This window comes from Saccopteryx leptura, chromosome 2 (assembly GCF_036850995.1).
Source record: "Saccopteryx leptura isolate mSacLep1 chromosome 2, mSacLep1_pri_phased_curated, whole genome shotgun sequence".
Taxonomy (NCBI): domain Eukaryota; kingdom Metazoa; phylum Chordata; class Mammalia; order Chiroptera; family Emballonuridae; genus Saccopteryx; species Saccopteryx leptura.
In genome coordinates, this window is record NC_089504.1 from 35,205,269 (window position 1) to 35,276,727 (window position 71,459).

The 71,459-nt window shown below is 48.6% G+C and overlaps 1 protein-coding gene and 1 pseudogene across 1 annotated transcript; both read right to left on the reverse strand.

Moving 5' to 3' along the window:
- Nucleotides 1-971: 971 nt before the first annotated feature.
- Nucleotides 972-5,412, reverse strand: ALDH1B1 (aldehyde dehydrogenase 1 family member B1). Its single transcript, XM_066367608.1, has 2 exons — nt 5,278-5,412; nt 972-3,173 (listed from the first exon to the last, which is right to left on the reverse strand). The coding sequence occupies exon 2, from the start codon at nt 3,161-3,163 to the stop codon at nt 1,610-1,612; it is 1,554 nt and encodes a 517-aa protein (XP_066223705.1). The 5' UTR covers nt 3,164-3,173; nt 5,278-5,412; the 3' UTR covers nt 972-1,609.
- Nucleotides 5,413-10,176: 4,764 nt separating this feature from the next.
- On the reverse strand, nt 10,177-37,452 carry LOC136391278 (glyceraldehyde-3-phosphate dehydrogenase-like; annotated as a pseudogene).
- Nucleotides 37,453-71,459: the final 34,007 nt, after the last annotated feature.

Sequence of the window (71,459 nt, forward strand, 5' to 3'; positions counted from 1 at the left end):
GCATATTAAAACCTCTTCCCCACAGAACCCACACCCGTTCGCAGTTACTCCCCATTCTCTCCTCCCTACGCCTTGGCAACCACTCAACTATTGATACTTTCTCACTGTGGATTTGCTTATTCTGGACATTTCATATAAATGGAATCATACAGCATGTGGCCTTATATGTCTGTCTTCTTTTATTTAGCATGTTTTCAGGGCTTAACCATGTTGTATGTAGTATGTCAGTACTTCATTCCTTTTTTTTTTTCAGTGAGAGGTGGGGAGGTAGGGAGGCAGGGAGGCAGACTCCCACATGCACCCCAACCGGATCCACCTGGTAAGCCCACTAGTGGAAGATGCTCTGCCCATCTGGGGCTGGTGCTCCATTGCTTGGCAACCAAGCTATTTTAGTGCCTGAGTCGAGGCCCCAGAGCGATCCTCAGTACCTGGAACCAACCATTCAAGCTATGGCTGTGGGAGGGAAAGAGAGAAATGAAGGAGATGGAGAAGCAGATGGTCGTTTCTCCTATGTGCACTGACCAGAATAAAAACTGGGATTTCCCCATGTTGGGCTGACACTCTACCACCGAGAAAACCAGCCAGGGCTGACATTCCTTTTTATGGCTGAAAAATACAAGGAATATTCCATGAAAACATTTTGTTCAGTAATTGATGAACATTTGGGTTGTTTGACTTATTTTAAAGGATGGTTAGGCCCTGGCCGGTTGGCTCAGTGGTAGAGCGTCGGCCTGGCGTGCAGAAGTCCCCGGTTCGATTCCTGGCCAGGGCACACAGGAGAGGCGCCCATCTGCCTCTCCACCCCTCCCCCTCTCCTTCCTCTCTGTCTCTCTCTTCCCCTCCCGCAGTGAGGCTCCATTGGAGCAAAGATGGCCCGGGCGCTGGGGATGGCTCCTTGGCCTCTGCCCCAGGTGCTAGAGTGGCTCTGGTCGCAGCAGAGCGACGCCCCGGAGGGGTAGTGGGCGTGCCGGGTGGATCCCGGTCGGGCGCATGTGGGAGTCTGTCTGACTGTCTCTCTCCGTTTCCAGCTTCAGAAAAATACAAAAAAAAAAAAGGATGGTTATATACATTTATTCTTTGCCCATTCCTTCCCTCAAATTAAAGAAAATTAGTAGCAAAATGAAAGGAAATCAGGCAAAATAGCCAACAACAGGTACTCAGAAAAGGAAAAGCACCTTGATTTTTAGGTTAAATCATTGAAGAATGGAGCCAAGACTTGGCATCCATCGAAACCAATGCCTTCCAATCTCGTATCTCAGGTAAGTCCACCCACTAAGCCAGCAGGTTAATCCATTAGAAATCCCTTGGTTTATCAGGAAAAGTCCAGATCAGTAGCTTTAAATCTATCTTCCAGAGATTCTTAAGGTTTCAATGAAGTAACTCAGGGCCTCCAAGGGGGTAGGGTTAGGATGCAGAAGAATAGGACTCTGAGCCCAGCCCCCATCCCTGCACTAGAGCAGTTCTGATTTTAATTATTTCATTTGTCGAGATTCTAAGAGTTCATTTGGAGTAAATAATAGGGTGTCTGTGGCTAAAAAATTGTTTGGCAACCACTGGTAGATGGTTATGGAATCTCTGGACTGAAGATGGGTCTCCATGGTGGACGTTCTTAGGAGTTCTTCTGTGGAACCTTGATGGTGACTGTCTTCACCTCTGTGTAGGCCTTAAGCCCATCCTCCCCCAGCTCTCGCCCATTGCCAGATTCCTTAAAGCCTCCAAATGGCGTGTGACAGGTGACAATGTTATAGGTGTTTACCCACACGGTCCCAGCTTGGAGTGCCTGTGTGAAGTACATGGCCTTGTCCAGGTCCTGGGTGAACACGGCCGCAGCCAGGCCATACCTCGTGTTGTTGGCCCTCTCAATCACCTCCTCGATTTTCTTGAACTTGAACAGGGGCTGCACAGGCCCAAAGATCTCCTCCCTGGCAATCCTCATGTCATCTTGCACATCACCAAACACTGTGGGCTTGATGAAGAAACCACGCTCCCCAAAACGCTCCCCACCGCAGAGAAGTTTTGCCCCCTCCTTCTGGCCAAGCCGGATGTAGCCCAGGATTCGTTCAAACTGCTCCTTGTCCACCTGGGGCCCCTGCTGGGTGTCCAGCTCAAAGGGGTTCCCAACTTTCCTTTGCTTAGCTTTCTCCACTGTTCTCTCGAGAAACTCATCATAGATGGATTCTTCAACGAAGGTCCGGGACCCCGCGCAGCAGCACTGGCCCATGTTGAAGAAGAGGGCTTCGTGGCACTGCTCCACAGCGTGGCCCATGTCAGCATCAGCCAGCACGATGCTGGGGCTCTTCCCGCCCAGCTCTAAGGTGACTCTCTTGAGGTTGGAATCTCCGGCTGCCTTCTGGATCAGGTGGCCTACCTCTGTGGAGCCAGTGAAAGCAACTTTGTCGATATCCATGTGCTGGGCAATGGCTGCTCCTGCTGTAGGGCCATAGCCTGTGATGATGTTCACCACGCCAGGGGGGAAGCCTGCCTCCTTGATGAGAGAGGCCAAGTACAGGGCAGAAAGGGGGGTCTGCTCTGCAACCTTCATGACCACAGTGTTGCCAGTGGCAAGTGCTGGGGCGAGCTTCCAGCCCTGCATGACCAAGGGGAAGTTCCACGGGATTATCTGGCCACAGACACCGACGGGCTCATGCCGGGTGAAGCAGAAATGCTCACCATCCATGGGGATGGTCTTGCCATGCCACTTGTCAGCCCAGCCAGCAAAGTACCGGTACACCTTGATGACCTCATCCAGGTCCAAGACATAAGATTCCTGGAAAGGCTTCCCATTGTCCAAGGTCTCCAATGAGGCCAAGTAGACACGATCGCGCTCCACTAGGTCAGCCAGGCGGTTCAACAGCCGGCCCCGCTCAGAGGCATCCATCCGACGCCACGGAGACCCCAAGCGGAAGGCCTCACGAGCTGCCTTCACGGCCCGATCCACATCAGCCCGGTCCCCTTCAGCCACGTGGCCAATGACCTCTCCCGTGGTGGGGTTGACTGTTGGGAAGGTCTTCTTGCTGACTGCATCGTGCCACTCATTGTTGATGAAGAGCTGGTTGTAGCGGATGTCCGGGTTCTGGATGGGGCTCGGGAGGGCAGCTGCAGAGGAGTACGGGGCAGTCCGACCTTGGAAGCAAAGCAGCCGGGGCACCAGGAAGCGCAGCATACTGACTACTCTGGAGAGGGACAGGGGGAACCAACATGAACAGGTGAGAGGGGCCCAGGGGGTCCTCCAAAGGCCCACCAGCTCAGACGTTCCAAGATTCTAGCATAAAGGGTACCACCTCAAAAAGCATGGGCTGTAAGGTATACATAGGCCCTCAAGAACTCTCTGGTCCAAGTTGGTCATGTCCCATGTATCCTCCGCTCACTCCCTCACCTCTTCTGGGTCTTTGTTCACACGTCACCTCAGCAAGGCCTTCTGTGACACCCTTTATAAAGTTGCAACTTTCCTCACCCCTAGCACTCTCTATCCCCAGTACCATGCTTTATTTTGCCCCAGATAACATACCAAATAGTATATATTTTCACACGTTTTTATGTTAATTGTCTGACTTTCCCCGATAAGACAACAGGTCAAAGAGGGCAGGACTTTTCCCCTGTTGTGTTCATTACCATAGCCCTGCTGGCTGGAATTCTGCCTGCTACATCAATGTCCACAAAGACTGTTTCATTGACCTAAGAATAGAGTAGAAACCAAAGGGACTCGGAGACAGAGCTGCTCTCTTGGAGAAGGGCTCTCTTCACTTCACCACTGTGCCTCAGCTGCCTCACGTGTAAAATGCCTCATGGGGCTGTGCATACACACGCCTGCCACACTGCACCCAGGACATCAGAGCTGGAAGCACACTCAGAAACCAGGTCAGCCCGGCTCCCAGGCACAAGTCCCAGCTTCCCAGGGGTGCGGCTAGTCCAGCAGCAGCTGGAAAGATGGGCCTGTTTAATTCTGCCCACAACTGCAAACAGTGTAGACTTGACTGAAACCACAGCTTTAAAATTTAAACAATAAATAAAACTTTTCAGTGAAATTTAAACAGAGTCTAAAGTTCCTAGATTTATTGAAGCAGTCACTCTCCAGACACAATAGCAGTCCCTCCACCTTTACCCTCTCTCACTGGAGTCCTGCCCCACCCAACAGCAAAAAGGAATGAACTTGCCTTACTGCCCAACCCCTACTCTCTACCCTCTGCCACAAGGCATGGAGAAGGGCAAGGAACTCATCCACTAAAACACCCCAACCAGGTCCTCAGCTGCCTACAAGTCAGTGCTGCAGGAGAACCCTACCTCAGGGGAAGCTGAGGGGGAGCTGTCAGCGGTTCATTCAGGTTCCACTCTGCTCAGTGCTCTGCCCCCTGCCCATGCTGGGGAAGAAGCAGCTTGGGTCTGTGGAGGGAGGGGTCCTCTGCAATGGGTGTAAGGAGGAGTCATCAATCCGTGGGGTGGCGGTGAAAGGGCTAAACAGGTGGGAGAAGTGGTCGCAGACCAAGGTTGAGAAATCTTTTATGCTAAGCCAACACTGTTCTACTCTAGGGGCCTATATAGGGACTGCCCTGGCACCTCCATTTGTATATAGGAAGTCACTGCTCACCGATGCACCAGGCTTTACAGTTTGCAGGCCATTGTCTCAGCAGTTAACTCAGGGAAACTCCTAGCAGCCCGGGGGTGATCTGAGCATTCTGGAAGAAGGCTGGGGATCAGAGAGTGAACGTTCAAGGGCTTACTGATGACACACAGCAAGTAAAAATAGGAACCTCAGCCCAGGTTCCCATAGTCCTAGCTTTGTGTTTTCTCCTGACTATGGGCAGTTTCTTCGGTTCTCTCTATTAGTTCCCCCTGTGCCAAGAACCAGACCTTCTGAGTCATCAAGCTAGGAACAGGTGGTGCCTACCTCACCTATTCTGTATGGAGGGGGGGGCGTGTCCTAGCCTCTTGGCTACCCGCTACAGTCAGGGGTGCTCAGAAGCCCTCCACTGTAGTGGGCCGGTTGGGTGGGAGAAATTCAGGCTAGCTAATCAGAAGGGTTTGCGGGGGGGATAAGAGGGATGGAGGGGTGTCTGCGTTCTCTGTGAGCTCCTGCGCCACCTCCGGACCCTGGACGAGATCCGGTGCAGGGAGAAGGTCGGGAAACGGGGAGAGGGTTCTACAGTGCACGCAAAGTGGAAAGACCGGCCCCAGATGGGTGAACGGAGGCCTAGAGGGGAGGGTTCCATCACGGTGACAGGAGCTGCGGCCTGCCCGGGGTGGGCGTGGGGGGTTCGAGAGGAGAAGGGCGCTCGTTACCTGCGGCAGCTCGGGCTCGGGCGCAGGTGCAGGTGCAGGATATCACCGGAGAGCGCAGCCTCCCGCCTAGTGTTCGCCGCAGGTCCCGCCTCCGCGCAGCCCGGACGCTGGGCCTCCAATGAGGCTCCGCCTACGCCTGGGGCGCCGCAGGTCTTCGGCCTGGAGGCCACGGCCGCTCCTCCCTCCAGGAACCGGAAGGTCGGGGTTTCTGGTGGACCCGCTCAGTTTCAACCCAGCCACGCGCTCAGGGCGGCCGCACCACGCAGGCGCTCCCTCCCTCCCGTGGTGACTCCGAGCTGGAGTCCTAAAGCGCTTGGTGGAGCGCGGGAACTAAGACCCTGAAAGGGACACTTCCCCAGGTCGCACAGCCGTCTGAGACTGGACCCCAATTATATTTTGCACTTTTCCCTCCCGCACGATGCACCTAGTTAGGTTGTCATCCTTGATCCTCTCCTTACCCCCTTTCGTTCCTCCCCTGTCTGTTTTGCTTGTTTTTGTTTTTTACCTTGGGTCACTAACTTCTGTCTCCACTTTCACTGCTCTTTTCTCAGTTCCGTGAAGATTTTTCTACTTGTGCATTTTTAAAATGCATTTTTTTGTCCTAAGGATAAAAAGAATATATGCACGCTAAAGCTTGGAAAACAGGAGAGGGTGAAGATAAAACATTACTTTCCACCCTTTCACCCAAAAGTCGACTTTTTATTAACCAGTCACCCCAATAAATTTAATTTTAAAAAATTTGACATTTATCTTGCTGGTATGTTTTTTCTGCGTTTTTCAAAAGTTCTTTTAATGGAATTAAAATCATATCGTAACTTTCTATTTTGCCATCACTTTTTTTTAAACTCTGATTTATGAATCTTTTCTCATTTCACTAATTAATTACAAGCTGTAGGGAGGACTGTTTATGGACATTTAGCTTGTCTCCATCTTGCTGTCATAAAAGGTGCTCAGATAGACACCCACACTTTCACTTATGCCATCACCACTGCACCCTCCCTCCTGCTGGTTGGAGAGGGTGGGCAGCTAAGAGCTAAGTTTTGGGCTTCGTTTGCAGCTAGAGCTCTGGATGTGAACTCAGTGCTGCTGATTAGTGGTACCTCGGCCAGATGTGGAAGGTGGGGGGTATAGCCCTGCCCCTTTGGGACATCACTAACATGGTGGCAGAAATGTGAGGACTTTCTGCATTAGTGTTCCTCATCCTTTCCCAGGCTTCCCGGGTGTGGGGTGGCACCTATGGCTGCAGCTCGACTCTGGCCACCTGCTCTTTGAATCATGGCCGCAGGGGTGTGTCTTGACCTAACTAACTGCAGAGGTGGCCACAGATAGTAATGAGGCTGGCAGGCCATGTCCATGTTCTAGGCCATCTAAAGCCTGCTGCTGTCCCTCTGGCCCTTCAGCAATTCTGTCAGCACCCAGCTCTCTGTATTAAATACCTATCTCTCCACATACTGTTCACATTCTCCTGTTTAAACCTGACTGTTTCACATAGTTCTCATCCTTAGGATGTCTACAATCCTGGCTGCAAAATTTAGTTCTTTACTAAATCACTATGTCTTGCATCCTGCCACATCTGTGTTCCTGTTTCCCTGTGATTGTGAGGCCTCTTGCAAGGCCCCGTCTACCTCCCCCATAGCACATGGCCAGCCTAGCATTCCTTGGGCACTTGACAAGACACTCATGGGTTGACTTAATGATTGTTTGATCAATCATCAATAGGCCTCAGTAGAGGCAGTCAGTCCATGACAAAATAAATGTCAATCTTCATTTGGTCAGACCGCATTGGAAATCTGTAGTAGGTGGGAGAGGCCAGTGGCAGACAAGAAGTGATCACCACAAGGAGAGGATGGAGGCTGTGTTTGTGAGGTACAGCTGAAGAAACTGGAGCTGTCCACTCCATAGGACTCACAGGACAAAGTTGCACCCTCCAAATCTCTGAAGGGTAAAAGCAGATGTGGTCTTCAGGGTCCTAAAAGGCAAAACCACAACACTAAGGGGAAGTTCCAGAGGGTAGAGGACGAACTTCCTGACAAAGCACAACTGACTAAGGATGAATGGCAGACCTTGAAAGGCAGTGAGCCCCCCATCACTGGAGGAATACAAGGAGGGATAGGCAACCATTTGGAAAAATCCTGAAAAGGAGAGTACCAGAGATGTGAACTAGACTTAGCTGAGCATCAGAATTGCCTGGAAGCTTCAAAACAAAAATTATAATCTCCTTGAGTTTTACCTTCAGAAATTCTAACTCATTATATGTTGATGGAGTCCCAGAAATGTAATTTTCTATATGCTTCTGATGTGCAACCATACTTGGGAAGCACCGGCCTAAGTGGTCTTTGAGGAGTCTATCATTCCAACACAGATGGCTTTCAGAAACAGGCTTATTCAGTAGCAACGGCTTTGTCTGTCTCTAGATTGCACTCAGCATGCCCACCCTTGACAACCCCCTAGGCTGCGTTTAGCATCAGAACTCACCACAGTAGTCCTGTTGCAAGGCATTTGTAAAAGCATTTAAAAATTAGAAAGCTAGAACTTTCCATGATGCTTGATTTATGGTTTGGAGAGAAGGGTGAATGTGCGACGGTGAAGGGAGAAATGCACACGTTATTTTTGCAGAGGGGTTGACTATTTTACGGGATTATTTTGGATTCAGCTTTTTAATTGGCAAAAAGAAAGAGAGAGAGAGAGAGAGAGAGAGAGAGAAAAGAAAGAAGAGAAACAGATACAGGCCTCTGTAACAGATGTTGGGCCTGGAGCCACTGTGAGTGTTTAGACTAAAAGGACTGAAGGGGAAACAGTGAGATAACACAAGCCACACTGAGGTCACTGTCAGCAAGAAATGTCATCCAGGGATGTATTTACACTGGCCTGGTGGGGGAAGAGAAGCTATTTCTAGCCTTCGGCATTTTGAAGCCTTATATGTCTAGGAAATTACTGGAAAAGATTCCAGGCTCTGAGATAATGAGTGGAACAGAAACATTTTAAACAAAAAGACATGCGAGCTGCACTGGGTGTTTATTCTACACTGAGCATGACAGGTGTCTCTGTTCTCTGCATTTGAACTGAACGCAGAAGCCTGGCTCAGGACACTGAGGGAGTCACATGGAATGGAAATTTTAAAATAAAGATGCTTATAAAAAACAATCTAAGTATACCTTTTGCCCCCTCTTTTTCTCCTAAGTGAACTTCTACATAAAATTTACACTCTGTGAACACGACCAAAACCTGAATGTTGTCAAACCAAACCAGACCTGAGTACTTCCACAAACTCAGTTTCCCTTCTGCCTGCCTGGCTTCCTTTCTCTTTCCCTCCCTCTGCGCTGCAGTGTATCATGGAGGAGACCGAGACCCAGAAAGGGAAAGGGACTTGTCCAAAGTCCACAGGGAACAAGTGTCCCGGGTCAGATTACAATCAAGCCTCCCACACAATCACCCAATAGCACTGGGGTGGAAGCAGAGCGGCGGGCAGAGCGTGAGGCATCCGCTGTTGAGGATCTGGAGGTGGGGAGACTGTCTTGATCATGGGGGGGGCAATGTAATCCCAAAGGTCCTTATCAAAAACAGACGGGACTGTCAATATCAGAGAAGGAGGTGTGATGACAGAAGCAGAGGTTGACATGATGCAGCCACCAGCCAAAGAAGCAGGCAGCTGGAAAAAGTAAAGGCACAAAACTTCCCCAGCATTCAGAAGAAATGCGTCTCTGTCAACACCTTAATGTCAGCCCGGTGACACACATTTCAGACTTCTGAGCCTCTAGAACTGTGAGATGATAAATTTGTGTTTAAAGCCACTAAGTTTGTGATAATGTATTACAGCTAACAAGTGGGAAACAAATACAAAGATTAACTCATTTACAGCTTTTAATAGGCATTTGAGTTTATGGCCCTGGCCTAGCAGAGCAGGCCAAGCGGTCAACAGCATTCCATGTAGACATACCATAGTTATGGTGAACATTGTGTCTTCTGCTTACCCAGCATTCTTTTTTTTCTGAAAACAGCAACCCCCCCTGCTCCAACCTCTGTGCCAAACCTGTTTTCGAGTCAGAACTGGTCAGCAGAGCACCCTACATATTCTGGGGACCTTGTTAAACCTTCTTAATTCTGAATGTCTTATATTCTGCATTTCTAACAAATTCCCTGGTGATGCCATGCTGCTAGTGCCAAGACCACGCTTGGAGTAGCAAGGGCAAAGGATGAGAGCTGAAGGACAAGTGGGATCAACCAAATGAAGGGGCAGGTGAAAGGGACAGGCCTGTGCTCAGGCCCAGAGGTGGAAGGGGTCGAGTGTAATCAAGGAACTGGGAAAAGACGAGTCGAGCAGAAGCAGGAATCATGAAGGCTCTGGAAGAGACTAGAAGGGTAGGCAGGGACCAGACCATGTGGGGCTTCAGAGGCCCAGGTAAGAACTGACTCCCAAGCCAGCACCCTGGATGATTTAACACAGTGAGTTTCAACCTTTTACATCTCATGGCACACATAAACTAATTATTAAAATTCTGTGGTACACCAAAAAATATATATATTTTTTGCCGATCTGACAAAAAATAAAAATAGGTATAATTTTGATTCATTCACACCAAACAGCTATTGTTGTGCTGGTTGTTCTCAACTTTTTATTTGACAATCTAAGGAAAAGAGGCCACTGCCCCTGACTAAATAGTCAGGCACTGCATGCTCTTTGTATTTATTTATTTATTTATTTTGGTCTGGGTACAGTGAACTTTATTGATTATACATGACAAGGTAGGGCTCTCTAAACCCCTCCCCTTTTTAGAGGGTCTGGGATGGAAACTGTGGGTCAGGAGAGTCTCACTGTGTTGGGGGATTGATTTGGGGCAAGGACTCCCCAGCAGCTGAGGACTGCTCTTCCTCCCCTGAGGCTGATGGTCCAGGGGGCTCTTACTCCTTGGAAGCCATGGGGACCATTAGGTCCCCTATCCCGTTGCTATAGCCAAATGCATTGTCATACCAGGAAATGAGCTTGACAAAGTGTTCAATGAGGGCAATGCCAACGTTGAAGGTGGAAGAGTAGGTGTCGCCATTAAAGTCACAGGAGGCAACCTGGTCCTCAGTGTAGCCCAGGATACCCTCTGCTTGCTGGGTATCAGCATATTTGGGAGCTTCCTCCAGGTGCAGGTCAGATCCACAACTGACATATGGGAGGTGGAAACACATAGAGCCATGCGAGTGAGCTTCCCATTCAGCTCGGGGATGACCTTGCCCACAGCCTTGGCAGTGACAGTAGAAACAGAGATGATGTTCTGAGCAGCCCTTCGACCCTCAAGCCACAACCTCCCAGAGGGACCATCCACGCTCTTTGGAAGCTAACAAATACAATGATTACCAGTAACTCATTTATAGTTATTAATAGGCATTTGAGTTGGATTGTGGTCGAGGGTCCTTTGTGATGCCAAAGTTGTCATGGATGACCTCGGCCCAGGGGGGCCAAGCAGTTGGTGGTGCAGGAGGCATTGCTGATAGTCTTGAGGGAGTTGTCATACTTGTCATGGTTCACACCCATCACAAACAGGGGGCATCCACAGAGGGGGCGGAGATGATGACCCTCTTCGCTCTGCCCTTCAAGTGAGCCCCAGCCTTCTCCGAGGCAGTGAAGACACCAGTGGACTCCACAACATATTCAGCACCAACATCACCCCACTTCATGTTGGGGTCTCCCTCTTGAAAGATGGAGATGGACTTCCCATTGATGATAAGCTTTCTGTGCTCAGCCTTGCCTGTGCCTTTGACCTTGCCATGAGTAAAATCATACCGGAACACGTGGACCATGTAGTTGAGGTCAATGAAGGGGCCATTGATGGCAGCACTATCCACTTTGCCAGAGTTAAAAAGAGCCCTGGTGACCAGGTGCCCAATAAGGCCAAATTCGTTCACTCCAACCTTCACAATCGTGTCTCAGGGTGGCAGCTGGCACTGCGCCTGAAGATGTGGCTGTCTCTCAAACAGGAGAAGCAGAGTGCTGCATATTACTTGTTTTAAAAATTCTTGTGGCACACCGGTTGAAAAATCACTGATCTAACATGGTCCCACTCTGGAGGAGCTCAGAGGACAGAGAGAAAACTCACCCAAACAAAACGAATGCAATGCACTATCATATACCCCTAACAATGACTAGCACCAACCTCTGTGGAAGCAAGAAGGAGGGACCCCTGACGGCCTCCCACCTGGCACTACTTGGGAGATGACCTTCCAGCTGAACCTTGTATCCGTTAGAATTCGTTCAGACGCATATACTTACACAGTGGTTCTCAAGTGTGACTATACATAAGCATCACCTGGATAGGCTGAAAAACACCGATGCCTGAGTAGCACTTCAGACCCACTGAACTGGAATCCCCTGGTGTTATACCTGTGTGGTTTCATTGTTTTGTTTTTAAGCTCCTCCATGGATTCCAATATATAGCCAAGTTTTTAAACTACTGATGTAAGAGAAAACCCCAAAGTGTCTTAAACAAGAGAGAAGTGTATTTCTCCCTTACTTAAAAGTAGTCCAGAGATAGGCTGTCTGGGGCTGGATGGAGGCTCTGCTCTGTCTTCCTACAGCAGAGGATACTGCTAGGTTTTGAGGAAGAAGGAGGCAAGGCCGACCTGATCCCGTTTGCAACGCAAACATGTCATTCTGGTTGCAGTGCGTGTCTCCTCCAGTTTTCTAGAGGAAAGCCAAGTCTAAGTTATGTTACCAAGAACAGCAGGTATGATAGTGCGTAAGCTGGCTGCTAACGGCACAGGCAATTTGTTATGTTACACCATTTGTTTCTTGTTTGTATCAATATTTCAGCTTGTTCGTAATAAAAAGTTTTTAAAAAATAAGAAAAGATTTATATTACCAAATCAATAGAATATGTCTTCCTGGTTCAAAGGCTCTGTAACAGATCTGTCCCTTTGTGACCCTCATGATTAGGCTCAATGTCTTTATCTAAATCCACAGTTAATTATTGGACAGCTATCACAGAAGCAGGCAGGGGTGGTACAAAGGGCAGAGGGCTGGGTGTCAGCGCCTGGGTCCTGGTCCCTGCTCCAGCCTCGCGGTGTGTCTGTGGGCAACTTTCTCCCTCTGGATCTTGGTCTTCCCCGCTGTAAAAGGAGGGGGAGATAAGATGGACAAAAAAGCCAACAGAGGATCAGGGCCACAGAAAATTGTAGTCAAGCCATTAAATAATGTTCATTGTGAGCAGAGTCCTCGGGCCGTAAGCCTTGGATCCCGCATGTGTGCTCTGTGAGAAACCCAGTCCATTGACTTTCCCATCCTGTTATCACCTCTGGGTATGGGCCATTAGGAGGCAACGGTTGAAGTACAAAGTATTGGCCGCAGCCCAGGGTGCCATCGCATGCTTGCTGATTGAGCGAGCCCGAAATGCCGCTCACCGTCAATGGCACGCCGTGCGGATTTGCTAAGGAATGTACAAGGGCCTCCTGGACCCAGCAGTACCTGCCTCCTCGGTGACCAGAGCAGGGGAACAGTGGCTCAGGATGCCCTTGGCTTCCACCTCTGTCCCCAGGCAGTTCTTTCTGGTTCAAAGACTAGTTTTTTAGGCACAGCCCTTTGCCAAGGCCCAGCAGCTTAGCTTCCACATTAGCAAGCACCTGCCAGCCCTCGTCCCTCCCTCCACTCAGTTCCTGTTGCTGATGACCCTGCAGCAGAGGCCCGGGCAGTGCAGAGATGAATCGGACACCATCCCTGTCCTCAGGCTGCTCACAGACTGTGGAGGCGGACGGACGGGGACACTGGTGTGCCAATTATTGGAGGTGACTGACCAGGGCTGAGTCGCTCCAAAGATCTTGCCGCTGTGGGTCACCAGGAGGAGCCCGTCCCTGAGAGGAATACCATGATGGCTGGCCTGGCCCGTGGCCTTCCAGAATCAGGGACAGACCAGGGAGCAAGGGGCCCATAGAGTTTCTGGTCCAACACCACCATTTTACAGATGGGGAGGCTGAGACCCCACAGAGGCAAGAGGAATTCAGGGAGTCCGTGGGAAGCCTTGAACTAGCACCCATAAGGAGAAACCACACGTGGCACGGTTTTATTTATTGTTCAGCTGGTATTTATGATTCAGGTGCGGTGTTTAAATAATCTTTTCAGATAGGCTTCACCCGGTTCTGGTATCAGCTACAGGTTGATGAAACTGCCCCAGGGTTGGAATAAGAAGGTTGCTTCCCATTGCACATCTGTTCACATGGATTATATAGATCACGGAACATTTGTTCCCAGAACAGAGGGACATACCGGCACAACAGGGAGGATGGACCCACAGAAGAGAGAGGACATGAGGTGTAGTGGGCAGATCCCCAGTCTGGGAGACCAGAGGCCTGGATCCCTGGCTGCCTGCCTCACTGTGTGTCCTCTGGGCCTAAATGTCCACACGAGGAGGGACATGGGTGAGATCACAGAATGAACTCTTACAGAGAAGGCCAGCGTGAAGCCCAGTGAAAGGGAGCTGCTCGCTGCGTCCCCACCCCCTGGTGACCCCTTAGAGCAGGGGTCTCAAACTCAACTCAGCATGTGGGCCGCAGAGCAAGATCACAGCCGTTCAGCGGGCCGCACTAGGTCTACAAAAGGCAACTGTTACGCAACACTTTTCTCACTGCAGTTGAAAACAAAAAAAAATCAGTACAACAAGCACAATCGTACATGCAGTTTACTCAGTGTCACAAAACGACCAGAAACTGTAGTTCGCATCACAACTGCTGTTAACTAAGCTAATATCTAGCTAGGATGCTAGAGAAATGAAAAATACAAGTAGGCCCCTAGGCTTACTTAATTTCATCCAAAATATTTTGAACTTCGTGGATTAGTCTGCAGGCCGCACAAAATTGTTCGGCGGGCCGCATGCAGCCCGCGGGCCACGAGTTTAAGACCCCTGTCTAAGAGGCAGCTCCAGAGGTCTCTGGCTCAGGGGTCCTTCCTAACGCTGCCTCTGGGAATGTGTGGAATGTCCCTGAGAAAGGGCAGGGTGAAATGACTCAGGGGCAAGACCCAGGGAATGTGGCCTCCACCTAGTCCAGTGAGAATCCTTCATGGGGTCTAGAGGACAGCTGGCCCAGTCTGTCCTTCCAGGGTCAACTTCTTGGACCAGATGACCTGCTAGATAGGCAGATGAGTGGACAGATCAGAGGTCCCTGGCTGGACAATGGCTCACCCCAGCTGCCCTCCTAGTTCTTCCATGAGCTGGGTGGGCCTTTGGTGTGTCAAGGGTGGGAGAGGCTACTTGGAGAGCTGGGATCAGCCCTGGGAAGTGCTTGAGCCTATGGAGGGGCCCAGACCAGGCCCAGGAGTGCTATTCAAACCAGAGGTCCAGCAAGGACGAGTGGGCGCAGAGCCTGGTGGCAATTCTTCTGTGCCCGGACCTCGGGGTGCCCTGCTCAGCTAGGCATTTCTCCGTTAGATGCTGAGTCATGGGAGACTTTAGGGGTTCTAGGGCAGGGGCTGGAGGCATAGTGGAGGTGGGCTCTTGAGGGTTTAGCTCAGACATTGCTGCTTATAAACTGCTAGCTAGGTGATCGTTTCACATTAAAGCACCCATATGGCAGTACATGCACTTTTCAGCTAAAAATGAGTCCTGTACTGCCATTTATGACTTGAGCCAAAGAGAGAAGTTCATCACCGTGGTGGGAAGAATAAGAATATGAATTAATATTATTGTTACCCTGAGTGTACAGGATAGGAGATTGAATTCCGGGGGAGACAGGGACTTGCCCCAGGACAGGTAGAGAAAGCCTGGCAGTGCAGGACTGAGCAGAGCAGAGCAGGGCAAGGCAGGACAGGGCAGGGCAGGGCACAGTAGGGCAGGGCAGGGCGGGAGTAGAAGCCCACTACATCTGGCCTTGGAGGTGCAGTTACTACCTGCTGGAGACGGATCAGCGCTCTTCTTGGGGATGTTTATTTGACAGGCTTCCTGACTTTCAACACCCAGAGGGAAAGAAAAGATAATTCATTCTTGTTTTCAAGCGAAAAGAAAGCCAAAGTGGAGGGGAAATGAGGGGTCATAAGACTCCTCCAGCTACCAAAGCCAGAATCCCAGTTTTCATTCAGCTAAAGCCCATCTCGGTGCCAGCAGTACTGAGCGGGGCTGTGGATTCACTGGAGAACGTCTGCAAACCCTGTTTAATCAGTATCTTCTTAGAATCCTCCCCGCCGTTCTCTGCTTCACAGAGCAGTGAAGTGTGAGAGCGTCTTCCCCCCACTCACCAAGGTCCTGTACACAAACTTGTGGGTTGAAACAGCACACATTTATTCTGCTACAGTTCAGGAAGTCAGAAGTTGGAAATCAGTTTCATTGGCCAAATCAAGGTTTCAGCGAGGCTGCACACCTTCCTGAGTTTCTAGGGGAGAATTCATTTTTTTGCCTTTTTTTCCTCTCAGTTTCTAGAGCTACTTTTCTTGCATTCCTTGGCTCATGGTCCCTTCCTCCATCTTTAAAGCCAGGAGTATAGTATGTGCTTCTTTTGTAAGGATACTACTGATTGCATTTAGGGCCACCTGGATAACCCAGGCTAATCTCCCCATTTTGAGATTTTTTAGGTTAATCACATCTGCAGAGATGCTTTTTCCATCTAAGGTTTTACAGGGTCTAGGAATTGGAACCTGAATCACTTGGGGACCCATTATTCAGCTCACCACACACAGGAAGAAGGAGATACCCTCATTCATGTTCCTGTTTAGTTTCCAAAGCCATCTGTCATCTGGTGGAAGGCAACTGGGCTAGAAACATGTTGGTTGATATTAATTTGATCCAAATGATTATTTGGTTTTAAAAAATATGTTATAACCAGGTTCCAAGAGGACCCCCAACAGCCTGAATCCTAGTGTTCCCACCCACATCTCATGGTCTCCTCCCACTCTGGACCAGGAAGTGGGTGGGTGTGGCCCACAGCACACTGTAGCGGTGGTGGTGGTGGGTGGTATGTCACACCGAGACTAGATGACGGAGGACTGGGGCTTCCGTTTTGGGCCTTTCTTTCTGAGCTCTTGCTCTGGGAAGAAAGCGGCCATGTGAGCTTTGGCCATGTGAGCCCACCTGGGAGGAACTGAGACCTCTTTCCTGGCTGCCAACATGCCCATGAGTGCAGTTGGAAGGGGATCTGCCAGCCCCAGGCTAGCCTTCAGGGGGCCGCAGCCCTCGCCAGCAGCTTGACAACAACCCCATGAGAGACTCTGAGCCAAAGCCACTCAGCTAAACACTCCATGGAGTCCCCATCCTCAGAAACTTGTTGAAAGATGCTAAATGTAGGGGCAATCTGTTATGTGGCAATAGAAAATGAAGACGATGAATATTTTCACCACCTCTGTTTTTTCTAGTCTAGTCCTTGTCTCAGTGTCTGTCTCCGTATCTGGTATCCATCCGCGGGCAATTGGTTCCTGACCTCCAGGATTACAAAATCCAAAGATGTTCAAGTCCCTTATGACGTAGTATTGGGTTACGCTACAGCAGAGTGAACACATATATCACTTCATTAGCATGGGATTGACGTCGTGCATGAGCAAACTCACGTTTTGCTTTTTAGAACTTGTCATACCGGGAGTTAGGGCTTCAACAAACGAATATTAGGGAGACACAATTCAGTCCATAGAAGCCAAGGAAGGACGCAGCAATTGAAGTTTGGAGGACAGGGCTGCTAATCCCCAGGGAGCTCTTTTCAGGTTAGAGATAGCACTTGAGTTGGGCTTTGGGGGATAAGAAGGATTTTACTTCTAATGGTTATTCTTTTTTCTGATTATAGAAATAATTCATGCTCGTTGTAGAAAAAAATGAATTGAAGTAAAGAAATTGGAACAAAGAGGAAAATAAAAACCACCCAGTGATACCACTGCTCCAGTCTTGTTCTCTGGGCACGAGATCCTATGGTTTGGGATATTTTTTACATAAGAAATAGAATGGTAAAGTGTATTCAAAAGAACACTGAAACTTAAAGATCTGGGGTCCTAGTCTCATTCCTCCACTAAACAGTTTGTAATTTTAAAATATAAAAATCTACTTTTTCTGAGCCTGTTTTTGTGTCTGTAAATTTGAAATAACCCTAGCCAGTGTGCACGGACATCATGAGGACTAGGAGAACCATGGCTGCAGGGGTGACATCTAAGGGCACCCCCAAGCCGCAGCTGTGCTGGCTGCAGATCCATCCGAGCCGCAGAGGAGAGAGGAGGAAGGAGCTCAAGGACCAGCTGTAGTTCCAGCCTGGAGGTGGAGGGAGGGCTGAGTGGGTGGCGAGAGCTCAGATAGATCGGCAGGCATGAAGCTGGGTCAGTAGGCTGTGGGCGGCACCTGCAGGTGTTTTGGAAGCAGTGGAGGACCCGCCCTCTATGTGCAGGCCCACGCAGCTCCCCGTCCGCCTGGGCCCCGGCCCCACCGCGCTGGGCCCAGTGCACCCGGCACCTCCTCCTGCTACCCTCTGAGAGGCACTGGCTGCCCTGGATCCCCTTCGTGTCTCTCCTTTTCTCTCCATCAAAGTTCATCCCTCCTATGTCCTTGTCCCGTGTTTTCTCTGCTCTCCGCTAAGGTCAGTCTGGATAGTAACCGTCCGGAGATCGATCAGGCTGTGGGTGTCTGGACAGAGTGGCTATCTGTCAAGGCTTTCTCATCAGGTGTCCTTGGATGCACTGCATGTCCTCTCTGGGCAGCAGCTGTTCATCTGCAAAACCAAGGGGTTAGAGCACGCTAACAGTTTCCAAGTCAAGGTCTTTCGCAGGTAAAGCATCCCAGAGGACACTGTGGCCTGGAAATGCGTCCTCTCTCTGATGAATACTTAATAAATGCTGCTTGAGCTGCAGGCACAGTAGGTCCCAGCAAGGAGGCTGAGGGGAGGGCTTAACGATGGAGGGGTGTGGGCTCTGAGTGTGAAAAGGCTGAAGACTTCTGGTTGGGAGACCTCCAAGTTCTCATTCAGCTATAACAGCCTGGGAGTCTCCCAGATGTAGGTCAGCTTGAGAAAGCACTTTCTAACTGTCTGGCAGAACTGTCCCATGATAGAAGGCACTGCCCTGGGAGGGAATGAGTTCCCCGTCATCAGAGTATGCAACAGAGGCCAGACAAGCCCTTGGCAGGGGTATTATAGAATACTGCAAAGTGAAATGCATTAGGGCCAGGCAGATGACCTGACACGAGTGAAGTGGGTTTGTATATTAAACATGTAGAGGGCTGTTCTTCTCTCCTACAAACAGAAATCATCTCCCCTTGTTTCAGGGAGCATGTGGCCCTCTTGACCTTTTTTTCTTCTTCTTCCTATTTTTGACAGACTCAGCTGGAGTCAGAGGAAAGCAAATGGATTGCAGTAATTCACCCCAGGGAGTGAATGGCTGATAGTTCCATAACCACCCCCATTACTAATATTAGCTTTCAAAACTAACAAACAAATGAGAATCATGCTTGTGTGTGACGGAAATAAGAGATTTGGGGACCAGGCCTTGGCCAGTTGGCTCAGTGGTAGAGCGTTGGCCTGGCGTGCAGGAGTCTCAGTTTCGATTCCTAGCCAGGGCACACAGGAGAAGCGCCCATCTGCTTCTTCATCCCTCCCCCTCTCCTTCCTCTCTGTCTCTCTCTTCCCCTCCGGCAGCCGAGACTCCATTGGAGCAAAGTTGGCCCGGGCACTGAGGATGGCTCTATGGCCTCTGCCTCAGGCACTAGAATGGCTCTGGTTGCAACAGAGCGACGCCCGGATGGGCAGAGCATCGCCCCCTGGTGGACATGCCGGGTGGATCCTGGTCGGGCGCATGCGGGAGTCTGTCTGACTGCCTCTCTGTTTCCAACTTCAGAAAAATACAAAAAAAAAAAAAAAAAGAGATTTGGGGACCAGAAGCCTATTCTCTGCAGTCTGAGGAAGACCCCAGGCTCTGGGATTAGACAAACAGGCTTGCGGCCTTGGCAAATTACTAATCTCTCTGAGCCTCAGTTTCCACCTCTGTAGAAGGGTGTAACACCCCCTATGTCTGACTTTAATAAACTGTGGACAAGCTGACACAGGGGAAGCCCCCTGCACCTGGCAGAGCTGCCGGTGGGTGCTCAGGTGTGGGGTCTTTCTTCTGCCCTTCTCTCCCATCCAAGTACTAACCAGGCCTGACCCTGCTTAGCTTGTGAGATCAGACAAGATCCAGCACGTTCAGGGTGGTTTGGCCATAGACCTGCCCTTCTCTCTGCTGCTGAATGTAGCCCTCCTCCCGCCTCTGCCCCCAGGATCCTGGTGTGTTGGCTGAATGTGGGGTGCGCTGGGGGATGAGAGCCATGTCCCCTGGATGTCCAAGATGGGAGTTGATGGGTGTTCGCCCTCCCAAAGTCACTGGCCTCACATTCCCTGAGTAGGAGCAGATTTTGGAAACTGAGGGTTGGCTGCAGGATAGGCCTGGCTGCGGGGCTCTGGGTTGCCAGGCAGCGTGGAGTGGGAAACAGCTTGTCTCAAGATGAGTTGGCTCAGCCCACTGCTTTGTTTATCTTTAAACATTCAACCTCTCACTTCTATTTGAAAACCTGCATCTGACAGTAATGGCCTGGCAGCTGGTGAGAAACGGGGGAAACTCTCTGGGCCGCAGGAAGGCTTGGCTGTGTGTGGGACAGCCTAGTCCTCTCTGCCTGGGATCTCACTCACTCACCCATCACATGGCTACTAGGTGGTTACTCATTCCCAGGCCCGTGCTAAACACTGGGATCCAACTGATGAGCAAGACTCACATGGTCGCTGCCCTTGAGCGTGGGTTCATCATCAGTTCGTCACTAGCCCAAGGAAGCACACGAGCTGGCAAAAATGCCCAGGCCAAGGACAGGAGTATGCTACCTCTGAAGTTGGTAGTGGGCCTTAACCAGCTGGAAGAGGTAGTGAATTTAATTGTTTCTGTTAATCCATTCATCCAATAATTATTTACATCTGTCCTGTTCTAAGCCCTCCATGAAATTGTCACCCTGCTTACCAGGAGCTCCTGGAAGAGTATGCTAAGCTGTGATTATTCCCCTCTGGGCCCTCCATGCTAGACCCGAGCTTGATTATTCAGCAGGAATTCGGATACTAGGACTGGAATGGAAAGTAATGCAGAAGAGCAGAGAGTCCATTTTTGGCTGAATGGTCTTGTTAGAAAGGAGGGTCCCTGATTAGCACTGGCATGACAGTGAGCACAGGAGAAGCCAGAATCTCAGGCTCCAACCCTGGTTCTACTAGGCACAGGCTGTGTAACCTCAGGCAAGCACCTTCCCTCCCTGGGCTTCAGTTTCCCTTACTGTACAAAAGAGGGAGTGGACTAGGTCAACTTCAGGGTCCAAGCCACAGAGCCCAGTACAAGATCTGGGACACAGCAGGGGCCTGGAAATGACTGTCATTTACCATAGGGACCAGATGCAACCAGGGTTGGGGATATAGTAGGGTTTATTACAAACAGCACTAATTATGCCACAAACACTTATTCTACCTGTTCATAATTGGGGTTATTTTATAATCTGAGGGAAAAAGCATAGCATGTTTATCATGATTTTTGGATCATTGGGTCTGACAGGTAAATTTCCTTTTAAAGCTTTATATTAAATGTATTTTAAAGTGATCATAGTTCACTTTTTTTTTTTTTTTTTTTTAGTGAAGGTGTGGGATAGACAAGGACAGACAGGAAGGTAGAGAGATAAGAAGCGTCAACTCATAGTTGCGGCACTTTAGCTGTTCATTGATTGCTTCTCATATGTGCCTAGAGGGGAGGCGGGGGGGCTCAGCTGGAGCTGAGCTAGTGACCTCTTGCTTAAGCTAGTGACATTGAGCTTCAAGCCAGTGACCTTTGGGCTCAAGCCAGCGACCATGGGGTCATGTCTATGATCCCACACTCAAGCCAGAGATCCCGTGCTCAAGTGGTGACCCTGTGCTCAAGCCAGCGACCTCAGGGTTTCAAGCCTGGGTCCTCAGCATCCCAGGTCAACACTCTATCCACTGTGCCACCACCTGCTCATGCGTTCACTTACTTTTTATTTTTTTAAGAACAATTATAATATGGGGATAGGTTCTGTGACACATGAAATAGGATACTAGAACAGATATTTTCTTGCAAGAAACAGAGCATGGAAAGGAGAACAACTTTCCAGTGGAAACGCCTGGCAAATGCCACCTCAACCAAGGGATCAAGGAGAACCTCAGCTGGGAGGGCAGGTGTCACCTGGTATGATGTGACAAGAAGGGCACTTCACCTCTGTGGAATTCTTTTCATATTAACTTTCCCTAACCCTACAATCCCAGTCTAAGCATAAGAAAGACATTAGACCAGGGGTAGTCAACCTTTTTATACCTACCGCCCACTTTTGTATCTCTGTTAGTAGTAAAATTTTCTAACCACCCACAGGTTCCATAATAATGGTGATTTATAAAGTAGGGAAGTAACTTTACTTTATAAAATTTATAAAGCAGAGTTACAGCAAGTTAAAGCATATAATAATAATAATTACTTACCAAGTACTTTATGTCGGATTTTTGCTATGTTTGGCAGAATAAATCTTTATAAAAAAACTTACTATAGTTAAATCTATCTTTTTATTTATACTTTGGTTGCTCTGCTACCGCCCACCATGAAAGCTGGAACGTCCACTAGTGGGCAGTAGGGTCCAGGTTGACTACCACTGCATTAGACAAACCCAGACTGGAGGACATCCTATAGGATGTCCATAGAACAGAAAGATATTAATGGGAAAACTAGTGAAATCCAAACAAGTCTGGAGTATACTTAATCATAATGTGTCAATTTCAAATTTCTTTGTTTTGACTCAGGAACCAGGGTAATATAAGATGTTAACGATGGGGGAGACTGGGTGAGAGATATTTGTGAATGCTAGCTGTCTGTGCAACTTTCTGTACATCTAGGTTTATAGTATTCCAAATTTAAAACTTACCTTTTGAAAAAGGAAGCAGAAACATTTGTGTACTAAAATAAAAGCATTTGGCAAAAAGGAAGGAAAAGACAATTAATAGACAAAATACTTCGTAGAAAATGACACAGAAGATTTTGTTTTGTCCTATTGATGGGTTAGGATCTTTGATAGTTAACAAAATTCCTAAAGAAAAAAATTGGAAACTTAACCAAATGCTTTGGATTTGTGTAAGGTGCTGTCTTCTTATCTCATGCTCCAGCTTGGTACTAAAATAGTGGTCTGCACAACGTACAGTAGAAGTGTAGGAGAAGTTCCCAATTCTGGAAGAGTTGCAGAAGGCTGCCTAGAGGAGGGAGCATTTTGAAGAGGATCTTGAAGGATGTGTAGGAGTTACCATGCTGATGAGAAAGAGCACAGATAATACTTACTCTATAAATATATATTTATTGGTTACCTACTAAGTGCCGGTCACCAGGCTGGGCTCTGGGGATGCAGCTATAAACAAAACCAAGCCCTGTTCTCTGTCCTCATGGTGTTTTGTTTCCTGTTACTTTCCAAAACATTTTTAATTACACAGTTGAAAAATAGGTGTGTGTATGTGTATGTTCAGGTGTATGTATTCTCTACATATCAGCAGCTCGGTTTACCCCGTCCCCCATCCTGACTTCTGAGGGACACCACTCCACGTTCGGCCTCTGCTGCCTGGGCCACCATGTTTCCACCAGGCTGGTTTTACAGGTATGCAGCCTGTGTCGTTGCACAGGGCATTTGGTTTTATGTCCTGCTGCCATTGTTTTAAAATGCTTAATAATTTCACCATGGAACTTGTCTTGTACGTGAAGTCTAATGAGATAATGGAGCGTGCACATAAGCAGAGGAAACGTGCTGGTGGCAGGGCCTGTCTGTGTGCATGGGCTGGGCGCCATGGGGATGGTGGGCAGCGAGCCTGGCCACTTGATGTGTACACATTCTACCTTCAGGGTGGCCCAGGGTACTGTAGGACCCCAAGGGGACAGCCAGGGGTGGGACCTGGGCCCAGATTGGTGGTGGTAATGGTGACAGCAGCAGGAGAAACAGCAGTGCTGGCAGCAGCCAAGGCCCCAGGAAAGAGGGACCTTCAGATCTAAGGCATTGGTCCTTTACTGCATTTACTAAGGGGCTGCTCTGTGTCCGGCCTGTCTTTGATAGAAACTCTAGTTATGCCCCACTAGAGGTGCAAGGGAATGGTGTTTTTCATCCCATTAAAAAATATTGTAGGCCCTGGCTAGTGGTTCAGTGGATAGAGCATCAGCCTGGCATATGCATGTCTAGGGTTTGATTCCCGGTCAGGGCACACAAGAGAAATGACATTTTGCTTCTCTCCCTCTCCCCCTTTCCTCCCTCTTCCGCTCCTATAGCCAATGGCTTGATTGGGTTAAGCATGGTCCCAGATACTGAGGATAGCTCAGTTGGTCCAAGTGCATCAGCCTCAGGTGCTAAAAATAGCTCAGTACTCGAGCACTGGCCCAAAACAAGGTTGCCAGGTAGATCCTGGTTGGGGCACATGTGGGAGTCTGTCTCACTATCTCCCCTTCTCTCACCTAAATATATATATAATTTGGAGGCTATAGAAAAGAAGAAAAAGGACTCCATAGGCTTGAAACCTCAACAAATAACTAGTATTAACATTTTGGTGTACTTCTTTTTAGACTTTGCTATGCACATTTTCACGGTGCTTAAGTAATATATAATATATTCTATTTAATGAATATACCATATTATCTTTCTTTGATATTTATGTGGGTTCTAATTTTTTGATAACACTTTGCTTTACATCTTTGTGCATAATTGTACTTTTTAATAAACTGACTCACTTCAAAAAGGCATAAGTTTTTTCATGAATTTCAGATTTATTTTTTAACCCAAAATTTTCTGTTCTTTGTTCACAGTGGTCTCCTTAGGTGAGTAATTTGGTTATTTCATTACTGACTTCTCCTCGGCTTTATAATAATAGATTTAATAAATCTGATGAAATGGACAAATTCCTTGGAAGACACCAACTACCAAAGCTTCCCTCAGAAAGAAATGACTAACAAGAATAGCCCTGTATCTATTAAACAAATTGAGTTCATAATTGAAAACTTTCCAACAAAGGAAACTCCAGGCTCAAATGGCTTCACTGGTGAATTCTAATACCAAGTTCTTTAAGGAAGAAATAATACCAGTTCTGCACAAACTCTCACAGAAAATAGAAGAGGAGGACACCCTTCCCAATCATTTTTGTAGGGACTGCATTTCCCTGATACCAAAAGCAGACAAAGTCATTCCCCAAACATAAAAGACTATAGTCCCCTATTCCTCATGAATGTCGATTCCGCTTCAACAAAATATTAGCCAGGCAGATTCAACAGAACATACAAAAGATGATTCATGCTTGCCTCATTGGGAAGCAACCCAAAGGTCTTTCACGGATAAACTGTGGCACATTCATACAGTGGAATGCGGCTCGGTGATAGAAAGAAATGAACTACTGATGCACACACCACAGGGAAACCCCAAACGCACTATGCCAATGAAAGAAGACATACTCACACGCAACATACATTTTGAGCCTATTATATGACATTCTGGAAAAGACAAAGTTACAGGAACAGGAAACAGATCGCCGATTGCCAGGATGGGACGAAGGGGTAACTACAGAAGGAGGAATTGGGGGGTGGCTGATAGAACAGTTCTGTGTCTTGATTGTGGTGGTTACACAGCTGTGTGTGTTTGTCAAGACTCACAGAACTCTGTATCAAAAGCATACATTTTATTATATGTGAACACCTCAATTTAAAAAAATAAAGAAGAAAAAGAGCCTTCCATGTTTCCATTCATGACATGATGGGAAAGGCAAAAACTGAAGGGGTGTGGAATAGATAGATGAGTGGGGGCAGGAGGCGGCATTTGGGAGTCACAGAAACACGCCATTTCTGGTAGTGGTGGAGGGTAGAAGACTACACACGTTTGTCAAACTTCCTAGACCTTTATACTTAAAATGGGTGAATTTGACTGTATGTAAATTATATATCAACACATCTGACTTTAAATAAACTCTCATGCGCTGGGTCACCCATGACTGCTTGGTTTATCTGTGGTGGTAGTCCTTAAAGGGACATATGTTTATGTTTTTCTTAAGGCAGTGATTCATGTCAAATCATTACCAAATAAATACCCTGCCTCTAGTTTTCAGCTTCCTCATCTATAAAATGAAAGTTTGACCCTTATAATGTTTATTAATGGTGGAGAACATGGCTTCGAAGTTGAACAATTCTGGGTTTAAAATCTGTCTCCATTTTGCAGCTGTGTAACTTTGGGCACATTATTTAGCCTTGCTCGGTTACAGTTCTAAAAACAGTGCTCACCTCCAAGAGGTATTGCAAGGCTCAAATGCAATGATTCGTAAAGAGTTAGGTGCCAGCTCTGGCCAGTTGGCTCAGTGGTAGAGCATTGACTTGGCGTTTAGATGTCCCAGGTTCGATTCCTGGCTGGGGCACACAGGAGATGCGCCCATCTGCTTCTCCACCCTTCCCCCTCTCTTTTCTCTCTATCTTTCTCTTCCCCTCTCACAGCCAAGGCTTCATTGGAGCAAAGTTGGCCTGAGGCACTGAGGATGGCTCCATGGCCTCCACCTCAAGCGCTAGAACAGCGGTTCTCAACCTGTGGGTCGCAACCCACAGGTTGAGAACCGCTGCGCTAGAATGTCTCCGGTTGCAACAAAGCATTGCCCCCTGGTGGGCATGCCAGGTGGCTCCCTGTGGGGCACATGTGAGAGTCTGTCTCTCTGCGACCCAGCTTCTTACTTCAGGGGAAAAAAAAGAAAGAAAAGAAAAAAAAAAGAGTTAGGTGCAATGTCAGACACAGGCCAGACATTGCAAAAATGTCACCTGTGTGCCCAAATCCTGTCTGTCCCGACATGGGCAGACCCATGTGCAGACCTGTGCCGGAAGATAGGAGATTCTGGGACGGGCATCTGTGGCAGGCTAAATAACGGGCCCCCAAAGACATCCATGTCCCAATACCAAACCTGAGAATGTTACCTTGTATAGCCAGAGGGACACTGCAGGTGTGATTAGAGTAAGGGTCTTGAGAAAGGAAGATGCTCCCAGATCACCCAGGTGGTACCGATGTAATCACAAGTGTCCTGGAAAGAAGGAGACAGCGTCAAAGTAAAAAACAGTGATGTTACCACAGCAGCAGATGGAGTAAGGTGGCCATGAGCCAGGGAACGCAGGTCCCCCCAAAAGTTGGAAAAGACAAGGACACATTGTCCTCAGAGCCTCTGGAAGGATTCAGTCCTGACTACTCATTCTAGTCATTGGACCTCTGGAACTCTAGGATAATAAGTGTGTTGTTCTTAGTCACTAAGTTTGAAGTGAGTTGTTATAACAGCGAGAGGAAACTCATACAGCATCTCAGGTGAAAGGATCCTATTTCCAGGCCACTGGGACTTGGCATGACACAGGAAGGGCATGGAGCTGAACACTTCTTACAACTGGGCCTGACTAGGGCAATGGAGAGTGCAGGGCCCCAGCACCTATGGACGCTCTGAGTAACCCCCCACCCCAGCGCACTGTGATCTGACTATGTGCAGGCAACCGCCCCCCTGGCCCACTGACCCACCAAGCTCAGTAAACTTGCCTCCGTACCAGAGGACGAGTCCTTTCACCCCCGCATTGTGACGCTGGGCCCCTCACAGAGTTCTCTGTGCAGTGGGTGCCTGACCTTCTCTTCCCTCTCAAGGTCCATCTAGGAAACTTTGCCCTGTCTATGGCCATGGACCAGTTTGGAATTGGAGGTGATTTTAGATCCTGCTTTTTCCTCTTTTTGTTTGGGGTGCTTTCTTCTTGTGTCCACTAGAGGGTACTGTGTACATGTGTATAGGTTCCGAACGCAAGTCTGAGCTTCCCTTCCTGTAAACACTCAAGTAAAGAAACAAAGACGTCCTCACATATGTGCCTACAGTAAGACACAGGGACACACACAAACCTGCAACTCATCACACACATAGCACCTACTCACATGTATATGCGTGATATACATGTGATCACGTGTATATGCACCAGTACATTCACGTGAAAACATACGCTCGTGAACATAGCTCATCACGTGGCCGTAAAACAGACACACAATGCACACATCCACATACACTCAGACCCACACAGAGTCATCTGTCCGCACATACACAGTCACACACCATCAGCCTAGACACGCACGTAGTCAGTTACACATTAGCAGTCACGCATACAGTGTTATAAATACATATTGAGACTCACAGACACAAGCAGAAAACACAGACACGGGAACACCAACATGTCTAAACAACGACACACATGCACATGGAGCCTGGACCTTTGTCATCTTACTTACGTAGAAAATGAAGTCCCTTGAGGGATGATTAACACTGTGGTGTTTTTTAAGAAAAACAATGGAAATGTCAACTTCTTACTCCCTATGGAACTGTTTTATTCGTTTAAATGTTAATGAAAGGGAGATCAGATAACGCAACTGAGCTTTTAAAGAGAAAAACAGCGGCCCTGCCTTGACAAAGCAGAAACCCAACCCACGGTTTTGTAAACAATTTAACATGAAGAGGGCTCTGAGATACCATAAAACAGACACTAGTTTTAAATATATATATATATATATATATATATATATATATATATATATATATATATATATATATAAAAGGAATTTCAATAGAAACATCAAGATAAATCAAAATCTTAAGATAACTAATAAGTCCACACAAGTCCTTCCTTTTCAGAAAGGGTGAGAACCAAGCATGAAAGCTTGCAAATGGTTATCAGATGGCCAGGCCTGGAAATTTGCCTTCGATAAGACAAAGGCATTAAATTAAAGAGAAAGATAAAAGAAGGAGAAAGGGAAAGGGGCCTATAAAAATAGCTGATTTGATAAGAGCATTGTCTAGCTGAGGGAAGACAGCTGTCAGAGACGCATCCCACTTAGGCGGCCCAGCTCCAGCATGAAACGAGAGAGCGTTGTTCTCCAGGCGACGGGCAGAGGATCAAGAGGGGAGGTAAGTGGCTTTGCAGGAACACACACTGTCCTTTGCTGTCTCTTTCCACGAAGCTTCCTAAGCGAGGGAGAGAGGCTCGGCTTCTGGTCCAAGCCCCGCCTCTGCCACTTCTACATTGTGTGATTCTGGTGCATCCTGCTCCTCCCTGGGTCTCCATCTCCCCAGGTGAATAGGGAGGAAGTTGCCTTCTCTAATCTCAAAAGTGCCTTCCTTCTCTGACACCTTATCATGACAAGCCCTCAGCGAATCTCTCTGAGACCCCATGGCATCGGTGGCCAGAATCGTTGCGAGTAGCTCTGTGCATCTAACACAGTGCCCGTTCCAGCCCATGGCTGGGTCCCTGCGAACAATAGCTCAGGAAGAGATAAAAGGCATTCATCAGGCAGCCAGGCCCAATTATCATGTCACATTGAATGAATGTATTTTAAAATCTTTTCTGACAAGAAAATGTTCCAAGTAGGTACCTTCAAATTAGCTGGAAAATCCAGAAAATTTGCCATTAGGCCTTCTTTGAAGAATTTTTATTCCCCCCTACTGTTCCATAAGAATTCCTTGGATATTATTAATTCCTTGTAAGAGTCTGACCTTGTGCACCCCCGCTGGGACTAAAGCTTGTTGTCTGTCTGCCCAGCTACCCGGGAGCCATTGCAGAGATTATACATACCGCGGTCCTAACGGGCTATCACCTGTCCATCAATTTCAAGTGTCAAGTGGGTTCTAGGGGAAACTCAGTTCAATTCAATTCTGCCAACATTTACTGAGCATCTTTGCTGTGGCTGTGAGCCCTGTGATAAGAGCTGAATCTACCCAGCCCTTCTCCTTGAAGGGACACTCCACCGAGGGGGACGTGATTATAAACAGATCAGTGTCCTCAGGAGGGAGGTCATGTAGCACAGTGGAAAGTCAGACAGACAACAGTTAAAGCCCAATTCAACTCCTGGCTGTGTGGCTTTGGGCAGATGACTTCACCTCTCTGAGCCTTGCTTTCCCCACCTCTAAAATGGGGGAAATGGCACCTAACTTCTGAGGCTGTTTGTGAGGAGGATCAGTTTCATGATACACAGTCTGCCCCACCCTTGGAGCCACCTTGTGGTCAAGGCCTGAGATTCCAGCATCTTCTCTGCCTCCCGGGGCTGAGGGGCTGACCTCTTCCTCATGACACCACAGTCTTTCTGTAGTTTCATTTTCAGCTCCTGTTGCTGATGGCCCCGTTTGGCGGTGGTCTGGGAGAAGGGAGAGTATAACCTGATGAGAAATTGTATCAGATGCTGGGATACATGGACTCGTGGCTCTGGGGTGAGGATCTGCACCGGCAAGAGCACGCCTCTAGGGAAAACAGATAGATGAAGGGAATTCATTTCGAACAGAAAATAGAACAGTCTTCTCTGGCTTCTTCGTGTTGTAGGTTTGTACAGGAGCAGAAGGCTGACTAGGGGCGAGTCCTTGCTGACCCACAGAATTTCAGGGCTGGAGGAGGACTTGGAGACCACCTAGTTCTTGTTTAACTAGTGAGAAAACTGAGGCCAGAGAAGGAAGGAGACTTGCCCCAAAGCACGCAGTGCGCCTATGGCAGAGTGGGGCCTAGGTCCCGATGTCCTGTAACTGTCTCTCTTTTTGTCTCACTGTGTCACAGGTGAGCAGCCAGAGGACTGGGAAGGGGCCCACCTGTCCAGCTTTCCTTCCCTGCTGCTGGGCCTGGCCCCTCAACTCCAATCTTCCTGTCGTCAGCCGTGGGGTGTCTATGGCCCCTGCCTCAACCAGCTGGTGGCCCTCTAGGCCTTAGAAGGAGATCAGTTGGCATCTCCTCAGAGCACTGATCCCCGGCTACTCCAAGTAAAATTCTGTGGGTTTCCCGAAGGGACAAAACTCAGATGCCGCCAGGACCCGGGGCTTGCTGCTGGGTTTACCTCACTGTCCAACTGATAGAACACTTCCTCATGCACGAATGGGCGGACCCCTCTGTCCTGTTTTATAGATGGGGACCCTGAAGCCCCAAGACTGCAGGGTCTCGAGGCCACCCAGTCACCGAACCATAAAGTGAAGATCTGACCGCAGATCAGCCCTCCGTGGAAAGAAGAGAAGTTGAATTTATCTTTGCAGTCACTCTGGTCCTAGGGGCCACTCAGCAAACCCCTCACCTGCTTCTTCCTTACTTAACTGATGGCGTGTGGCCTGACACTCCTCCAATCGTCCCCTGGTTCATTTTGCTCTGACCGGGATGTGGAGAGGGAGCATTCAGACCACCCTGCCTCAGGGTCTGCCTCACCCCCCAGGGAAGCAGAGAATGGACGGAGAACAGGGCTGCAGAATGGCCTCCCGTTCCCACAGCCTTGCTCACCGCTAGGGCCAGCGGTGATCTCTGACTCACTTGCCATCTCCAGACCCCACAAGAGTGTGTACCTACCTGGTTCATCCAGAAGCTGAGGTGTGTGGTTGTGTGGAGACGCTAGAAGGTAGAAAGTTTCACTCCCCAGCCTCTCCATCGAGAAGGAGGGTGCACGGTGCTGAGCGAGCTGCTCTGGAGTGTGGAGTGTCTGCTCAGCAACCTCCAGGCAGTGGAGCCAGCAGGGGTGGGGCAGGGTTCACACCCACGGGCCTGGGCCCCAGCCCTCCTCCTGATCACTGAGCTTATGTGACCTGTGGGGAATGACAGGATGAGATGAATGACTTAGGGAGAGCTTTCTGTTAGATGGAGAACAGGGTGCTTTAGCCTGAGTTTCCAGGGAGGAGAGCACAAGGAGTGTAGCCATGAGAGCAGGCATGAGGGGCGAGCTAGGGGCGGAGAGCAAGGCAGGTTTCTGGGTGATGAGGGCTGTGCCCTGCGCCCACTGCTGGGACCGCATCTCCAACCCCACCGCCGATGGGCCGTGTGTATGTGGTCTCTCTGCACTGCTCATGACCGGTTTCACCTGAAGGCGCTTGCAGCTGTCGTGGAAAAGGGAAACACTCAAGAGAGTGAGATCTTTTTCTCTCCTCCTCATCATCCCTCCAGAGAAAGAAGAGGGCTGGTTGAAAGAACCTAGGTTCATGGCCCAACTCACTGTCCAGAGAACAGCCACGCCCTCTGCCAGGCATGCTCTGGAGCCGTGCAGTACATCCTGAGATGGAAGGGTGAGGGTGCCCATTGTACAAAGTCCACCGCATGGATTCAGAGGTTCACCCAAGTACCCTGGTCGCCCCTCCTAGCACGGCACCATGCCAGGCTCTGGGAATGTCCAGAGGACCAGGTGTTACCCTCTATCCTCAGGGTCCATAAAGCACAAATGACTGACTATACAAAGATAAATGCTGGCCCCAAAGGATATTCAAAGAGGACCCATTTTATCTTCCTAAGCAGAGAGGAGGAAGGGTCTTAAAGGACAGGCAGCAAAGGGTAGGGAAGGGCATGCCAGCCAGAGGGAACAGCATGGGCAAACGCCTGGAGCAAAGAAAGCACACTTGTGTTTGAGAGCAAGAGCTGTGGTCTGGGTTCAGCGTGGAATGCCTGAGTGTTTGAGGAGAGACGAGGCTGGTGAGGTGGGCCACAGAGAAGGGCCGGGATTATAAGGTTAAGGAGCTTCGTGTGATCTAGGAAATGGGGAACAGCAGAATAATGAAATGTTCTGATCTCTCTGTAAACTGAGTGTCGGGTGGAACGGAACAGGGATGAGATGAAATCCACCCATTAAACAACCACTCGGTAAGCAGCAAGTCCATACCTGATCCCACACCAGGGGCGGCTGCCCTCCCCTCAAGATGGGAGACTCACTCCTCTCTGGATGTCTTTACCTCAGACCGTACCTTTTGAGGTGACACCTTCGTAAGGCAGCCTCAGAGGCCAACAGCTGCCAGATTCCTCCTTATCTGTCTTGTAAACACAGATGTTTTACTCTCTTGTCAAAGGAATGCTCTTCCAGTGTGCCTTGGGGAAAACAGAAATTTCAACCCCTTCAGCCTTTTGAAAAGAATGCCATTATGAGGTCTCTGGCTCAAGTGCAGAATTGTGCAAATCTCTTCTTTGAAAGCAGAGGAGGGCCTCCACCCACCCCCCACACCCCCCTCCCACCCCCGCCTCAGCTCCTTCACGTGGTAAAGGCAGGAGCTGGCTAAGAAAGCCTTATATATTTGCTAGTCTGTCTCCCCACCAGACTGAAGCCCCTGAGGGTGAGGCTGTGTCACACCTGCGGGAACTCCTGGCACCATTCCAGAGACAAGTTTGTGGAAAGAATGAATGAATAAATGAATGAACAAATGAACAAATAAGGGAGAGGCCTTCTTGCTGTGTTGTCCTAGGATTTCAAGCTGTCTGTGAAGCACAACTGTGAACACTGCTGTGCTTTCGGCAAGCCCTCGACTTCACTAGAGCTAAAATTTGGTGGCTGCTTCAGAGTGTAAGGCTCTCTGCCACCAGGTTTAGGGTTGGACATGGATTTCCCATTAGTCACCTCAGATCAGGGCACAGAAAGGGTGGAGTCGCTCCCAGAGGACACACATTTCTCAAGGACAATTGATTCACTCAATCCGCATGACAGCTGTTGTCTGGTTAAATGCCCACTTCCCATCACATTCTAAATAATGATCCAGAAGACCCTGTTCCTGGGACCCACGAAGAATGACTGCCAAGGTCAGGGGGTAGCTTTAACTCGGCTTCTTTATAGCCGCCTTTCTGAAGCATATGGAATGTGGGAGAGAATTGGACACTGGACATCCCCACTCAGTAGCTTTGTGATGCAGGGGTTCCCTGGACCCTCCCCTGCCCACCTTGCGTGCCTCAGTTTCCTCTTCTATAAGGTAGGAGAAATAATACCTGGGATCGGGGAGCTGTTGGCCCAGACTGCAAGATGTGCTCAGGGAAGTTGGTTCCTGTGTTTGGGTTTCAGCTCTGCCTGCAGCTTCTGGGCCACCTCTGCTGAGCCCCCAACTCCTCACCTGTAGAACAAGTATAATAATATCCACGTCTCAGAGTGGCGGTGAAGGTTAAATGAGAAAACTTGAATGAAAATGTTCGTAAACTGAGAAGTGTTGCGCAATGCTATGAAGCTAGTATTCTATTTTTTAAAATCCTTCCAACCAGTAACTACGTGTTCTACCAAATGTGAAGTGCATGGGCCTGGGTAGTGTGGTTTGAGTCCAGCCCTGGGAGTGAGGTCTCTTGCTCTTAGCAAGTCAATGGCCGGAGCACAGGGCGTGTGATAGTGCTGGGTTAGGGCTGTGATGTAGGAGCTGCTGCTAGAAAAGTGGTGACCCCTAATGATTTCAGGGTTTATCTAGTAGGCGATGAGGTGCATGGAAATTTTTTAAGCAGGAGCAAGACAGGATCAGAACTGTAAATTAGAAAGCATGTTCTGGGCCCTGGCCGGTTGGCTCAGCGGTAGAGCGTTGGCCTGGCGTGCGGGGGACCCTGGTTCGATTCCTGGCCAGGGCACACAGGAGAAGCGCCCATTTGCTTCTCCACCCCCCCCCCCTCCTTCCTCTCTGTCTCTCTCTTCCCCTCCCGCAGCCAAGGCTCCATTGGAGGAAAGATGGCCCGGGTGCTGGGGATGGCTCCTTGGCCTCTGCCCCAGGCGCTAGAGTGGCTCTGGTCGTGGCAGAGCGACGCCCTGGAGGGGCAGAGCATCACCCCCTGGTGGGCAGAGCATTGCCCCTGTTGGGTGTGCCGGGTGGATCCCGGTCGGGGCGCATGCGGGAGTCTGTCTAACTGTCTCTCCCCGTTTCTGGCTTCAGAAAAAAAAAAAAAAAAGAAAAAGAAAGCATGTTCTGGCCTGTGTGTGGGGGGGTGGTGGTGTGAGCAGGGTGAGGGGGGGGCAGGTTTGAACGGATGCACAGTGGTCCTGAGATCCTACGGAGGGGACAGCGGAGCCTGAGCAAGGTCCCTGGGACTCCGGGGCCTAGGCCGCGGCTACAGCACGTTAGTGCCTCATTGATTAACTGAAAATATGATGAGAGACTTTTTGCTAAGAGAGAGGCCCAAGATAAAAGCATTAACCTTTCACAGAAGGGGTTAAATGTCACAATCAGGAGGTGAGAACTAGTTGAACACAGCCTCATCCTCTCCCCTCCCCCACATCTCCCAAATGGCCTATCTTTAGCTTGCTAACGATTTCTTTGAAGTCGTTAAATGGGGGTTGGGGGTGGGGGAATGAACAGATTTGTACTTGGCTGTTCTTGTTAGAGTGAATGTTTTTATTGAAGAGAACCAGAGTTTTGCCACCCTCAAACCTGTGCCTTCTGGGATACTGTTTTTAAGATGATTATTAAGAGACAAAATTCAGAAAGAACCTTTGATCCCCCCTCTCTTTCCTGCCGAAGAGGTTCAGAGGGGACAGCCTGCTTTAGGAAGGGACCTTAACATAAGCACCTTTGCATTAGACAGGAGGACTCCAAGCAGGACTTTGTTTGCTAGCTCTCTCCCCACCCCACCCCACCCCCGCCCACCCCCACAGCCATTTCTGGGTGGCTCAGCAGAAATGTACCTACCATGTTTGTCCCACTCTTTCTCAATTACTTGTAAATCACCCACTCTTACTTTTGAAATCTAAGATCTCATTCCCCACCTTTCTCCTTGTCCAAAATGCCACATAGAGCCAATTTGGCCTCACTGCCTTGGGAATTTGCATGCTTAAAGGAATTCCTCCCGCTCATGTATTAAATTTTCATTTTTCTCCTGCTAATGTGTGTCGTTACTTTGATAATTAAACCAGCTAAAAGAATTCAGAGGGTGGGAGAAAAAAGTATTATTCTTTTTCAGCCCTGCCATTATCTAGGCCTTTATTCTCAAGGCCACTTTCTTCCACATAAGGTGATGTAGGTAATGCAGGTGGACTGTCTGTCGCGGAAACCTTGCAGCCTTTTGTATGCTGGGGTTTCTCTGCAGGATGGTTTGCGCCCAGGAGCAGCATGATGATGTTCATGGAGGCCAAGCTTGACCCCAGCCTCACTTCTGTCAATATATTCCCCCTGGTGTCCTCTGCTCTGGCACTATGACAACTGGAGTCAATATCTACTCTAACGTGTTTTGGTCTCATTAACATGGACTGGATTAAGCAGCCCACATGGGTTTTTCAATTAGGAAGACAAGTTTCTGACAGTGTTTACAAAGGGATTAGATCCCCTGCTTAGCATGTGATAGGCCAGCCTTCCTCCTTCTCTCTCTCCCTCCCTCCCTCCCTTCTTTTCTTCCACCCTTCCTTCCTTCCCTCTTTCCTTCCTTCCCTTCCTTTTTTCTATTTTTCCTTCCCTGCATTCCATTGAACAAATAAGTTTACCCTGTTTCTCTCTGGGAGATATTTGCCCAAATGCACTGGTATGAGTAGGCATGTAATTAGTATCATGTAACCATCCTAGGTGACATCTTACCCAGACACCTATCCAGGCTTGACTCTACTCCAGCCTTTGCTTGCATACCTCCAACCCCTGGGAGCTCACTACCTCAGGGCCAGCCCATGTCACTGTTACGAGGCCCTGATCACAAGATGGGTCTTCCTGGAGCAGAGCTGGCCCCCGAAAGGGTATCCCCTCACACTCCAGGCCTGGCAAGGCCCTGCTGCCCTGAGGTGACTGTCTGTGATCAAGTGCAAAATCTAACGCTGCAGGACAGCCCCCTCTGTGCGGACACCCTCTTCTCTCAGGGGCTCCTCCTTTGCATGGGGGCAGTCCTCGCCTCACACAGACACATGTGCATATAGTTTCAACCGTGCTGTAAACAGTCTTTGTTCTCTCTTTTTTAAAAAAATGTAAAAATATACTATAAACATTTTCCACATGGTCTGCCCACTCTTCAAAACACGGCTCTCCTTTTAGGCACGGTGGAGAGCAGGGTGGCTTTTTCAGTTTGCCGCAGCAGCTTTGCTCATTGGCTCCTCACTTCTGTGGAATGGTTTCCTCAGGAGAAATACGCGTTAGTGCGATTCTGGGATCCTTGGTCTCAGGGCGACTTTTGGTACACACTGGTAGATGGCCTCATACAGCGTCCAGGCCAGTGCCGGTTCACCGCGACAGTGACAGTGGGGGTTTCGCTTTCACAAGAGACTTCGCCTGGATCTGCTGTCCTCTTCCCTTGTACTTTTTCCTATTTTATGGGAATAAAGCCATCTTGAGGTTGTTTCCATTTGATGTCTTTCCCTAACGATTAAAAAAGACCAGAAAGGAGAAAGGGACATATTCCCTCAGGTCTGATTGGTATTTGTCTCTGGTGGCAACCATTCCCTTTACTCATTTCCTCATAAGGGTATTAACATGTTTTTGTTTTCTTTTTTTTTTACAAATTCCAGTGAGCTCTTAGATGTAAAGACATTAACCCAGAGTGTGTCCTTGGTCAGCTGTTTCCCACAGCACTTTTATTTTAATCATGTCGTTCTTGTTTTCTGTCTGAGGGAACTCTCATTATTGGGAACCAGGAGACAACCGTGGACACTGACCATCCAACCCCTGCAAATGGCAACTGTGAGGTCCAAAAAAATGATATTAATAGAAACTTTATTCTAGATACTCTGAGTGTATCTTCTCTTGTCCTCAAAACCACCGTGGAAGAAGTCATGCCTCTTTTACAGATGAGCAACAGGCTCAGAGAGGTGAAGTGGCTCATTCCCGGTCACACGGCGCGCGCATGGCAAAGGCAAGCACGGTCTCCGATCGCCTTGCCCTTTGCCACAATGCCAGCAGCCTGCAAAGAAGTAAAAAAATTAAAATTTGCTGCCAACATCTTCAGGTTTGTGACTTCAAACTCCCCTGGCAGAGGAGAGAATTACCATATTTGGGGGCAATTTACATGAAATTATCACACACCAGCCAACAGCTGCCGCCTGGAGCAGGAGGCTGGCTGCACGGAGATGATCACATTTGTACACATGATAATGAAAGCCCACGCTTGGGCCTCCACATTCTCCCATAAATATGGTCATTATGATCTTGTTGGCATTGCTTGTTGAATTCCATCTTACAAATGGTTTTCCAGTTGCCTGGGGGAGCCGACTTGGGCTCTTCCCGTTCTCCTTTTCTTTAAGATGTGATGGCGCTTGGGCTTGCCCGCTCTCCTGACTGTCTGCTATCACAAGACTGAGGGTTTTCGGGATGGCTTCCACCCAATCGGAGGACCCTTTGTCAGGGGCCTCCTGTGTGCCGACTGAGCTCTGGGAGCAGACCCTCTCCTTCATCGTACAGACGCACACGTGCTGCCTAGAGGGTAGGAGACGGGAGTGGGGGATGAAAAAGGACCCTTTGTATCTCCTTCACTGCACCCTGTTGGGGGGGGGGCACACGGATATCCCTGTGGCACCTGGGTGGGGACAGGCCGGCCATGGGTCTCAGAGACCTGGCACGCTCCATTTCTAGTGGTTAAGGCTTTCTGGTTGTAAGTACAGAAATCCTCTTTGGCTAGCTGGAGGGTACGGTGTGGGGAGCAAGCGGATTTTGTATAAGAACACAAGGAATCTCATGAAATCCAAGGGCTACATCAGGCTAGAACTAGAAACAAGAAGTGGAAAGTTAACAGGCACCCAGGGTGCCCTTTCTCCAGCGCTTGTCCACCTACTGCAGAGGCTCTGGTTACCTCTACCTAAAAATGTGCATCCCTACTCCTCGGTCTGCATGGCGAGACATAACATCCAAGGGCCTTGTGCATATGTTACAAGTCCATCTGTCCGAAAGGTAACTCTCTCTGGTGTCCCAATTCTAAATAACTGCCCAAGAAACTCAGGAATGACTCTAACCAACTCCACGTGGGCCAGTTGGCCACTCCTGGCCCAGTCACCTGTAGCCAAGAGGGTAAGCTCACCTGCTGACACCTGGCTGCTGAGAGCCCCCTGGGCAAGCCTAGGAGGTACCAGGAAGGGCCCTGAGACAATAATCAAATTGGCTTCTGCCATACACTCAGTCCAGCACTTTGCTATCGTATAAAAATTTTTGTTACAATTTTTATTAAAATAATTGGAGATTCACGTGCAGTTGTAAGAATACAGAGAGAGTTCTTACACTTTACCCAGTTTGCAAAATCACAATTATATTATTACAACCAGGATATTGACATTGATACAACCTACTGATCTTATTCAGGCTTCACCAGTTCTTACTTGTACTCAGTTATGTGTGTGTATGTTAAATTCCATATACCTTCCCCAGTTAGGTTCCTGTATCCAACACCACAAGGATCCCTTTGTGGCAGGCTAAGTCATGCCACCGTCTCTCTCCCCCAAAGATATCCACAGTCTAACCCCAGAACCGAGAATGGTGACTTCTGTGGCAAAAACAGATATGATTAAAGATTTTGAGATGGGGAGATTATCCCGGATTATCCCGGGGGGGGGGGGGTGTGTGTGAGTGTGATCACAAGAGTTCTTGTACAAGAAAGGCAAGAAAGCCAAAGAAAGAAGAGAAAATGTGATGATGGATAAGAGAGGTTGACGTGGTGCAAGGATGGGGTCACACATCACAGCATGCGGGGGGCCCCCAGGAGCCAGGAGAGGCAGGGGAACAGCTCGTCCCCAGTGCCTCCAGGAGGAACACGGCCCCGCCAACGTCTCGACTTCAGCCCAGCCAAGCTGATTTGGGACTTCTGGTCTCCAGAACTGTGAGAGATTAAGTTTGTGTTGTTTTAAATGTGGTCATTTATTACAGCAGCAACAGGAAACAAAGATACCTTTTGTAATGACCCCCGCCCCCCAGCTCCAGCACCCCACCCCCACCAGCAGCCATTCACCTGTCCTCCATTTCTAAACTTTTATCATTTTAAAATGGAATCATACAGTGTTTAACCTTTTGGAACTGGTTCCCCTACCCCCAACCTTAGCCTAATTCATTGGAGGTGTGGGTATCAGCAAAAATAGTTCATTCCCTTTTATTGCTGAGTAGTACTCCATGGTATAGTTGTAAGTCTGGCACTTCATAATGTCTGTATATTTTCTCTTTATTACAAGGTCTAATTAGAGATATTTTGATAATAGTCTCTTGGGGCAAGAGGCAAGGAAACCATATCAGAAGCCTGCCTGGCCTGTCAAGTGCCCACTAGCCTGCACTTGCATACCTTCTTTGATGAGCTGCTCACTACACACATACCCCCCCCCCCCGCAGGCTCTTACACAGCCCTGCAGCTCTCTGGAAGCTCTGGTCTCAAGCTCAGCAAGGTGCCTCTCTGACTTTAATGTGCTAAGAAGGGGATGGTGTCAGACCCAGAGAACTCCCTAGAATGAAAACACTTCAGCTGGGAAGGGACCTGAGAGAGTCACCTTGGCACTAACCTGGTCCTTATTTGCATGTCCTGGACATCTCCCTGCCCAATGCCAGCCATTTTTCCCCAGAAACCTTGTCACGTGGGACTCATGGCAGTCCTGTGCTGGAAGTCCCCCACTCCATGAACCCTTCTCCTCCCCATCTGGTTCCATCCTCCTCTGTCTTCTCCCACTCCTCCACGGGCATCATCCTGCCTTTCTCCCAAGGCAGCCCAGAGGGACAGTGGCTGCACGATTAAGAAGAGGGGACCCTTAGCAACCATAATAATAACACTAGCTAACAGTAGTTTTCAGGACATATCATGCTCTGTGCTGCCATCCTGGGTGAATGGTCATTTCATCCTCTTATAGCCTTGAGGCTATTATCATCCCATTTTGTAGATGGGGAAACTGAGGTCCCAAGTCAAGCAGCTTAAAAGTGACAGAGGTGTCAGTGAGCCTAGGTTGTCTGGAGGGAAGGGTCCGTCAGGATCTGTGGGCTGAGTGGATGGTGGGGTTGCTCCCCGAGGCGGGGAGCTCAGGAGGAAGAGCAGGTGTGGCAGGGAGACAGGGGTTGTTTGGCAGGGTTGAGTTTTCAGGTTGCCTGAAGGAGGGCCGAGAAGCTCAGGCTTGGGGGCTGATGGTGTCATGGCTGCAGAAGCTGACAGGTGACTGCATGTGCCCAGAAAGAGCAGGAGGTGGGGGATTAGAGAAGGAAGACCTGGGGAAGAGACAGGACCGATTGGAAAGGCAGGTCATCACCTGTGGGGCAGACACTATGGTGGCTGTGACACTGAATAAGGAGGACAGGGCACTCCCGACAACAACCACCTTATAAGGGGCACATTCCACGTGGCACCTGCTTTGAGCACCTCTCGGCCAGCACCTCTGAGACAAGTACATTTTAGGTGAGACACGGAAGCTCTGAGGGGTGAAGGGACAAAAGCGGGATTGCAATCAGGCTGTTCCTTCTGCTTGTGGATTGTGCATTAAACACGAAAGAAAATGGATTGGCTGGATGGGTGGGCTCAGACAAGCTGGGGGGCTTGGTGCCCAGGAGGAGGGCATGGGCTTTGAAGCCCAGCTGGCTGCTGGCATCCTCAGTGAGGAAAGCCCTGGGAAAGGGACCACCAGGAGATGTGGGGGTAATTCAGGGAGCTGTTGGAAGAGAAAGAGCCAGGTCTAGGGAAAGGCAAGAGGCACAGAAACCAAAGGGCTCCTTCTAGGCTCCTTCCTGTTTCAGGTCCCCCCTGAAGGAAGCCTGATGCCCCTTCTTTGAGTAGTCCCTGCCCCCCTCACCCTTTTGCTGGGTGGGGAGCACCCGGTGATTCTAAACAAAGGCATCAGGACACTGGAACAAGAGAGGATGGATCCTAAACCACCCCCTCGGCTGCCAAGTCCTCCTCCTCGTCTACACAGCCTTGGGCTCTTGCAAAGACTCCCTGGCTCGGGCCCAGCGCTGGGCCTTCTGGTGAGAACTCCTCGGGGGAGCAGGAGTGGAAGCGCAGCCTTCTGGGCCGCTCTGCTTTCTTCTCAGGGACTGAACGTCTGGCGCTTCCAAGAGATTTCAGGACGGCTCCCCTCCCCCCAAGGGACGCCATTGTCTTTGTCTCGGAGGAGGAGGAGTCAGAGACAGGGGGCAGGGACTGGAAGAGAGGGAACCGGTCCTTGTCCCCAGGGAGCTCATGATTGGGGGTGAGCGGTGACAGGCAGGGATGCTTTTCATGCCTTTAATGCAAACCCTTGGGAGTGCAGAGGGCTGAGAGCTCACTGCCTCCTGCCAGCTGTCCTGGGAGGACGGGAGGGAGCAGGGATGAGGAGGAAGAGGGTCTAAGTGCAGGTGGGGAAGCATGGGGTCCTGGGGAACGGGAGGGGGTCTGATGTGAGTGGCCCTCAAGGGTCGGTGGAGATGATGAGGACAAGAGAGAGGAGGCCAGAGAAGCCCCCAGGGCCAGCCAGACTGTGGAGCACCGTTTCTCAGGCAATGGGGAGCCACTGGAAGCTGTTGAGCGAGGGAGGGACTTGAGTGGAGAAGGAATGAGTAGGGTAAGGAGGAGGCAAGAAGAACAACCGGGAGGAAGCCCCCTGGTGACCAGGACAGGCAGTGGCCATTGGGGTGGAGAAAGTGGAGCACTTGCAAAGACTGCTTTCAACAGAAGGTAGAACTGCGGGAACAAGGGAGTGTTTGGCAGAAGGCTGAGGAAGAAGAAAGGGTCAGGGGTGACTTCCAGGGCACCTGAGAGGCCCTCAGGGGCAAATGAGTCAGGTAGAGAGGGGGGTAGAGTGAAGTGGCATCTTCTGAGCAAAATGTCTGTGTTCTGTCTGCATCTCTGTGGCTCCACATACATGGTCTGGGAAGGTGGTGGCTTTGCTCTGGGCAGGGCTTTGCTGCCTTCTGCTCCCAGCACTGTCCCCTGAACGCCTGCGGGAGGCTTGGAGCAGGTGTTTGGGTGAAGCGTGCGGTGTGGGCAGGCCTGACGCAGGAGAGGTATCTCAGGGGAGAGAGAGGAGCAGAGGTGGCCAGCCACTGGAATGGGAAAAGGGAGAAGATTCATTTTCTTTCTACTCCAAGGTGATTCTGACCTTGACTTTTTCCACCATTGCACTGTCCTGAGCTCCTCCTGCATGCCATGTAGATATAGAACTATGGTGATTTGCAACCCCCGTCCTCACCTTTAAGGAAGTCCCAGTCTGATGAGCGAAGAATGGCATGGACATAATGGACTCCAATGTGAAGGCTCACAGTGCTCAGGGCCATGAGAGAGGGACAGAGAGGGACCGGTCAGGGCAAGAGTCCTCAAGGAAGTTTTGTCCCTGGGACATGGGATAAAGGGCCTTTCGGGAGAGGGCACCAGCCTGAGCAAAAGCACAGAGATAGGAGTCCATTCACTTAGACAGAGGCCTAGAAGGCTCTGAGCAGGGAGACAGATGGGAGGACAGGGGAGCAGCTCTAGAAAGGCAGGTTCAGGCAGATGCTGGTGGCCTGGTCTGGCTGTGGGTGGGAGACGGAGGTGCAGGCTGCAGGAAGGGACAGCAGGGCTAGGCTGAAGGAATGGGTGATGGAAGAGTCTCATAAAGGCAGAGGCTGTGATGCTTGCTGGGCCTGAGAGGTCGCTGGGCCCTGGCCCCCTTCCTCTCCAGGGCCTCTCTGCTTACATTACTGTCTGGGCCCTGACTCCTTTATATTACATTCCCGGATCACCCACTCATAAATTCTCATCCTGCCTGGGGCTGGGAGCCCTGGAACAGAGAGCAGCTTTGATTTAAAGACAGGAATGGCAGGAAAGGGGGAGCAGCACTATCTGGAGAAGAACACAGGCTTCCCTGGGGGCGACAATGTAATTAAAATGGGCTCGGCTCTTTTCCTGGGATGAAGAAGTCTGGCCCAGGCTCTGCATGGTCCTGAGAGCCTCCCTAGAGCACAGACGGAGGAAGATCGCCACCTGCCACCTCCGTCCACAGGCCAGCACATTCTCAGGTCCAGGAGGAAGGCCAAACTCAGAGCTGTACACCCCGGGCTGCAGCCCAGCCTCCAGCCCAGCCTCCTGCTGTGTTAAGCAAACATTCTAAGCTGGCCTCCAAATCCCCACCTGCTAGTAATCATGCCTTTGTGTAATTCTCTCCCCAGGGGTTGGAGTCTGGAGTGGGCCTAGTGACTTGTTTCTGATAGAATGCAGCAAGCGTGTGGGATGGCACTTCCATGATTAGGTTACAAGACTTCCTTCTTGCTAGCAGATTCTATTGCCTTCATGGCTTGCACACCACTTTGATAAAGTGAGCTGCCACATTGCAGAGGCCCCCTTGACAAAGGAAAGAGTGCTGTGTTGGATCCACAGCCAAGCAAGGAAGGGAGACTCTCAGTTCAACAAAACACAAAGAATTAAATCCTGCCAGCAATCACGTGAATAAGCTTAGAAGCAAAGCCTTTCCCAGTTGAGCCATTAGATGAGACCACAGCCCCTGGGCCAACACCTGGATTACAGCCTCTTGAGAGACTATGAGGCAGAAGATACAGTTAAATCATGTCAGGTCCCCTGACCCATAGAAACTGAGATAATAAATGAATACTGTTTTAAGCTGCCAAGTTTTGGGGTTGTTTCAAAGCAATAAATAACTCATACACCCGCTGATTTGAGCTAATCAATTCCTTGCTCTAAATCTCAATGTTCTACTGGCTCTGACTGTGTAGTTCCGCTAGTTAGAGCATCATCCCAATATGCCAAGGTTGCAGGTTCAATCCCTGCTCAGGGCATGTACAAGAAGCAGCCAATGAATGCACAACTAAGTGGAACAATAAGTTGATGTTTCCCTCTCTCTCTCTCTCGCAAATCAATAAATAAACTTTAAAAATTAAAAAATAAATCTCAATGCTCTAAACCAGTGGTCCCCAACCCCTGGGCCATGGACCGGTACCAGTTCGCAGAGAAAGAATAAATAACTTACATTATTTCCATTTTATTTATATTTAAGTCTGAATGATGTTTTATTTTTTAAAAATGACCAGATTCCCTCTGTTACAACCATCTAAGACTCACTCTTGATGCTTGTCTCGGTCACGTGATACATTTATCTGTCCCACCCTATAGGCCCGTCTGTGAAAATATTTTCTGTCATTAAACCGGTCCATGGCCCAAAAAAGGTTGGGGACCACTGCCTTAAATGTTCTTAATCTCTTTATTTGACTAAATGGGATAATAATACTCAGCACAGGGGTTGTTGTGAAGATCAGAGAAAATGACAGATGGCAAAGGCTCTGCAGACTATAGAATGTATGTGGGATGCATGTCTGAGACTATGATTATCTCGGTGAGGGGTTAAGGAGAACATGGTCTCATCTCAGCTTCTCAACTTACCGGCCAGGTTACCTTATATAAGTCAGTCAACCTCTCTGTCCTCTTTTATCTCATCTGTAAAATGGGATCATTGGGAAGACTAGAGGAAAATGCAGGTAAAATACCCAGCCTAGCCTGGCACATAGTAGGAAGACAAAAAAAAAAAAATCATGGTTCTGATTCATGCCGTTGTTATCATCACAATGACTCTGGATGATGATATGAATAAGATGGGCACTATGGACACTGGCTCAGCCTTCTTCAGAGAGGCCAGTGACTGTCGTCCCTGAGAGCTCTGGACCACCAGCCCAATCTCGCCTGACAGCAGAGTGTTCCTCTCTGGGGAACTGAGAAAGAGGGCAAAGCGAGCCTGCCCAGGGACTCATCCTCAGCAAGTCAGGGCTGCATTACTAAGGAATCAGCTGGCAAAGAAGCATCAGAGATGTGGGATGATGAAGTGGACCCTGGGCCCATGGCTCATTCCAGAGCAGACTGGTCCCTGTTTATTTAGTCTGGGTTTCTGAGACCATCCCAGAGTATTCTGAGGATTCTCTTGAAGTCCTTGATGAGAAAATCAGGCTTTCTGAGCCTTCTCTGCCCTGCCTATGAGAGGCTCTCTACATCCTCCTGGGCCAGAGTTGACTGGGCAGAGCAGAGCCGTTGAGCCAGAGAGACACAGTGACTGACTTGCCCAGGGCCACACAGCAACTCAGTGGAGGAGTGCAGAACAGGAAATGGATCTGCCTGACCTCGAGGCCCGTGAAAAAAAGTGTGTTGCAAGAGCTGAGGTTCTAAGGCTGGGTTTATTCCTGGTCCTTGAAGAGAGAGGTCAAAATTTCAGAGTTTAGCACATTTTAATCCTGAAGATCTGGGTCCAAAGGAAAACCCTTCTGCAGTGTCAGAGCCTGAGTGTATATTGCCCTGCTCAATGACAGAGATGAGGACAGAGATGCTATTCAGGGAAAAGGGTTCTGAGAGAAAGATAACGATATGGGATACCTAACTGGGATAAGTGAGAGGTGTCAGAGAAGGCTTCTCTAAAAAGGGATAAGGTCAAAAGCAAGCAGGAATCAGCCAGGGGAAGAGTGAAAAAAGAGCGTCACAAGAAGAGGAAATTGCCCTGGCCGGTTGGCTCAGCGGTAGAGCATCGGCCTGGCGTGTGGGGGACCCGGGTTCGATTCCCGGCCAGGGCACATAGGAGAAGCGCCCATTTGCTTCTCCACCCCCGCCCCCCCCCCTTCCTCTCTGTCTCTCTTCCCCTCCTGCAGCCAAGGCTCCATTGGAGCAAAAGATGGCCCGGGCGCTGGGGATGGCTCCTTGGCCTCTGCCCCAGGCACTAGAGTGGCTCTGGTCTCGGCAGAGTGACGCCCCGGAGGGGCAGAGCATCACCCCCTGGTGGGCAGAGCGTCGCCCCTGTTGGGCGTGCCGGGTGGATCCCGGTCGGGCACATGCGGGAGTCTGTCTGACTGTCTCTCCCCGTTTCCAGCTTCAGAAAAATACAAAAAAAAAACAAAAAAAAAAAAACCAAGAAGAGGAAATTGAGTCTACGGCCATACTACTCTGAACACGCCCGAAGCTAAGCAGGGTCAGGCCTGGTTAGTACCTGGATGGGAAGAAGAGGAAATTGCATGTGCAAAAGCACTGAGGCAGAAAAGTACATAGTGTATTCAGGTGATGTTAAAGAGGCCAGTCTTGGAGTTCAGTGAACAGGGAGATGGTAGCTTGAGACCAGAGTGTGTAGGACCTTGGAAGCCTTGATAAGAAGTTTGGATTTTATTCTAATGATTCAGTTCTCATTATAAGCAGGCAAGACCTCTGGGTATGTGTGTGTGTGTGGTGGTGGTGGTGGTGGGGGGGGGTTGGTAGTACAGGTTTGTTTGGAGATGGTGTCGTGTCCTGAGATCGGATGAGCCGTGGGTCTGGGTGGTGAATAAAGAGATGAATAAGATGAGGGAAACTGTTGGCAGGGGCCAAGCGCCTTTGAACAGGGCAGCCTCAGTTTCTCTGAGCAGCTTGGCTACGGGGAACTTGCTTCAGATTTTAAAGGGTTGGGACTGTCAGAATCTATGGTACCCATCCATGAGCTCTCCAAGGTCCTGCAGGTGATAGTTTGTTACAGAGTGACAGGAAACTGATATAGCTTCTTTTCTCCCCAAGAGGAATCCGGAGGCATATGGGCACCACCTCCCTGTGCCTGTGCAGCTTGTTACTGAGTAAACAAAGCTACCTTTCCCAAACTGCGGCAGAGTGGAAAGGGCGCTGGGAGCCTGGGCTCAGTCACCATGGCTTTGGCAACCGGATGTGAACCAGTGGGCAGGTTCCTTCCCTTCTCTGGTCTGGAATGGCGCTAATTCCACACCCTTATGTCACCTTGCTGGGGGACAGTGAACCTTAAGGCGGGTGCACTTGTGTAAAGGATGTTCGTCATGGTACAAGGGTGAGAGGCAAAGAAAGGAGTTCACAGTCCTAGAAGACCAGATGTTCCAGTGAGGAGGAAGACATGAGCACAAGTAAAGGTAGCGAACAGTAGATGAGCCACAGGGCGATGTGTCTGGAAGGCACCAAAACCTAGGCTGGCGGCTGGACAGTCCTAAAAATTCAGGGAATGGCGAATTGCCGGGCTGTGCCCATGCCAGAAGGCCACGTGGGGGAGGGCTGGACGAGAGGCTGGAGGGGTGGCCAGCAAAACAGCCCAGGTTTTATCCTGAAGCCAGACCCTGGGGAGACCTACCTGGGACCCAGTGACTTATGAGACGATCACACAAGAGTTGGGGCACAGGACCACCTAGGAGACAGAAACAAGAATCTTGGCTCTTGGTATTGGGGACCGGGGATGGGTGGTGGTCCTTGAACATGTGCCCACTGCCCTTTCTCATCCACAGCTATGCCCTCACCAGCTGGTTGACCTTGACACATCATTTGCCCTCTAAAATCTCAGTCTTTCCTCCTGGAAAATGGAGCCAGTAAGATAACCCCATTAAAGTGTTGCTGTGAGGAGGACCACACAAGGAAATGCATATCAAACAGTCACTGGACGTGAACTCCCTAAATGCTGCCCGAACCAGCAGGCTCCCTTCTCACTGGCCAGGGACTTCTGTCCATCAAGGGGACACCCCCACCCCCACAAAAGCAACTTGTCTTTTCAATTGTCTGTATATGCTTTCCTTGCAAGGGGTTCAGATATCTGTGCAGAGTGTCCCCACATTCTTCAAAAGACATGTTTGGAAACAAGAAATTACTAGAGAGATGATTCAGTCTTTGGCCTCAGATTGTGTCTGGACATAAGCAGGCCCATCTGCGGAGCCTGCACTGCCAAATTCTGTCACTCCTGCTCCATATGGTCTGCGCCCCCCCATCTTCCCTCCCAGAAGCTGCAGTCTGTGCCCGTCTCTCACTCCACATTGATTACTACACAGAAAATTCAGCAAGAGGTATCTCGGCGCCAGTGGGTCAGGGGCCATCTTATGCTCCTCTGGGACAGCTACGGAGCTGAAATCCAGGGTGGGGGCTGGGCTTCTTAGGGCCCTCTCACTTCATGTCCACATAGAGCCACAGTGTCGAGTCTGACAACCGAGAGGCCGCGGGAGGCCGTCAGCCCCGGCTTTGCAGACAGAGCTCTGTTCCTCAGGAAAGTAACTTCCTGAAATGCAAGTGTTGTCATTTACCAGTGCAACCCTGTCCTAAAGCAGAATGATGTTGGAAGGCCTCGTCAAACCACATCATTGCCTGCAGGCAGCTCGACTTGGCATTGGATGTCCCCACTTCATGCCAAGCTGTGAGACCTTGGGTCATCATATAACCTGAGTTGCCCTTTCCTCATTTGTCACCTACAAGTAGTGATTTCTGTTCTGTTCATGTCATAGGTTGGTCACCGGGTCTAATAAAACAACGGATGTCAGAGAGCTTTGGAAACTATAGAGCAGAAGATCTCAAAGCCCCTTACCTTGTCATCAGTTTGGCCCAGGAAGTCACCGTAAGTGTACTGGGGTCTGTGTCTCATAGGGCTGTATAGATATTTTACTGCAAATGGTCTAAGGTTTAAAGATCTTCACGACTTGTCATCTGGGCAAATCCATTTCAAAATACATTTATGCTGTTCACAGTCGGATCGAAAAAGCCCCTTCCAAGGGAGATTTAAACCTGGGGTGGCAACCTCCAGGCAGCCAGGCAGGCAATGCGAGTGGGCAGGAGACGGGTGGGGCAGGAGGAGGCAGAGCCAGGCTGGGCTGCCGTGCTCAGATCCTACCTAAAGGCGCTGCAAGAGTAAACCTCCGCCTTGGCCAAATACAACACTTACGTTAGACAGATCTGGTTCAAGACCTGCCCATTTGTAACTGGTGTAAATGATGGGGAAAAAAAAAAAAGGTTTGGTCTTAACCAAGCTATGCATTGGCCACAGCTTAATTGCCCTGTAAAAAAAGAAGAAATGTTTGGCACACAGCTCCATTCTCAGTTCAGCCTGAACAGAAAATGGCCTGGTCTCATTAATTCGCTCACGTATTCACTCCCAAATGCTCCTTTGTAGGTTCTGTGCTAGGTTTTGTGGACCCAAAGCTGAATCAGAAACTATGGCTACCCTCCAGGGGGGCTGGGCACGGCCGTGAATGCCTGCGTGGCCGAGTTTCCAGCATCCTGTGGAATTCCGCTCAAGGAGACACTGGGCGGCCCATGCGGAAAGTGGTCCAGGGATACCTAAGCACGGAAAGCATCGAGTTAAACAAGTTCAACACATGACCGCACTGCAGGACTTCTCTGAGTCTTTGCCGTGCCCGTGTGTACTGCACATGAAGTGACCCGGGCTGGTCTGGGGTCCCTGATGGGCCTGGACATCCCAACCTACTTCGGGAGCAGGTGAGTGAGGCCCCAGCCTACGCTGGGGGCAGGCATGGCGGGACCAGGGACTTGGCTGCACTTAGGCGTGGGGGGCTCCTGACGAGGGGTGGGCTGAGAAGGCCCCCACTGCCTTCAGGGTTCTGCAGGGCAGTGCGGAGGGGACAGTCCTGAAGGGGCAGTTTCACTTTCTATGGCAGCAGGGGAGTCTTGAAGGGTTGAATCGAGGGGTCCTGGATCCCATTTGCAGTTAAGAAACAAGACTGTGCTGGGAGAACAGCCAGCGTCCTGGGCGAAGGAATGCTGAAGCCTCCCCACGTGAATTTCTGGGTTTTATTACCAAGAAAAGGGGAGAAAGCAACTAGCTTTGAGCTCCCTCCGGCAGCATAGCCACTGTTCGGCCAATCAGTATGAGAAAGCCTCAAACGCAGCCTCCAGTTCATCAACTGCACATAATGGGGGCTGACCTTCAGCTGTCAGCCAAGGCTCGCTCTGACTTCTATGAACAAAATGGAGAGGTTCAGGACAGATCCGAAAACCAAGCTCCTGCTCTCTGTTCACAAACCTCACTCACTGTCTGTAGCATTCTTACTTGTCTCTCGCTCTCTCCCCCTCCCTCCTGCCTTCCCTCCTTTTCTTTCCTCACTCCCTCCCTCTCTCCCTTTGCTATATATATCGTCAGTCCAGTTTGGGACTTGATACCTCTTTGCTCTGGATATCCCCACAGGGAAGGTAGAATGAGTTGCACTTGTGCAGGACAATCTCTCGCGGAATTAGGATGGAAGCACGTTCATGGAAAAAACACAAATAAAGCAAACAAATCAAATAAAAAACACCTCAATCTCCTCTGAAAACAGACTTCATGAAGATTATCATCCCCAAGAAGTAACTTCTCAATCCAATTATTGTAAAATGGATTCTAAAATTGCCTCCAAAGTGTCTGTGGTAACTCCCTTTACGTTCGCCCACTTTCAGGTACAAAGTCTTATGCCTACGGCAGAAAGGGTGAGAAAATCCCACATTCTTGGTAAGTCGGGTCCTATTTAAGAAAAAGACTTGGTGAGTAGCAAAGTGTGCTTTGGGAGGATCAGAAAAAGCTGGAGGCAAGGAAAGGGAGTCACCAAAAATAAATAAATGAATGAATACGATATATATGTCACCTGACGTGTCCTCGGCACTCCGCTGCGACTGTGTCTCTCTGTGGTCCTCTCACTCATGGCATAACCCATGTTCTCTGTGGTCCGGGGAGTCAAAGGGCCTCTCCCAGGGTCACATGGGCAATAAAAGGCAGCTCTAGGGTGCAAGTCTATTGTTTTTAAGGCCAGTCTATTGTGCGTCTTGGATGGACCTCAAAAGATCTGGATCTTTGGTGGGTGGAGGGGGTAAGAAGTTGCATTTGAAGGAACAGCAGGAGATGCCTGCTGCTGCTGTCTTTGTGACAGAAGGAAGAGGGGTTCTCCCCACAGACGGGCCTCTGGGATCTCTTTCCTTCACTTTGTCCTCAGTCCCTCCTGTTGGCAGCCCCTGACTTGTCAATCTGTAGGCGATACATCAGCCAGCAACCCAGACCTGTGTTCCCAGTTCAGGAAAAACAGAACTGGAGCCTTCCTCCCAGACAGTCTGCAGGACGGGCCCCCCAGGCCCCAGCCGTCCCGCAGGAATCTGCCTGTGCAGATCAGTCAGCAGCAGTGACAGCCTGCTCGGCCATGTGACGCAGAAGCAGGGCTCATATTTCTCGGGGAGTTGGAGGAGGTTATAATCCACTTGGAGTCTGGCTTTGAGCTGGCCAAAACCATGGAGAGCATCTCTTCCTGAGATTACATGGATGCCTCCCACTTTCATTCTCATCTTTCATTGGTCTGTGGGTTGAAGGCAGGCTTGAACCTGTGGAAGCCTCCAACTGGAAGCCTTTTTCTTCTTTGGGGTTTAAAGGATTGCTGGTCCCACTAAAAACAGATTCGGTGCTGTCCCCAACCTTCCCGTGAAAGAGACAAAGGAAAAGGATCGTCTCTGTAGATACGAGAATATTGGGTCTAAAATGAGGGAGGTCACGGTCCCACCTTGGTCACATCGTGATCCAGGTACAACCAGAACCAAGCATGTACTCATGTAAATGGGTGCCGAGTGATGGTATAAACAGAAGTGATGCTGCTAAAACACGTGTTCGCCCAAGCAGTTTCCAAGGTCATAGCTACTGCTTTTGTGATTGTCTATCTAACCCGACAGTTCTTCCAACGCCTTTCCCTGTGGGATGTTAATAGGGGTTATGTGGGGGAGAAAGAGGGTTATTGGGGTCAAATAAAGTTGCGAAAAAGCTGAATTAAAGAATATTAATTGGGTTTCTTTAACTGAAAGACTGAAGAAGGAGCCCATCAGAGAATAAGGTGAAGGGAGTGTGGAGAGTGGACACCCACAGGCTGCTGAGGTCCCCAGCGGCCAAGGCAGTAAGGGAGACACTGGGCTTCCCTAACAGTGTGTGACTTCTGGGACATTTTCTCTCACCCTTTCTTCTGTAGACTGAAGCCCCCCACAGACATCAGAGTTGTGTAGAGTTGGCTGCAAATAACAAAGATCTCACCATAGTACATACAGAGTTGGGCAAAAAGAGGTTTACAGTTATTCATATGGAAAATAATACAATAATTAATAAATCAGAATACATGAATAAACTCTGTGTTTCATGTACTCACAACTGTAAACCTCCCTTTGACTCATGCTGCATTTTTCTCTCACATTGAACTATAAAGAGGGGGCAATTCAAAGCTAGCAGGGCAGAGACGTGGTATCAGGGACCCAGTTTTCACCGACTGAGGAAGGCATTGACTGTAATGTCAAATTAAACTTCCTTCCCCTCTGATCTAAGAAGGAGGTGGCACAGAGTCACTTTCGTCACCTCAGAAGGTTGACTTCTCCTCAAGTCCAGGAAATTCTTTGTGCAAACGTCACCCTGCCAACACCACTAAAACATTATAATCTAAGCCATTATAATCTAGGCACCAGGCCATTGTGTCTGTGGGCAGGAGGGTCATCAGGATTTGAGCATCCCCCTTAGCCCCCTTCTGGCCACGGCTGCAGGCCCCAGTTGTTGGTGCCAATAAACACAGAGAGGAAAGGCACGCGTGGCCTGCTCTGTGCAGTAGCCAGAAGAGAGGACTCAGCCCACTCACATCTCGAGGAGCTCACCAAGGCAACTGAGCTCCACTCAGCACAGCCTGACCCACTGCCCCCAGTGCTGTATAGTCATTGGATGAGATGAGGCGCAACCAGTTCTGTATTCCAAAGACGACACTCTGGCTATACAGGGATCAGAGGTAGTCAGTGTGCCCTGTATTTCTGAGATGACCTACCAAAACCAAGCCACCAAGTCAGTGCTGCCTCACACCACAGTCACAGCCAGGGCAGCTCATAACAGTAGTTCTGGGCATTACATGATTTAGGGACCAGGCACTGAGCTCCTCACACAGATGATGGGCTGGCACACACTAGAGAAGCTTCAGTTGGGGGAAAGGGGTCTCTGGGTACTCCTGTACATGATTTCTTTATCCTTCTTCTGCTTCTGTTGGATAATAGTCCACTCCTAAAACTTAGTGGCTCAAAACACTTATGGTTTATTATTGCTTATAGTTCTGTGGACTGGCAATCTGAAGGCTTCTCCTGTAGCACTTTTAATATCTTAACCTAAGTATTTTTTCTTTTTTTTTTTTAAAGATTTTATTTATTCATTTTAGAGAAGAGAGAGAGATAGAGGGAGGAGGAGCAGGAAGCATCAACTCCCACATGAGCCCTGACCGGGCAATCCCAGGGCTTCAAACCGGCAACCTCAGCATTCCAGGTCAACGCTTTATCCACTGCGCCACCACAAGTTAGGCCTAAGTATTTTTTTCAAAAATGTCTTTAATCAGTCAGTTGTGTGGCCACAATCATCTGGAAGGGTCAAGATGGCCTTACCGACATGCCTGGCAGGGATTTCTGGCTGGCTGGCAGCTGGGCGTCCTACTGTCTCCCCAGTGGCCTCTCATACTCCACTAATCTAGACAGCCTCTTCACAACATGGTAGTCTCCAGGTTCCAAGAGTTAAAGTGGAAGCTGCAGGGCCGAGGCTTAGAAGTCACAAAATGCCACTTCTGCAGCATTCAGTTGGTCGAAGTGAATCACAAGGCCAGTCTCAATTCAAAGGGTGGGGAAACAGAGGCCATCTCTCTTGATTGGAGTGTTGAGGTCACATTGCAGAGGGGTGAGGACACAGAGAGGCATGATTAATTGGAGGCCATCTTTAATAATCTAATATACTCCTTTGAGAATTTTTATTATCTATAGAATAATAGAGCCTAGATCTTTCTTCCACAATTCTTTTTACTACTCTGTCTTTATTTATAGTCTCTGGGTTCTGGGAGAATGTATCAAGCACAATTTGCTCATTTGATTTTCTACAGTGTCCAATCTGACTTTCATTGACTCTCTTACTCTTTTATTCAGCAATTATGCTTTTCATTTAAAAACAAGCTTGTATTATTTCAGATCAATTCTTTTTATAACTATAATGTCTTCCTGAATGTACCTCAAAGTGCAAATTAGAATTTTATCAAAGTTTCCTTTACTTTCTTGCAAATCTAATTTGAGGGAGAGGTGTTCTCTTAATTTCTCAGATATAGTCTCTCTCTCTCTCTTTTAACTATTGAATCTCTTTCATATCTGATGATTTTTCTCTATTTGTTTATCTTAACAGATGGAGAAGTAAGTTTTGTTCAGAATTGGGAGCAGAGATGGGTTTGATCACAGATTGTGTGAATACTAAGTTAAATCTTTAAGCTCCAGATAAGCTAAGAAGGAAAAAAAAATTGGATTTGCTGTCTTTTTATCTTTCCAGGATAGGGTTTCCGTGGGATTTGAGAGGAACAGTCAAAAGGAGCCCCAAGGCAATAATTCTTCTATGATTTGTTATAGAGCTTGAAACACAGGCTTCCTAACTTGCACAACCTGCTCTTCTTAGAGGCTAGGTACAGGGCACACCCCCTTTGTTGAGCCCCCTGGATCAAATGTGGGCTTAGAGTGCCAAGGCCCACCATTTGAGGTCCTGGCACCCGTCAACCTCCAGAGGTGCTGGCAGCATTGAGATTTCAACTCCTCAAGAACTTGCCACTTTTAAGTTTATGAAGGTCACTGAGACTCTTCCAGGGCCCTCACTCTTCAGATGAGTTTTGTTTCTGTACAGGGATGCCCATTCCAGTTAGCCGTCCCTAGCTCACGTACATGTCTCCAACTTCGGGCAAGTGCCAGCCTCTGTTGATGGCCATCCCTCATATAGACTGTTCTCTAGTTTATATTCCTTTGGTCAATGTAATGGGGATTTGGAGTATGAGGAAAGATGGCAGAAGTTCATCCATGGGCTCAGGAGACCCTTTTGTTCCATTTGGAGACAGGAAATCGGGGGTAGATCCCAGATGAGGTGGAGAAAAAGAACTATAAGTCCTTCCTTCCTACCTGAAAGGGTCAAAGCCTTGATAAATTTGGATGAGAAGAAATTCACTCACATGTCTGTCTTGGCCTGTGCTCTTATTCCTGGCAGAGAAGGTCCACAGATAGGCTGATAGTGCAAATTTAAAAAATTTAAAAAGCAAGAATCCTCAACAAACGAGAGGCAAGCAGCTCAACAAAAAACTGAACTAGAGTAGCAAGTCCTTCAGATCATTAATCTGATCAGGACCATTATCTTTTTTTAAAGCCATAGAAAAAGAGAGAGAGAGAGAGAGAGACAGGAAGGGAGAGAGATGAGAAGCATGAATTCTTCATTGTGGCACCTTAGTTGTTCATTGATTGCTCCTCATATGTGCCTTGACTGGGGGGCTCCAGTCAGTGACCTGGGCTCAAGCCAGTGACCTTTGGGCTCAAGCTAGCAACCATGGGGTCATGTCTATATTCCCATGCTCAAGCCAGAGACCCTGCGCTCAAGCTGGTGAGCTGTGCTCAAGCTGGTGACCTTGGGATCTCACACCTGGGTCCTCAGCATCCCAGGCTGATACTCTATCTGCTGCACTGCTGCCTGGTTAGGCGAAACATTTTATAATTATACACACACACACACACACACACACACACATTTAAAAACACTGAAGACAAATAAAACAAAACAATTTAGATAGGGCAGGTTTTTAAAAGAATCAAGTAGAACTTTTAGACATTAAAATATAATTACTGCCAAATTTAAAACTCAGTGGATGGATTATTAGACACAATGAGGAAAATTAGTAAAACTGTAGAGAAATCTGAGGCTATTGCCCTGAATGCAATGCTGTCAATTAGAGACTGAAACTGTGAAATAGAAGTTGAGAAGATAGGAGAGTAGCTCCAACATACATTTTATAGGCACAACATCAGGTTATCACAGAGAAGTTGGAAGATGCACTGCTAGAATGGCTAATACTCAATAAGTGATCAAAGACATGAAATCTCAAAGTAATGACTGAGCATATTCCAGACCTGATGAAAAGCAAGAATTCTCAGATTCAGTAAACACAACCAGTACCAAACAAGATTCTTTAAAATCCTGAATCTATCAGAGTGAAACTACAGAAGACCAAAGACAAAGAGAAGATCCTTAAAGGGACTTCTTGAAAATGACAGGCAGAGAACAGCAGATTTCTCAGCAGTAGTAATAAAATCCAAAGGACAATGGAAAATAATCATCACCCTAGAATTCTGTGACTCACTCCTCCACCTTAAAAAAAAAAAAAAAAAAAAAAAAGTAAACTAAAACTAATTAGATTTTAAGAGTGATTGAAGTAAAATCATTTTCAGACAAATGCTGAGAGAATTGACCACCAACAGGCACTTTCAGAAAGCAATATGCCAGGGTATACTTTAGGAAAAAGAGATTCCAGCTCAGTCAAGTTCAGAAAGGAAAAGTAGAATGTAAGAAGCTATATGGAAGAAAGAAATAGTAAATGTGGTTAAATTTAAATATATGTTGAAAGTATAAAATGCTAATAATAATCTGAAAGATATAAAAATAAGGTGTGAACTAAAATACTGACTGAGCAATAATAAAATAGAAGAGGTGTGATAAAATTCAAGGTGTACTAAGGTCTTTGAATTTGGGAGGAATAAAATTTAGAGAGTAATTAATATTATCCAATATTCTTATTAAAAAATCAAAGGTGGCCCTATAGTTCAGTGGATAGAGCATCAGCCCAGTGTATGGACGTCCCAGGTTCGATTCCTAGTCAGGGCACCGAGGAGAAGCAACCATCTGCTTCTCCTCCCCAGTATACACTTCTCTTCTTCTTCCCCTCCTGCAGCCAGTGGCTCAATTGGTTCGAGCATGGCCCAAGACGCTGAGGATAGCTCCATAGGAGCACAACAGCCTCAGGTGTTAAAAAATAGCTCAGTAGTCAAACATTGGACCCAGATGGGGTTTCTGAGTAGATCCCAGTTGGGGTGCATGTGAGAGTATTGGAGGAAAGCCAAAGCATCGAGTGACTTCTGTTACATCCTGAGGAAGTATACATGACTAAAGTCAGTTGCGCGTCAAGGGAAGGCCTCAAGGACGTGATGCTTGGCCCTACTGGAGCTTTCTGCAGGTCAGGAATCAGACAGCAGATGGTGTGGTGTTATGTCTCAGAAAGGGCAAGAGAAATCTAATCAGTTTTGCAAAACTAAATAATAAAATTGTACACTGTGTTCTGCTTGTTAGTTTCTCCCACATGATGTCATGTTTCTGCTAATAAAACTGGATAGCTGATCTCTCGAAGTCACCTCAATCCTGGAGAGATTGGAATCCTCCGCTTGCAGTATTGTTGCAGCCTCATTCCTTTGTGGCTCCTCTTCATGAGATCCTGATTACTAACAACATGGGAGTCTGTCTCCCTATCTTCCCTCTTCTCACCTAAAAAAAGAAAAAGAAAAAAAGGGGAAAAAAATCAAAGGTAAGCAGTAAACATAGAAACAGTATGTATCATCTCTTAATGAGTGAGTGGAGGAGAAATGTGTAATAAAAAAAGATTTGATTACACTGACAGAAGGCAAAAAAGAAGAAGAAGAAGAAGAAAGCATGGTAAATATAAGGCATTCAGTAACTAATAAGTAAATCCAAGAAACTTGATAGTAACAACTATGTAAATAGACCAAAGTCTCTGATGAAAGATTAGAAATTCTCAGGTTAAAATTCTTATTCAAAGCTCTATGCTATACATCCTAGGCAAATATTGACCAAAACAAAAGTGGTATAACTATTTGGACAAATAGATGTTAGTGCCAAAAGGATTATTATGGATGAAGATGGTGATTACATGATAAAAGGAACAACTGATCAGAAATATATAATGTTTCAAATTACATAAAAATTCTAAAGCAGGGATAAGTTTGTTGAATTGAAGGGAAAGAAAGATGGCCAGTGCGGCTTCAGCTCCTCTCACTTTATAACCCCTCTCAGTGTCATCTACCTACTGTCACCTACAAGCAAGGCCCTCCAAGAGCTCTTCCCGAGACTTCAGACTGTTTGCTGACCATTTCCATCAGGGTCCCCAGGCACCTCACACCCAACATGCCCAAACTACACTCCTTATCCTCACCTCCTCCACAGATATACTCTTCTTCCTGTGGTCCTCATCTCTCTGAGGCTGTTATGATCAATTTATCACCCAAATCAGAGAACTAGGAATCTTCAAGTGGACCATAGGCCAATGACCAGAGGTCTCTACATGGTAAACCAACCCAGCAAGCCAGATTGTGTCTGGGAAGAGGTTTGGAGGACAGGAAGAATCAGTAAGAAGAGTCAGAGTATGTTATTTCACATTTTTATAATTTTTCTAATTATAAATAATCCAAAAAAGGAAGTGTATGTAGTAAATCTTTTTTAAAAAAAATTTAATGTCTAGTTATTGATTTTAGAGAGAGAGCAAAGGAGAGAGCAAGAGAGACAGGAACATTAATCTTTTCCTGTATGTACCCTGACCAAGAATCAAACTGGCAAACTCTGTGCTTCCAGATGATACTACAACCAACCGAGCTGTCCAGCCAGGCCTGCAGTAAATCTTAAAGTCCCCCAAGATCCCAGTTCCACAAAAGCAATCATGGTAATAGTGATTCAGATATTTTCAAAGCATGGGAGATATAGGTATAAGTATATTTACAGTTTAAATCTTTGTACAATTGTGAATATATCATAGGTATTGTTCAGTTTCTTGTTTTTACCTCTTAATACATTTTGATGTCTTTTCACTTTAATGTTTTAGCATGTGCATAATATCTCATTTTATGACTATACCTTAATTCACTTAACAAATCTAATGGACATACAAAACGTTTTAGATTTCCCACATGAAGAAGCAGCTGCAGGGAACCACTTTGGATGTATGTCTTTGTGCCTTTGAGTGAGAAAATGTGCAGAATAAATTTCTAGAAGTGGAATGCCTGGGTCGATGGATGTTCACATTTTAACCTTTGATGGATGTTGCCAGACTGCCTTTAAAAATATTTTCTTCATTTACCCGTTTCCTAACTGGGTATGTACAGTATTTCCCTACCAGCTCACTAGCATTAAGCATGATCAATCTTTAAATATGTTTTGTCACTCTGATAGGTGAAAATATATTTTTGTTGTTTTAACCTATATGTTGTTAGTATAAGCACTGTGTTTCTCTATTTCTTTTTAAATGAATTTCTAGTTCAAGTCTTCTGCACATTTACTATTGTCTTCCTCTTTTTTTATTGAGTTGCAGAAAGCTCTTTATCCATTAACACTATTAACCTTTTGTATGTAATAAATGTTGAAAATGTTTTTCCTCAATTTGTCATTTGTACTTCAGCTTTATTTATGATGTCTGTTGCCTCACAGCAATTTTAAATATTTATGCTGTGAAACCTTCTCTCTCAAGATTTCTGGCCCTATTCTTATTTTACCACGTTATTTTTAATGATCTGTTAATGATTTTACTCTCTAGTTAATCATGACTTCCTTGAGGGCAGAGGCCGCCTCTTCTGCATATCTGCAGCTCCCTATCCAGAAATCACTCACCTCCCTAGCCTTGCCTATGATGAGTGCTCAATAAATAAACACACTTTAAAATTTTATTGAATTGACAGAGTTTAGTGTGTTATAAGCAAGCTCAGAAAATTTATTTCTAAGACTGAGGATGAGGGAAAAGCTCTAAAGTAAATTGGCTTACTAAACCAGGATGCATAGTGAGCATTTCAGCCCTGGCTGAGTAACTCAGTTGGTTGGAGCCATCATCCCAATATGCCAAGGTTATGGGTTCTATCCTTGGTCAGGGTAGATATAAGCATCAACCAATGAATGCACAAATAAATTGAACAACAAATTGATGTTTCTCTAGCTCTTCCTAAACTTCCTTTTTTTTTTTTTTTGGAAGTGAGAGGAAGGGAGATAGTAAGATTTCCACATGCATCCCCAACCAGGATCCTGGCAACTGTGTCTGGGGCCAATGCTCAAATCACTGAGCTATTTTTAGCATCTCAGGTCTATGCTGGGACCAATAAAGCTCTCTATCCTCAGTGCCTTGGCCGAAGCTCAAACCAATTGAGCCACTGGCTGCGGGAGAGGAAGAGGGAGAGAAGGGGGAGAAAGAAGGGGAGAGAAGCAGATGATGGCTTCTCTTGTGTGCCCTGACCAGGAATTGACCCTGGGACATCTGGACACTGGGCTGATGCTCTGTCCACAGAGCCAACTGGCCAGGTCATCAACTTCTTTAAAAAAAAAAAAAAGAAGTGTGATTTTTTTCAATCAATATGTGGAATAAGCTCAGGGTTAAATTCAGTTGGTAATAGGAAATTATTTTAAAAGATCATGAGAAATATATTCTATATTTGTTCATTTTAAAAGCTGTCTTGTCACAGAATTATCTGCTTTCAAAATCAGAGTTTAATATGGAAGAGTCATAGTTTAATATAAAAATAGTCACGGCTTAATACAAAATATCAGAATTTAATATAAAAAAATAACAAAGTGGGGAGTTCAGATGAGAGCAGATCTCACGTAGAGCCCATGTCTGATGAACCACTTTAACCATGGTAATGACCCCATGTCTGTCCCTTGCTGGTGGCGGTGCATGCACACAGCAGGACACTGGGGAAGAGAGGAAAGGCAGCCCCTTCAGCACAAAAATGACATTTTAAGCTTTAAAATGCTCTAGTTGTTTATGTTCATACTGCTGCTTCATAAAACTTGGGAAAGCTGTATAACTTCAAGGAAACCCCTTGATCTGAGTTTGGCTACTTTAAAAACAAAGGGGTCCGACTGTGAAAAAGAAGGAAATCTTATGTTTTGTGACAACATGGATGGACCTGGAGACTATTATGCTAAGTGAAATAAGCCAGGCAGAGAAGGAAAAGTATCATATGATCTCACATATATGTAGAATCTAATGAACAAGGTGAACTGAAGAACGGAATAGAGGCAGAGGCGGGGTCACAGGGACCAGAGGGACAGCAGTCAGAGGGAAGGGGGATGAGGGGATGAGGTCAGAGAAGGAAAAGGGATTAGTGAAACTATATATACATAACACAGAGATATAGATAACCGGACAGCAAGTCCTAGCGGGAAGAGAGGAGGGAGTTAAGGGGAGGAGGGCAAAAGGGGTATAAAAAGGGACACAGGGTGGGGGGTGAGGGAGTTATCTTCAGTGGGACACTTGAATCCATGTAAACACAATAAATTAAAAATGAATAAAATTTTTTTACAAAACCAATAAACACAAAGGGGTCACTGGGTGATCTTGGCAGCCACTTCTTAACCCACAGAGGTCAGGGAGTCTGAGAGTCTTCCTGTGAAATGACTTCAGGGCCCAGACCGCGTGGGATTCCCTTGCGATTCAATCAGAGGTGTGAAGGCAAACCCCTCACAGCTGTTACCAGCTGTTCTGTGAGGCTGCTCTGGGAGCCCCCGAGTGACAACCGATGTCTGTGTGAGCTCAATTAAATCCCAGGGTCTGGTATGAAGCTAGAATAGGCCTTGATGTTTTTATCTCTCCGCCGCTGGGTTCCTGCAGGGCCTAGCACTCAGCTGAGATAGCAGGCGGGAGGGGGAAGGGAGTGGAAGGGGCAGGCTTCTCTTTTATTTATGAATGGTTTATAATCATTTTATTATATAATGATCACAAAAATTAGGGGATATTTCAAAATGAAGCTATAAAATATCCCCTAATTTTTGTAAGCAGCATATAAATCATACCCTGGTCACTTCCTAAAAATACTCAGGTTAATTTATTAATTTGCTTGAATAACAGGTACTACTTTCCTGTTCACTCCAGACCCCATGGTGGAGATAAAAACACATGGGAAAAAATGAGCCCCGTGTCTCCTGTGGTATTACAGACGCACTGGGTGTACAGGGGCTGTGAGGACACAGAGGAAGGAGAAAGCAGCTTTGATAGTCCAGAAGTGAGCCTGGTGAGGAAGAGAGAGGGAAAAGGGAATGTCGATTACCTGCATCTCTTTTAAGAGGCAATGTGTCATAATGATTAAGAGCATGAACTTTGGAGACAGGTAAGACTGGGTCTGACCTCTTTCAACTTCAGTTTCCTAATATGTGAAGTGGGGTAACAGAACTTTCTTTACTGAGTTGTTGGGGAGATTACATGAAGCATGCCTATAAAGCACTGAGCACGATGTTAGCACGTGGAAAGCATGCCATACACTGTCACTATTGGGCAATCAGTTACTGAAAGGGGCTTTATCATCAAAGATTGCGTTGTGTGAGTTTTATAGATGAGGAAACAACGGCTCAGAGAGCTTATATATCATTTTCCCAAGGCCACACAGCTTGGAAGGGGCAGAAGCAAGATTCTAACAAACTTCAAAGCCCATTTTCTTTCCACTGCCGTGATGCCTCTGAAGGAAGTTTTCCCAGAAGACTTAATATTTGAGTTGAGTGATAAAGCATGAAAAGAAGTTCCTTTGTGGACGTTAAGCACAATGAAAATGCCAAGCACAGGGAAGAGCATGAGCCAAGGCACAGAGACAAGGATGGAATGAGCTGTCTGGATGGAGGGGGGGGCAGAAGCGTGTGATGCTCTGGGTTTCTAAAGTTCCTTTCAGTGGAGGAGGACAAGGCCTAGGCCATGGAGTGAGCCCAGATGGAAGACTCAGTGATTCTGCCTTGTTCTCTGCCTACCCTGAAGCTGAACCCTCACAACAAACAGGACTAGAACCAGCTGTTTGACCAATATTGGGTTCATTGCTGGTGCCTCCTGTGTTTCTATCTCTATTGTGCCCTACTCTCAGATCCAAGAGATTTTGTGTGTATGATAGTAGGTATTTTATTTTTAAACCAAGAGAAGAGAGAATCAAGATAAAGAGGAAAATCTCACCAGGGCTTGCTTTAGGGGAATCTCACCAGATTAGGGAAGAGCTGAGTAGGACTAGATTCTGGTTTGGGAGGAGTTCCTAGGCTGACTTGGGAGACAGCCAAATTCAACCTTACTGTCAAGCCGACCTTAAAGTGGGTCAGGGATTTGGTCAGGGATAGAGGTGGGGTTTAGCACCATTATCATCTCCACCAGCCTGTTCCCATTTTTGGGCAGTCTTTTGATTTTTATAAATCGAGTCCAAGTATTTTTCTGCTAGGTAAAGTCATCTGTGGTAGCCAGAATCTAAGATAGCCCTTAATGACCCTCACCCTTGTATAATCCCTTCTTCTTTGAGTGTAGGTGGAATCTATAAATGTGGTATCACTCCCGTGATGACGTTACAATATATTCGATGGCAAAGGGGAAATTGTGCTGGGTGGTCCTGACTTTATCAAGTTATCTGTTTAAATGCAGAGCTTTTGCTTTGGGGGGGTGGGGAGTCACAGGGGAAGAAACCCACGAGACCTGCTTTCACTGACCCCACTGGGAGAAAGCAGACTGCTGTGCGTCAACTGCCAATGTACAGAGGTGGCCTCCAGCTGCTGACGGGGATCCCCAGCAGACAGCCAGAAACAAAACAGGGATCTCAGCCTTACAACCTCAAAGAATCAAATTTGGCCAACCACCTGAATGAGCTCAGAAGTGAATTCTTCCCCCAGGGACTCCAGAGAGGAATGCAGCCTGGTGGACCCTGAGCAGAGAATCCAGCCTTGCTATGTACGCTCAGACGTCTGACCTACAGAACTGTGTGCCGATAAGTGGCTTCTGCTTTGAGCTGATATATTTGTGGCAATTTGTCACTCAGCAATAGAAAACTAATGTAATGATTCTCATATGGATATGAAAAGAACATGCCAATTACTGCATTTAACTCATTAATTAATGGGGGATCTGTAGGCTGTAACACCCAGTTAGAAGGAGAAGCCACAGAACTGCTCATGTGGGCATTCAGGAACGCTGCAAAGACGCAAAAGCCATCAATATCCACAGAGCACCAACCATTGCCATTCCAATGAACAAAATTCAGTTAAATTTCTGTGGATGGGAATCAATGTATTGTCAGTTTTCTATAATTTATAAAGCTGTAAGATAGCTCTAAAACAAAGATGGGGAAGAAAACCCATAAAAAAGGGTTATCTAAAAGGACCAGATAAGAATTATCTAGAAGCTACTAGAAGGGTTTCCAGTAGTCTTTATTGCCCAGTTTAAAAGACTTTCACAATTTTTCCTTGTAAGTGGAAATGAAGCTCCAAGGTCAGACGCCATTGCCACATCCCTCACCCACAGAGTTGCCACCATGAAACTCTGTCACACAATGACTGTGGAGTGGCCACAGCTGGGATGCAATGAGGCCAAGGGCTCGGTCCAGCCCTGACTGTTTACATCCTTCCTCATCTGTTACCTGGCTCATGCTCTGTCTTGTCACAAGGGGCCCATGGGCAAGGCATAACAGGTAACAGATACCCCCATCATGTCGCTAAGGAAACTGAGACCCAGAGACAAGGGGGAAGAAGCTCAGGGTCACTCAGAAAATCACTGACAGGTGTGACTCTGGATCCCCTCCCTTCTCACTCAGGGCTTGTCTTTTCCACCCCCCATGCCCACCCCTCTACACACACACACACATCCTCAGGTAGGTGAACTTTCTGTCCCTCATCCCCTTCTTGCCTGTGTGGTGGACTGGTATCCCCTCCACACTGCAGGGCTTGGCTTTTGACTTGGGGATTGGCTGTGGCCTCAGATGTCCCATGCATGCCCAGTCTGCAGACTGCAATGCCAGGCCAATGCAGAGCCTGCCTGACCCAGCACCGCACCTCCCAACCCCCTCTGTGCACTGAATGCACTCATGCCTGTCTTCCTTTCTTTTGCTCCAGCCATCTGATAGCCCCCAGAGCAGGGCCTAGACATGCCTTGCCCAAGCCTGCTGTTCCGGGGCCACCTGCTCTGCCTCCCGGGCTGCTTACCCTAACCACCCGCCTCTGTTGGTTTCCCATTGGCACACGGGCTGGGAAGTCATCTGGGAGGCCAGACATGCCAGTCTGCCAGAGCCTCTACCCAAACCCTCCTCCTGACCAGTGCCAACGACTAGTGCGGGCCTAGCCACTGAATGCCAGGTCGGGCAGCTGGCTGGCAAACTGGCCACCTGCTCGGCTCACAGAGTGTAAAGCTTTTGTTTTGCTTTGCCTTTTGAATCTTGGAGCTGAGATCCAGGGCTGAGAGGTTTGGAAAAGAGGCTAGTCCAGCCCTGCCCTGTTCAGACACGGTCACTAAAGCCCAGAGAGGAGCCAGGCCCTGTGAGGGCTGTGCTCACCGCCTGGGAGCCTGGGGCTGGCATCAGACCTGCCAGGCCAAGCAGGGGTTTAGTGCTGACTGCCCTAACACTCTGCTCCTTGGGGGCCCTGTGCAGGTGCAGGAACAGGGCAGTAGGGTGCAGGGTGAGCAAGGTTTGCTAAAGAGGCTGAATGGCTGGAGAATCTGAGCTCTGACACCAAGTGTCAGCTCAGTTGTGTGGCATCAGAGTCCGGGTTTCCTCACTCCTTGTGCCCTTTCCTGTCTCTGCACCTCATGCTCCACATACATGCTGTTTCCCATCCACAGGACCTTTCCCACCCCACCAGGCTGTCCGTCTTTCTGCCGCCTGAGCTTCCCGTCCCAACTCCTGCCTGTTTCAAGATGCCGGCCAGGCTCCCTCTGGGTCTCTGCTCCCTGCTCCCTGACAGTGGAATTCACCTGCCTCTTTTTGCACCCCCTCACCCTCTTTTCAGGACCCGGGATACCTGGTTCTTCTCTTTATTCACCTGTCTATCTACCTGTAGTGTGTGAGCCTTTCAGCCACACCTTATTTACTTCCATACCTGCACACCTGGGCAAGGTCAGGCACAACATCAGTATGTGATAAATATTTGCAGAGTATGAGCTACACTCAGAAAACAAAAGGAACAAATAACTTCCGTGAGATTTCCTAAGGCTTTCGAAAGCATCAAATGTATGTAATTATGGAGAAACATATGGAAATAATACAACTAAACTTAGAAATTTACCTTGGTTAAAAAATACCATAATATAGAAATGATCTTGAGGACTATTTAAGAGTCACTGATCTTAAAATGGAATCTCCTTTGTAAATATTTTCAGGACAATTTATTAAAATTGTAATAACTTTTTAAAAAGGTCCAGATGCCTTGGGCAATTCTTTAGCATGAACATTTTTGAAATTTGTTAAACATTGTTTTTTTTCCCCTTAGAGTTGGGGAGGCAGAGAGGCAGACTCCTGCACGTGCCCCCACTGGGACCCACCAGGCAAACCCACTAGGGGGCGATGCTCTGCCCATTTGGGGCCCCTGATCTGTTGCTCAGCAACCAAGCTATTTAAGCATCTGAGGCAAAGCCATAGAGCCATCCTCAGTGCTTGGGGCCAACTTGCTCGAATTGAGCCATGGCTGCAGGAGAAGGGGGGGGGAGGAGAAGCAGATGGTCACTTCTTCTGTGTGCCCTGACTGGGAATCAAATCCAGGACTTCCACAAACTGGGCTGATGCTCTACTGCTGAGCCAAGTGGCCAGGGCAACATTCTTTTTCAAAAGGAGAGAGAGAGAGAGGGAAGGAAGAAAAGAAAGAAAAAGAGAGGAAGAAAGAGAAAAAAAGGAAGAAAGAAAAGGAGGAAAGAGGGAAGGAGGAGAAGAGGGAGGGAGGGAGGAAAGAAAAGGTTGTCAGAAACAGCCCTTTGATTTCCTTCCCGGGCTCATTATACTGGTTATGCCCTCGGAGCAGATGGTGCCACTTCCCTGTGTCTTAGCTCCTTCAGCAAAAGCCAGAGCTGGGTGCTGTACTTCCAGAAGTGCTGGGTATTGGCAAAGGGTCACTGAGTTATCTTTCAGTTACCCTGGGCCAGCAGGGGAAGAAAGCTTTCTCATTCAGAAGGAGCATGAGGTTGTTAGCAACAACAGAAATGTGGGACAAGGAGGATGGCCAAGAGGGGCTTTGGATGCCAGGCTGGTCTAAGCCTTTGGCTACTAACATTCGAAGTAAAGTCTCTTCCTTTTCTGAGCCTTGGCTTCCAAAATGAGGGTGCAGGACCCAAGGAGTCTAAGCTCACTTGCCACTTCCACAACCTGTGAACCACGTCGGGCAGGCTGATTGCAACAAAGCAACAAGATCACATCAGGGCTGGAGAACATCCCAGCGCCCAGGCTTTCCAGGAGACACCTTCCTCCTTCTCACAATTTCCCCAGAGCTACAGAGCTTGATAATTCAGCCAGCCGCTGGGAACCTCTGATTAGCCCTTCCACATTTTGGATCCTTTCTGTCCTTCGTGCCTGGAAATTATTCAGCTTATCTTGACCTGTCAGCATGTTCCTCACATCTCAAAACAGCTGTTGGAAAGTGAAATGGTTGGACCTGAGCAACTGGGAGGAGTTGTTTATTTTAATGCTGGGGACCCAAGAAATGTACATGACTCCTTTTGTGGGTTATATAAAAATGTCTCTGCAGGTCTCTATTATTCCTCATTATGAAGTAGCTTAGTAGTGTTTCCGAAGGGTGAGTAGGGGTGGCCAGAAATCCTGGATGTTGCAGCAGAGCTGGAATAGGGAAGGATGCTTCTGCATGAGTATGTGCACCTTCAAACTGAGGGGCCAATAGCCAGGATTTACAGACCCAGGCTTTGAGAATGGTTGTGGGTGGTGCCCACGCTCGCTGCATCCTCAACCCGTGACTGAGTCACAACCCCTCGGTTTTTTACATGGGTTTCTGCTCACCTACACCTCCTCTGCCCCGGGCATTAGGTTTCTGTGAGACAGTTTGGACTAAGCACGCTAAGTGGGTCTGTGACAAACGGAGGGACAGTGAAGCTAGGCCATGGTAAGGGGAGCTATCACAAGACCAATGTCTGAATAAGCTCGGTGTATAAATAGAAGCAGGACTCAGTTGAACTCTCTCTCTGTTTGTCCCCGGAAGGTGAGTACACCAAATATCTCAGAGGCTGGCATTTGAGACCCATAACCGGCCGGTGGTAGACGGGACACTTGAGGCTTGAACTGTCACTTGCCTGAGGTCCCACAGCTGATCAGAGGCAAAGTGAGGGTGGCAGCCAGGAGTCTGACCGGGCCTGCTCCTCTCCCTGCCCCTCCGTGGGGACCCCTGGGGCTTCCTCTTCAAGCCTCTAGGCAGATGGAGGCTGGCAAGACCACAGAGCTCATGAAGCGGAAGCAACGTGGAGGCCTAGACTCTTGGGCCATTTGGGAGGAGCTAAGGGATAAGGAGACTCCTTGGGCCCAGAAGCACGCCAAGCAGATTCTTGTCCATGGAGATGGGGGGTGGCAGGTGGGGATGCCACATCTTGGATCAAATGCACATTTTATGTTATCTCTGCAACCCACTATTTGGTAAATGCTGACATTGGCAAGGCACAAAGGGCCAGGCGGGGGAACAAGCTCTGGCCTAGGAGGTGGGGGCCTGGGTGCTCTCTCTGCCCCACAGCCTCGGCCCAGTCAATGCTGAGCACCTACCATGTGCTAAGCAGCTCTCACATTTGTGTCTCATTGTATTTTCCACAAAACAGCCCTGTTAGGTAGGGGTCGGCTGCCCACTTTGAGATCGGGCAACCAGAGAGTGACACCACACACATTCCACATCCTGCAGCCAGGATTCGAACCAGGTCTGTCTGACTCAACACCTGTGTCCTTTATCTCCAGCACCCTGCCTCTCAAAGAGAAAGCACCAGACGGCCAGATCTCTTCTTCCTGTCCATCTGTCTCTGAGGGCACTCAACATTTGTGGCTTTGGTTACAGAGGGTCAGAGACTAGCTCAGAGCTGTACAGGGAATGAAGGACTGATTGGGGGTGGGGTTCACAGGGAAAAGATGCTGGGAGAAAGTCCTAGGGCGCTGGGGCAGAAGCGTGGCCCTTCTTACTCTCGGGCTGCCCTGCTGAGGGTGCTCAGTGAAGGGTAGCAGGTGTAGGCGAGGTCAGCCTCCCAACAGCACATCACCAACAGCATCAACTAGTCAGCCCCAACTTGTCAACGTGCTGCTGTGATAGCTGCTGAAAATAGAATGCCAAGAGGTGAGAGGAAATAAGAGTGAATGCAGGACTGCAAGGCATCAAGAGAAGTGAACAGGCCCTGGCTGGTTGGCTCAGCGGTAGAGCGTCGGCCTGACGTGTGGAAGTCGCTGGTTTGATTCCCGGTTAGGGTACACAGGAGAAGCGCCCATCTGCTTCTCCACTCTTCCCCTCCTCTCCTTTCTCTCTATCTCTCTCTTCTTTTCCCACAGCCAAGTCTCCACTGAATCAAAAGTTGGCCCAGGCGCTGAGGATGGCTGCATGGCCTCTGCCTCAGATGCTAGAATGGCTCAGGTTGCACCGGAGCAACGCCCCAGATGGGCAGAGTATCAGCCCCTAGTGGGCTTGCTGGGTGGCTTCTGATTGGGCACATGCAGGAGTCTGTTTCTCTGCCTCCCCACTTCTCACTTTAGAGAAATACAAAAAGAGAGAGAGAGAGAGAGAGAGAGAGAGAAGTGAACAGAGCAACTCTCTGCCCAGCTCATCTCCCTCTCATGGCACAATTCGCTATCACTGTGGCCCCCTTAGGGACATCTCTCAAAGCCGCATCCCACACCAACCAGACTATCCCTCACTCCCACCAAGGGTGGAGTTTGGCCAGACTTCCACCCAACACTGCAAAGGAGAAAGAAACCTCAGTGAAGAGGAGGTAGAAAGGGGCTTCCAGGATTAGGCCTGAGGGTGCTGCCTCAGAGTGGGAACTACTGGAGCCCCCCCCCAAAATCTCAGGCTGTTCTTGGGAGCCAGGGACTCTCATGTGACAGCAACTCAAGCGGGAAGACAGGGAGGAGTTAGAAGACTCCAGAACTGGTTGTGGGAGTCCAGGGGGCACAGCGAGGAGGGCTCTAGGGGGCACAATTCCTCATCTTAAAGTTGTTCTCCTGCATCTGAGGTTCTGGAGGGTCAACAGAGTCCCAGGTAAGGTTCCCTGACAAGCCCCCAGCTCCTGGTGGGTGCCTGACTGCACCCACTATGCTGCTGTAGGAGCGGGGGTGATAGAAGAAGTCAGAGGATGCCTGTGACTCACCCAGAATTCACAGATTGGTGGAGCAGATAAAAAAAAACCCATGTGACCGGGACTGGTGCCTGGGGACCTGGCGAGTTCCAGGTGTGGACACTCTCAGCCAGGGAGGGGTAGTGCCCAAGCTGTGTGACAGTGCTCATGAAGAAGTTGGTGGAGCAGGAGGGGAGGGGAGGAAAGGGAAGGAATGGAGGGGATAGAAGACAGGAGGGTTTGTGATTGTGGAAGGATGGTATTTCTTGGCAGACCTTGGCAATGTGGAAGCTGTAGTAAAAAGGAAGAGAGGCAGAAATGAGCTGCCCTTGAGCAGAAAAGCTCAGGTGGCTCTGGCATCCCCGCTCCCCAAGGGGAGGGATGAAGATGGAGAGGAGGAGACCAGGAAGGATCCTTCTGGTTTTTTTGTATTTTTCTGAAGCTGGAAACGGGGAGAGACAGTCAGACAGACTCCCGCATGCGCCCAACCGGGATCCACCCGGCACGCCCACCAGGGGCGATGCTCTGCCCACCAGGGGGCGATGCTCTGCCCCTCCGGGGCGTCGCTCTGCCGTGACCAGAGCCACTCTAACCCTGGGGCAGAGGCCAAGGAGCCATCCCCAGCACCCAGGCCATCTTTGCTCCAATGGAGCCTTGGCTACCGGAGGGGAGGAGAGAGACAGAGAGGAAGGAGGGGGGATGGAGAAGCAAATGGGCGCTTCTCCTCTGTGCCCTGGCCGGGAATCGAATCCGGGTCCGCCGCACGCCAGGCCGATGCTCTACCGCTGAGCCAACCGGCCAGGGTCAGGAAGGCTCCTTCTGGAGGAGGGCTAAGCAGTGCTCATGTCCAATACCCACCAAGGATTCTCCAGGGGGGTTTGGGGAGGACTCCTTTCTGCATCTCCATGCCCTGGATCCCACAGAGATGACTGAGGACAGAGCAGCTGGAAGGGTGGGATAGAGCGGGAGGGAGGGGGGTCCACAGCAGCTGCGGGGGCTGCTCTCCTTGCTTGGACAGACTCAAGAAGGACCAAGACCAGAGATGCTGCAGGAAGATCGTGTGTTTCCTGACATTGCTGGCCAAGGGCAACAGTAAACAGAGGACAGGAAAATGCATCTTCCAAAACTCCTACAAGTGCATCAAGTGGACAGCATCCACTTTACCTCTACAACTCTTGCCACAAGAGGGTCTGGGAGACGCCGTCTTACATGGTCCAACTTCTCCGCCTAGAAGGAGAGTGCAAGGAGCTGGGCGAACCACTCCACAGTCTGCCCCAGGGAACTGCTTGGGGGAGGTGTGGAAAGCTCTAGGAGTTCACACACACGGAGTGGAGGCCTTGGTTACTCTTAGAGTCCCATCTAAGAGCACACAGCATTCAGAGTCAGGGTGCATGGGCCGTGACTCAACCAGGCCTGCCTTCCTGGGTGCAGGGCATGAGAGAGCACAGCTGCCTGGAGCAAGAAAGGGTTCTTTACTCTTCACGTGGACGGTGGAGAGCATTAGAAGGAAATAGGGAATTTCGCTCCAAATGCGGTTGAGATCATATCTTGGCTTTGTTCCCCACGAATGCACAGTTATTTGTATTTCAGCATAAAATTCTAACTCCGGGGACCTGGTTAACAAAGGCAGCGCTCGGCGCGTTCCCCCAGAGGCCAGCCAGATGGAAAGCCCAACGGAATTTCACTTTGAAGTGTTCTGTGTCATCTGACTCATTTGCAAAAGAAATGAGCTTTATGGGATGTTCAAATGTTTCCAGACATAACCAGTTGCCCCCAAGCGAGAATAAAGTTATAATCTCTCCTTCACCTTGTGCACACACAGGCGGGCACAGATGTATGCAGGCTGTTAGAATAAAAATCCGCCCTCTCTCCCCAGGCTCGGTGGGGGGCCGGCGGGAGGGGGGATCAAAATAAAAACACCTCGGATCTAGAAATGATGGATTTGTTTTTTCCCCACTTTGACAGTGGAATCAGAACGCCTGTGTGGCTGGTCCAACGCATTACATATTCATTTGTCATTAGGATAA

Bases quoted from the DNA above. Each gene is read 5' to 3' on its own strand.
- ALDH1B1 (XM_066367608.1), bottom strand. From the start codon at position 3,163: ATGCTGCGCTTCCTGGTGCCCCGGCTGCTTTGCTTCCAAGGTCGGACT.